The sequence below is a fragment of the Sciurus vulgaris genome (genome assembly GCF_902686455.1).
Source record: "Sciurus vulgaris genome assembly, chromosome: 3".
In the NCBI taxonomy this organism is placed as follows: Eukaryota; Metazoa; Chordata; class Mammalia; order Rodentia; family Sciuridae; genus Sciurus; species Sciurus vulgaris.
In genome coordinates, this window is record NC_136463.1 from 22,863,419 (window position 1) to 22,935,507 (window position 72,089).

General features: G+C 38.0%; 2 protein-coding genes, 1 long non-coding RNA gene and 2 pseudogenes across 7 annotated transcripts; 2 read left to right on the plus strand and 3 right to left on the minus strand.

Annotated features, from left to right (window-relative positions):
- Positions 1–12,900: 12,900 nt before the first annotated feature.
- LOC306655681 (riboflavin kinase-like) lies at positions 12,901–13,908 on the minus strand (annotated as a pseudogene). Its single transcript has one exon. The product of its transcript is annotated as a riboflavin kinase-like (transcript).
- An 8,713-nt stretch (positions 13,909–22,621) lies between these two features.
- On the plus strand, positions 22,622–28,214 carry LOC306657157 (keratin, type I cytoskeletal 12-like). The gene is given in 10 exon segments (XM_079132901.1): positions 22,622–23,040; positions 23,042–23,132; positions 23,135–23,235; positions 23,700–23,782; positions 24,717–24,873; positions 25,724–25,885; positions 25,971–26,096; positions 26,223–26,443; positions 27,085–27,182; positions 27,963–28,214. Coding segments are annotated over 10 exon segments (1,491 nt in total). The 5' UTR covers positions 22,622–22,686; the 3' UTR covers positions 28,061–28,214.
- LOC306657167 lies at positions 22,895–29,317 on the minus strand. Of its 2 annotated transcripts, none has more exons than XR_013762717.1 (3): positions 29,144–29,317; positions 27,070–27,176; positions 22,895–23,029 (listed from the first exon to the last, which is right to left on the minus strand). It is a non-coding gene; the product is annotated as an uncharacterized lncRNA (long non-coding RNA). The 2 variants fall into 2 exon arrangements; XR_013762718.1 differs by having other exon boundaries at positions 22,913–23,029; positions 27,035–27,176.
- A 12,238-nt stretch (positions 29,318–41,555) lies between these two features.
- Positions 41,556–44,635, minus strand: LOC306657146 (riboflavin kinase-like; annotated as a pseudogene). Its single transcript has one exon. The product of its transcript is annotated as a riboflavin kinase-like (transcript).
- A 13,471-nt stretch (positions 44,636–58,106) lies between these two features.
- On the plus strand, positions 58,107–62,495 carry KRT10 (keratin 10). 2 transcript variants are annotated; one of them, XM_079132818.1, is made up of 8 exons: positions 58,107–58,765; positions 59,559–59,641; positions 59,983–60,139; positions 60,231–60,392; positions 60,482–60,607; positions 60,888–61,105; positions 61,459–61,811; positions 62,126–62,495. In XM_079132818.1, exons 1-8 carry the CDS (start codon positions 58,157–58,159, stop codon positions 62,227–62,229), a joined length of 1,812 nt encoding a protein of 603 aa, XP_078988944.1. In that variant the 5' UTR covers positions 58,107–58,156; the 3' UTR covers positions 62,230–62,495. The 2 variants fall into 2 exon arrangements, with proteins under 2 accessions (XP_078988944.1, XP_078988945.1); XM_079132819.1 differs by having other exon boundaries at positions 58,108–58,765; positions 61,459–61,791.
- The last annotated feature ends 9,594 nt before the right edge of the window (positions 62,496–72,089 follow it).

Consider the following 72,089-nt stretch of genomic DNA (forward strand, 5'->3'; position numbering starts at 1 on the left):
ATTTCCTTTCAGTTCTGGAAGCAGATTCAATATCTAGTAAGAGCCTGCTTTCTGGTGTATAGACAGTGCCTTCCGGTTACATCCTCAGAGGGTGGAAGGGGCCAGGGAGCTCTCTGGGGCCTCTTTTCCTTCCTAAGGGTACTAATCCTATTCACAAGGGTTTTGCCCTCACGACCTAATCAACTCCCAGAACCCCCACCTCCTAATACCATCACATCAGTGATTAGATTTCAACATACAAATTTGGGGGAACACAAACTTTCAAACCATAGCAGCAACTTATCTTGAACTCCAGTCTTTGTTCACTAGACTACAAGCCCTGATTCTGCACAAGCATAAAAGGCCCCTCTGTACTTTCATGAACCGCAGAAATAGAAGGTTTGTCTTTAAGGAAAATAACTTACTCAAAAGGAAACAAAAAACCCTAAGGAAAAGATTAGACAGCAAAACACAAGCATATTGTTTGTGATTATTTTAAAATCTAAAATTTCACCAATTTATAATTTCACTTTTATATGTATTTATTGTGTGCCTAAGCTAAAGAAAGGTCTAGAAAATACTGTATGTACTGAACTGTTACAGTAATCTCTTGAGGATTAGCAAGGGCTGTGGAAAGTAATTTTTTCTTTTGTATTTTTAAAAATGTTTAACAAACAGCATGTATGACTAATAATCTGGGGCGGGAGGGAAATACCTTTACATTATTTGAAACAAATGGGTTTGCAAATAGGTCACAGTTGGTAGGAAACCACCTGGAAAAAACACCTTAGAAAGTCAAAGGTATCTCTTTAGGCTTTGTAGGAGTGCCCCCTGCTGGACTATCAGGAGAACAACTCTATTATTTTTATTATTAAAATTATTAACATATATTAATTGTACAAATTAAAGAGCTTCCCTGAAACATCTACATGCATGCATACACTATGCCTTGATCATGTCCAGCTTCCCTTCTGCCCTTTCTTGTCCTCTCCTCTCTCTCCCTCCCCTCAATCCCCACCCCTTTCTCTTAAAATCCCTCTTCTCTTTTCAGGGTTTTGGTTTTTGTTTTTGTTTTTGTTTTTGTTTTTTTTGGGGGGGGGTGGTTCGTTTCTTCCACATAAGAGAGAAAATTTGCAATACTTGGAAAGGAACTTTGAAAAATTAACCTGTTTGTTCTAGTCCCTTGAGGTGTTCTCAATACTAGAAACTTTATTTAAGAGAGGGAGACAGAGGGAAGAAGGCAAATGAAGAGGAGAAGAAGGAGAAAGCAAACACTTTTCAAAGTATCAACTTAAGAATTAAACTATCTTATGTAACTAATAATTACTCCACTGAAAGTTCTAAAATGCATAAAATTTTTTAAAGCAATTATTTAGAGTTTAGAGCACCAGACAGCCAATCTGAACTACTCAGGCTCTAAAATAGTACACTCAAATATCAATGAAAATAAGAAATGTATTCATATAACTGAGTAAATGGTTTTTGATGTGGCACTAAATGTTTCTTTACTCTTGGAATTGAATCTAAAACTAAATGCCATTGTTTAATATTAGTATCAGAAGCTCAAAATCAAACTTTAAAAAGTTGGGATGATAATTGAATGCATCCTCTTCGTCACTGCTATGAACACACTGCAATGACACATTTATAAAAGACTTGTTAGGACCAGAACTCTAGGTCAAAAAATATTTCCCTGGTAAATAAATAAATTATGACAAATCCACACACTTGAAGACAACGTGCCAATAAATAAGGATATAATAATGCAATAACTAATCTGCAAACACTTGGGGAAGCCAGGTGCTGCTGAGGGACGCACCTGTACTCCCAGCTACTTGGGAAGCTTAGGCAGGAGGAGCCCAGGAGTTCAGGGCCAGCTGGGGAACACAGTGAGAACTGTCTCTTAAAAAAAAAAAAAAAAAAAAAATACTGGATAAATTTCAAAACCATTATTTTGAGCTAAAGAAGTCAGACTAAGAGAATATGTACTGTATGATTCCATTTATATGAAACTTCAGGAAAAACAAATCTCATACACAGTGACAGAAAGCAGATCAATGGTCACCGGGTCTGAAAGCAGTGGAGAGTGGGGATTCACGGGTTAATTGGGTAGGGGCACGAGGAACTTCAGGATTGATGGAAATGGTCTGTGTTTTGATTGTGGTGACTGGTGACAGATGAACCAATACTGTGCTGGAAGCACAGAGACCACGTAGGATCGGCAAAGGTGCGCTAGAGCAAGCCAAGCCTGCTCCTGAGTACTAATCACTGATTTTCCCAGCTGGCTATTAAACCACTGAAATTGGCCACAGTGGGAATATTTATGCCACAGAACTTGGGCTTTCCCTTTTTTAAAACTGGGAGCTGTCTCACACCAGTGCACCCTGAGCACAGTGGTTAAGAACACATTCACAAGCTGATGGCCTCAGTTTGGGGTCCAGCTCTGCCACCTCCTAGTGGTTTATTCATCACCAATCTTCAGTTTTCTGGTCTGTAAAATCAGGACAAATCAGTGCCTACCAGCAAGGGGCATAGCTCCGTGCTAGAGCTATTGCCTAGCCTGGGTTCTTTTTCCACCACAGCAAACAAACAAACAAACAAAAAGAAGAAGAGAAAAAGAAACAGCATCCGCCACACGCAAATATTAGGATTCAGTGAGTCCATTCACACATGGCGGATGGTGAGCACTAACTAAATGTCAGCTGTTACTAGTACAGAAAGAAAAAAAAACACTCTACAACTAAAGAATTAACGACTTTGCATATTTCCCCCAGATACCTATTTTTTTCCTTTCCCGTCATATACACTCTGAAACAGCTCCAATTTTGAAAAAGAAATGTACGATCCTTTTTCATCTGAAGTATTTCTCCTTAGTGGGTTGCTTAGTTTTGTCAGCTAACATGCTGGCGGGAGGGGATTATATTTATCTTCTCTATATCACAAGTTGAGCAATGTGAAGCCAGAAAGCACTTTAGAACTGTAAGATTCTAAGATTAATGTAGCTGAACAGACAATTGAAGAGAGGACTCTACAAGTAAATAACAAGTCTAAAAGATGAAGGGAAACCTCCACACTCTCAGAGATGATCACTTGTGACTGTAGAGTTGTTGTTGTGTTTTCTTTTCTTAAACGAGCAAAGTGTAACTTAGAACAAAATCACGCAATTTTTGTTTGCAAAACTAGAACAAGAGTAAAACTTAACAGAAATATGAGCATTAAGCCTTTCAGAAACAATTTCTGCACTCTGGCCTTCCTTAAAATTAGTTGCTAGAAGTTGTCCTTGTTAATGTTTCAATATGCATATATTCCTAATTAAATGCAACTTTTCTTCAGATGAAATGGAAATGAAAGTATAATGTAGAAGTAGACCTTTAAATAAACCACATTAATAAAACAATCCACGGAGAGCAGTGGGGTCTGACGGAAAGTAGACTGTACTTGAGGCTTTGCTCATTGACTCTGTATTTTATCCAGAACAAGTTTTCAACTCAAGATGACTCATCTTTTACAAAAATGCAATAATAATATCATATATAATCACATTAGCCCAGAATTTTGAAATCAGGAAAAAACACTATAAACACAGGACACTATGTTCTTGCTGCTCAGATTAAGACTTGAAATCCCATCTCCTAAATTTTATATATATTTGTGTGTGTGTGTGTGTGTGTGTGTATACATATGTGTATGTATTTATACACACACACATATATATATACATATGAGAAGCTTCTGCTGAGAAAAGTGTAACCATTTTGAAATATTCATTTGATTGCAAAAACTATGGAATTTTTAAAAAATCACTTAAGGCTATAGTTTCACATTTCAAACAGCCTCAAATACAACTTGTTTTAGCCAGTTGAAGTGTAATTTTAATTTTTAAATGATATCAAGTTGGTATAATTATAAATATATATGGTATCACATTATTTGCATATTAATTCATTCAACAAATTTGTTTGGCACCAACTATACAACAAATCTTTACATATTCTGTTGACAATAATCTCAGTGTTTATGAACTAGAGACTAATACATGATAAAGTTTCATACCCTTTTTTCTTTATTGCATCTGCAAAATAGAATAAGGTAAGTCATCATCATTTTTAATTGGCAAGTGTCATTGCCCCACATGTAAAATATGCTGACCATTTAACAAAGTGTGAGGAGGCGGAAGATATGACACCTCCTCATTCATTGTTATTAGCTTTAAGAGGACCAACTCAAACTATTAAACAGATTATTTTCAGAGCATTGTTTTTAAAGTATAACATTCAATATTTTGCTATATTTTATATTATATTTTACATTATATAAAGTACATCCAAGGTACTTTTGGAAGTTTTCAGTGGATACTTATTCTAAACAACCCTATGTGATGATTCTGGATGACACTGATTGTAAAGTTAAACCTTTATATCTTATCTAATAAGTGACTTGATCTGGCTGATAAGATAAATTTCATCATTGTTTCTTTTAAAAAAACAAACATACGCAATCAACATCCAATCGAGAGACAACCCTGGAACAAAACCTGTAGAATTGGAGCCACATTAATCAGAATCACCAGGGGTGTTGTAGATAAGCCAAAATGAGGTCTAGTTTTCCCTGTCCTCCTTATTCAGAGGGGGGGGGGGTGGTGTGAGGTTGGAGAATTTGACTCAATTCTCCCTGGAGTCTTCACTGGCAGCTCTCTCTCTCTCCTCAGCGTGCCTCTGGAAAGAGTTTTTAAGTGTGCTGAGTTTATGATGAGCTGATGGAGCCAAGAGAACTGAATGCTGGCCAGTGGGAAGATGAGAAGCACTCAAGGGGAAGGTAGGGCTGGGCAGGGAGGAGAAGCCATGCACGTTTGAGTCATCATTATCGTGATTATCTGTTACCTTCCAGGGTACCCAGCAAACAGTTGCATGTCAGAGACGATTTCTGAGGAGTTAAAGGACAATATTTGTACGATTGCATTTCCCAAGGTACAAAGCCAAAATTAAGCAGGTTATATCATTATTTTGCCACTTTATCCAGAGGGAGATTTGTAACTTGCATTCTCTAAAATGCACCCCGAAAACCTAGTCATATACAACTGCATTCCAAAAATGTGTTAATGTGTATCAAAAAGTACTTGCAATATACATGTGTGTGGGTATGGGTGTGTGTGTGTGTATATATATGTATATAATATATGTATAATATATACACCCCAAACTTCTTATATTCATCATGATAACTTGTCTCTGAATTACAAATCTGTTTAGGATCAGTATGGGTCATTTAATTTATTTTTGGTTTGCTCAGAAACATTATTTTAACAAATTCTTCCATTTCAGTCACATTGAACTTGAGTTAAACAATCCAGGAAAAATCATCCCTCTATCACTGTTGGTTTCAAAATCCTTCCAATGGTAATGTTTTTCAACTAGGTCAAGCCCCACATTTCCTGAAACTAGAGCTATATGTACTCATTCATGCAACAAATAGTCTAAGCAACCTTATAGTTATATCTGGTATTTTGACTCCTAAATATCTTATGATCTAATTTCTCCACCACCATCATCACCACCACCATCAACCTTGTCCAAGCCCATACTTTATGGTGTCCCCATCTAAATAACCACACAGTTCTCACTTACTTCCCTTCAATTCTTCCCGCACCAAGCCGATCCTGTCACTCCACGGGTTTAAAACCTCTCAAAGACTTCAGATTGCTCTTGGAGTAAAGACCAAAATATGGCAAGGTCTGACCTTTCTCAAATTGTGTGCCTCCTCTCCATCTTCAGCAACCCTGATGGCCTTGTTTGACTTTTTAAAAAATATGTACACTTAAGATATACAACATGATGTTTTGATATACATTTTGACCATACACATACAGGATGAAGGGCTCAATAGTGGTCAAGTAAATTCTAACATCCTGTTTCCATCCCACTCCAGCTCCTTTTCAGATCTTTTCCTTTGCCTAGAACATGCTTCCTACGCCATTTTGGCCAGCCTAATTCCCACTCAACAGTCAGCTCTTTAACTCAAATGTCACTTCCTCTGAGAATCCTTAACTGGTTCTCTGCCCCTGCACTGCCTGCCACCACCACCGTCAGCCAAGGCAGTTTCTCCTATTTTATTACGTACATCATATACTGTGAATTCCCTTCATAGCTCTATATAGCACATCAGTCCACTGCATAGGAAACAATAGATCTTGCTGAGGTCTGTGCATGGTAACTGTGTGTAAGTTGCTTAGATTATTCACTCAATAAAAGCTGCAACAACATCTGCATTACCTACCCTTTAGGTAGTTCCAGTACTATGCACATTGGACCTACCACCTTAGAAGTGCTTAGTAGGCATTTGTTGCATGAATATGAATGGTGGCTAAGACATTTTTCTTTTATTATTTTCTTGAAATATCCATCATATTTTTATGTATTTGTTAGTTATATCTAAATTTTCCACCACTCCTCTTTGGTAAGACTAAATGAACAAACACTAGCAAGGCACAGCAGTGAAGTCATGACCATCACACAGGAGGCACTAAGAGGCTGCCTTGAATATATATAATCTGAGTCTATTGTTGTTGATTACTCTATTTAAATATCTTGAGTCACATGGAAATGAATTCCACTTACTTTCTTCTCCTTAAATCTAATAAGAAATTAGGCTGTCACAGACTGAAAAAACAAACATTTAAAAGGTTTTGCCATTTTACCAAGATGTCCATTGAATACAATTATATATTTTTCAGAAACTATTCAAAATACTTGATGCTCGATGGGGACACAGAATGTATCCAAAATATGCAAAACTTAACTTGGCCATTTCACAAGGTTTATTGATATAAATCATATTGCTCCAATGTTGGTGATTCAGTAGAAAGTGATCTTCAGTTTCAACAAGTAGTCTTTTAGTTCAGGACAGTTTTTAAAGGAAATTAACCTGAGGACTTTTTCCCCACACATCTAAAGAAGAGTAGAGGTTGCTTTTACAAAATACCATAACTTGGTTTCTATGCAGTACTTACAAGGAAAAAAAAAAAGTTCCAAAGTTCTCGTCTTAAAGAAGCAACCTTGGAATCATCTAACTCATCATTAGAGTGTGCTCTGTACAAATGAATACAAAACTGAGTTCTCTTTAAGCAAATGATAGAAGACTGGTTTTACATGAAAAGAGTCTGAAAACAATACTTCCAGCAATTTGATCACAATAGAACTTGTGCCTTCTTAATCTTCAGAGGTACTCTCTCTAAAATACACTTTTCCCTCAAACTATATTTACAGAAGTAATTGTGAGCCCACATAGACATGCAAATGCCTTTACCTTGAGATGTAAAGTGACCTGCCTATGAAAGAAAAGGAAGATGAGGTAATACAGAAGTTTGCAAGAGGGAGAGAATACACAGGGCTGGGTGTGAGGACCACTCTTTGGGCATAAAAAAGCATCTGAGTAGAGCCTTGAGGAGTATATACAACTTTGTGCTTTGGTATTACATAGGAATGGATAGGCAATAAGAAGTTCAATGTGCCTGTCCCTTACATTTTAAAAATTAAAAAAAAAAAGAGCCCTAAGTTCCGTGATCATGGTGATCTGCACTTTATTTCAGAAGATAAAGTGTTTGCATCTAATTCATTCTCAAAGGTAGGGCCATGTATTATTGGTCATCCATAAATAAATCCCTAGTACTAATTCAGCATCTGGCAGAATGTGGGTATGCCGAATATGTGTTGTTTGAAATTATGAGTTTAGGAACATCACATTAGGCTGATATGTGTTTACACATCATTGAAAATTTCAGAGAAAACAAGCTTAGGGTGTAGCTCAATGGTGAAGCATAGTGCTTAACATGCACACGAACCTGGATTCAATTCCCAGCACTAAAACAAAACAAAACAAAAAAATTCAGGGGGGGAATACTGGTTGAAATCCAATGAAAACTATTAAGTCTGTCATTTGGTTCAATTTACAATAAAAGCACATGTTGATTGAATTTTCATTTTTGGTACCAATTATGCTGTCATATAGGTATGGCTATAATAATATGAGTCATTCGAAATTCCAAAATCTGGAAACAGTAAGACAGACTGTTTTAATCACTCTACTAAAGTAAAAGAGACACAGACAAAAACACAATATCAGAAAGTATTCACTGATCAATCTTGGGAAGAAATGTTCTAACCCAGCAATGAAATACAGCAAACACTGAACAGTTGAACAACTGAGAAAGAAAAAATCTGAATAGTCAGGGAAAGTTTATTTGGAGGGAAATAAAAATCCCAATATGTATTGCTAGATTTTGCAATAACTATGTGTTGCAATATAGAAATGTGATTTTAATTGAAGGAGGAGATAATTATAGCTTAAGAGCCAAATACTTAATCAACACCACAATCAGAAATGTCTGAATGACAAACATTGGCCCCACACCCAAGAGGGTGAACCCAGAAAGTGAGTAAAACAAGTTTCCATTACAAATGTGCTGAAGCCATTTGAGCCACACTGAAGCCACACCCTGAAACCAAGGGTGGGGGGAACATTTATGTTACTCATTCTTAATTATTAAATTATTAAATTTAAATAATTTCTATGAATTTAGATTAAAAACAATAAATTCCATGTTGTATTACATTCTGGAAGTAGTACTGCCCTGAATATTGATTCAGTTGGGGTAAAACACAGCATGCATTTCTAAAAAATAATTTCCTAATATTAATTCAAGGAATTTTTTTCCAGAAATTCATGCTGTGTTACCCCAATTGCATCATTATTTTTTCCTAGTATTAGAAAAAGCAGCTTAAATGATAATGCAGGTGGAAATCCTGTCATATAAGGGCGACAGTTGAGTGAACTGGCAAGGAATAAATTAAACTTTGTCAAATATCCAAAAGACTCACCAGCAAAGTCATATTCTCTGTGGTAGATTTCATTCAATATAAAGACAACTTTTTGAGAGTTTAAGCATCTCAAAAATGGAATGCCTTATGAGACAATAAATTTCCATTTCTAGAAATATGTAAGTAGAGAGTAGAGATATTTGATAAGGGGGTTCTGCTTATTGTTGAATATTTAACAAGAGAAGTGATAAGGACTAACATTCATATTTGCCACGTGTAAGACACTTTGTTTATGTATTGCCTAAACTGTTGGTCTCAAATTTATGAATTGGATGTCTTTCATGAAGATTAAGAGGGATTACATAATTTACCATACACCCAGTAAGAAGGGTTGGAATCTGAAATGTGATAATAACCTCTAAGGTCCCTTGCAAACTCTAGTCTGGCAGTAGACATGACAGTGAATATTGGTGGTCTAGATAATTCCATCATGGCCATTTATTTGTCCAGCCTGGTATTATTTCTGACAGAACACACAGAGGCTTTTGGTCAAAAATAATATTTGCTTTCAAGGTGTGAAACTCAAAGGAAAACTATCCTTTAGGTCTTTTCTAGTTTAATTCTGCATTTTTGATGGCTAGAATCCATAAACAAATCATCTGAGCTAGAAAAGGAAGACAGTTTTAGTTCATATGGCTCCAACTCAGGAAACTGATCATGGCTTCCTGGATTAATTATTAAGAATAACTCTACATACAGCAGAAAGATGTCATTATCAAATAGTAATGTCTGCCGTGAGTACAGGACAGAATAGCAGCAAAAAGGTTTTGTGTATATTATTTCTAACAAACTACATATTCCCTAAAACTATCTTTCTATTTTTCATCATCAGTTCTTAAGTGATGATGAAAAACCAATTAATTATTTAAAGTGATGCTTTCTGATATTATTCCTTAAACCATTAATGGAAGGTATGGGAATACATAATAAACCAAACAAAAGGCTCTCAACAAGACTTGATTGACTGTCAAGAGGTTTTTAAAACATATAAATTAAAATTACTTCGGAAAATTTGCCATAGTCCAGAAACTGTTCCTCTCAGCTTTGCAGGTGCAGAAACTGAACTTGACCTATAAGAGACCTGACACTTGATGACAGCCTTACATCACTATTCACACAATACTGATGTATAGATTAGAGTGCCAGTTTGGACATATTTTCCCACGTGTTCAAGGCCACTTTCCTGCACATTCACCACATCTTCTAAAATGTATGCCTTTTTCAGATATAGTCTTAATGATACCACATGTCTATTATGACAAGTTTCCTATGATAAAGTTTAAATCACTCATCTAACAGGTGGTTTTACTGGGTCCTGAGGACACAAAGATAAGTAAGGTACAGTCCTTACCTTTGAGGAAGCCATATATCATAGGGTGGAGGGTGGGGGACAAGACACAAATAATCACAAGATAGGATGAAGACCTATGTGTGTTATCAAACTCTTGCTGACTGAGGGTTCAGTTTCTTGGATCACTACAATTTCTGATTTCTCTCTCCTTCCAAGTACCTACCAGGCTATCTTGTTGGCTACCTGAATAGTCTCCTTTTCTTTGTTTTCCACAAGGGAATGTTTCCTAAATACCTTTAAAGAGCTCAAAATCCAACTTGCTTCTTTTGAGAAGTGTGTTCTGTACCCAACAATCTTGCCTTCACTCCTCACCATTCTTTTGTCTTGTACACCCACTCAATAAGCTGCAGCAACATAAGATATAGATGGCCTCATTCCATCTCCACCCTTTCCTTCCTTAATGACAAATAGCCTGGCTTCTGTGCCCTGCATTGTCGAGAACATTCTTGCTCTCAGATCTCTAAGGATCTTGTGGCAACATCATGTGTGGTTTTTGCGAGGCTTCATTCTCCATGGACTTTCTGCAGAATTTGAAACTCAAGGCCTGCAAGAACCTCCTTCTGGAAACCCTGCCAAGTGAATCACCCATGCTATAATGCTGTGATTTCCTGAATTTTTCCCAGTCTTCCAGATGACTCTTCACTTGCTTTTTCTTTTCTTTTTTTTTTTGTTTGTTGTTTTTTATTTTTTTTATTTCTTATTTTTACAGACTGCATTTTGATTCACTGTACACAAATGGGGAATAACTTTTCATTTCTATGGTTGCACACAATGTAGATTCACACCATTCATGTAATCATGCATGTACATAGTGTAATGATATTTGTCTCATTCCACCATCTTTCCTATCCCTATATCCCTCTCATTTCCCTCTACACAATCCAAAGTTACTCCATATTTAATAAAATTTTATTTATAGCTTTCCCTCAAGCTACAAGTGCTCTTCAGGCTAGCATTAAATTATATTGTACATATACCATTACAACAGTTTAGATTTGCTCTGGAACATATAATCACATTAAAATACATAACTTTGTCAGTTATTCATAGTGTAATTGGCTCTTAAATAATTTCTTGGGGGCAAGGGGAATAAAATTTTTGTGTTCCTTAAGAAACTGGCAAATACAAATGAACAGCTATGTATTCATTTAAATTCTGAGGAAACCCAAAGATGAAGTTTGTTGTTTTTCCAAAATGTAATACAGAAATGCACCTAATCTCTGCATATAGTGATGGAATGGAATGGTATACACAGATGCAGTGTCTTAAGTATACAGTTGTAGGGTATTCCAAGTGGGGGAAAAAAAGTGATAACAATTCTAGTTTAAAGCAGGAACTAAAGTCAACAAACACGTTGAAAAACAAAATTATATACTCTTATGAAAGAAAGAACAACACAAAAATAAAACCTATAGAACTGAAAAACACTCATTTTACAATCTTAAAAAGCAAACTAGAGAAACTGATAGGCAGTGGGAATGTAGGCCTCTCAGAATTGAGGCAGCTCTACCCAAAAACAGAGATAGTACAATGAACTGACCTCAGCAGGGAAATGAGTAAAAAATATTTCACAAAAGTCTTCATGTCTGTAATGATACATTAATGCACAAAATATCAAAGTTACAGACTGTATTTTTCTCCTTAGGTTTATAGTAAATGATCAAACTTCTGTTTAATGCATTATTTTCATGTCTTCTCCATTTACCAACATATGCTATACAGGTAACATACATGTTCCCATTTTACCATGAGAATTACAGTTCTCATAGTGACTTGCTTTTTTACCCATACTTATATACATTTTATTTCCATTACAAGACATTTAGTATTTCTAGTGATTCGTTTTAATTAATATCTTACATAAAAACAATTAGTTTTTAAATGATTATTTTTGGTACTAGAGCATGAAGTGTAAAACAGTTGGAAGCATAATAGGGTAACATGGCACTTTTTTTTAAGCAGTCAAGATTTTGTTTTGATATTGGCTAGAAATACATTATAGTCAAAAACAGCAATGACATTAAAGGGAACCTCTGTGCATTTTAACATGCAAGTGTATCTCTTCCAGGAGCTGACCTGGTATGACCTTAAGAGTCTACCCTAACTTCTTTCCTATCATCTGCCTTTTCTTTGTTGTATTCTTGAAGATCATGAGCCATAAAGAGTTTGCCTGTTTGGAGCAGTAAATTCTTTGATGTTCTGGAAGAAAGTGTTAATCTGACCTGCAGTGAGAATCAGATCCATCATGGAAGGAGCCTGGGTGGCTTGAAGAGTTTGGACAGGTCTTCCTGGGAGCTGGGTTCTCCTGGCTCTGTTGCTACATATTCTCCTGCTGGTGACCTTGGTGATACTGATGTTTCTGTCAACAAATAAATGACCTAACATTACATCTCAAAGTCCTACAAAAAGAAGAACAGAGTAACACCAAAAGTAGTAGAAGACAGGAAGTAATTAAAATCAGAGCTGAAATCAATGAAATTGAAACAATTCAAAAAAATTGACAAAACAAAAAGTTGGTTCTTTGAAAAAGTAAACAAAATTGATAAGCCCTTAGCCACACTAATGAAGCAAAGGAGAGAGAAAACATGTCACTTTTAAAACTAATTTACCACAACAGAAAGATGTTTGTTTTTTAAAAATGTAAGCAAGATGAGACTACAAAGTTATGAAAGTGAAATAAATGATTAAGGTAATTTTTCACCAGTGGCTGTTCATCATTTTGCTTTTAGGAACTTGGAAGAAATTGTCATCGAGTTTCAAATGTTCTGGTAAATCTAGTTTCTTCTTAGCTTCTTCAATATCATCTTGAATTACTGAAATAAGTGACTCTAAAGAATCAAAGTTCTTTTCGGGTCTGAGATTGCCACATGAGGACTTCCCCATAGAAGTCCTCTTGGAAGGTATGGACAATACGAGTTTCCATGGACTTTTTCACATTCTTGTATGAGTTTCATTCTATCCTCACCACCGTCTAACCAGCACTGCCAACACTGGTTCAACCATCATAAATGCCAGTGGATATATCAGCTGGAAGATTATCTATTATTTGTTCAGGAAAATTAGCTGTGGGGATGCCCAGCTGCTTGGAGCCATGGCTGAAAGCTCTCACCACCTGGCCGCAGCAGAAGTCCAGCAGGTTTCTCATGGGTTTGTCCACTGCAGACACCAGCTGCAGTCCAGCCTACCCATCCCATGGAGCAGCCATGGTGCCGTGCCCAGAGCCCTACACCAGCAAGTAGACAAGGCAAGAGTTCTGCAGGTTGGGTGGGCACACCACACGCAGTGGCAGCCCCTCACACAGCTGATCAACAGAAGCTGCAGGACAACTCAGGAAGCATGTCTCCCTTTATTCACTTTTTATACTCTTTTCTGAGTATTTTCCCTTGTGCCAAGCCTAACCTTGTTTCCTTACCATTGGGTCTGAACCCTCTGCTCTCTCTCCTTTATAGAAGCCAGGTGGTCTAAAGGCTTCAACGGCCGCCTCAACATGGATAATCTTTGGCCTTCAGCTCTCTCCTAAATTATTATATCAGTTTTCATGTTTCATTTAATGTGCACAAATCCTCATATTATATAATCCATAAATTATAAGGACTGTGAAAAACACATGCAAATTTACTTAGTAGTTTTGAGAGAATTCACTTCCTAGTCCTAAAGGACAAAAGCACTCATAGGATCTTTTCAGAATAAAAAGCCAAATTGAAAAGCAACTTTGTAGTTCTATTCTACTTGACCTTTTTGACACCATTGACCATTCCATCTTGAAATTCTCTTCTCCTTGGCTCTCTTCAAACTTCCATCTCCTGATTCTGTAAGTGTTACCTGTCAGGATCTTCTGCTTCTCATTAAATGTTACAGTTCCTCAAGATCTTAACCTTGGTCCTCACTCCACCCATTCTTCGTGGGAAAACTTGTGCAAGCCATGCAATCTCTTTGCTAGTAACTTGCAAACCCAGTCACCATTTCTCTCCTGAATCCCAGAATCACATTGCCCATGGAATATCTCCACCTGAATAGATGACCCATCACATCTTCCCTATCTTAAATTTATTTTCCTACTAAACCTGCTCCTCCTTGCATTTGCATATTAGTTAATGGCATTCCTCAAAGTCCAAAACTCGAAACCTCTTGTCATCTTAGATTCCCCCAACATCAATCTGCAACCAGCCAACAGTCAAAAGCCACCATATCTATCTTCTATCTTCCCTTCTTACCACACCACTCTGATATTCTCATTGTTTCTTCCCCATTCGCCGTCTCTTGCAAATCCCCTTATCTCATCTCCCTGATGACAGTTCTGCTAAAATTCATCCAGGACGTGTAAGCAAAGTTAACTTTCTAAAAATTAAGGTCATGTTCATCTTCTATTTAGCAGCCTTCAGTTCACTCCAGGACTATAGGACCAAGTCCAAATTCCTTAGAATGAATTAAAGGCCCTTCCCACTGTAGTCCCAATTTATTTTCCCATCTTATCTCTTGGCATTTATTCACATATACTTTATGTCAAAAAAAACTTCAGTTTTCAAATATATCATGAATGTTTTTATCTCCTTTATACATGCTGGTCTATCTAGTATTTTTTCCCATGCAATGAATTCTCACTCATTCTTTAAGACACCATTCAAACTGCATCTCCTTAAGTCATCTAAAAACTAGTTTCTCTTTGTCAGTACTTCATATGGTTTGTGGTCTGTATTATCAAACTCTTCATCCTCTCTTGTAATTATTTGTCTCGTTCCCTACACTTCACCCCATAAGAAATGGCTTTGTTTATGGTAAGGACCATGTCTTATTTATCTTGGAGTCTGTGGAGCCCCAGTAAAATATGTGGCATATAATATGCACTCAGTAAATGGCTATTATACAAAAATGGAAAAATCAAAGCCAAGATATTGCCCTTCCCTTTAGGAAGTGATGTGAAAAGACCTGGAGATATCTAAGAGTCCTCTTTACCTCTTTCTTGCTACAACATACCTATAGTTTAGCTATATTCATCAAAATGTACAAAATTTTCACAATACCCCAAATTCCACTTAGATAAGAGGTGATTTTTAAAGTAAAGAGCTTCAGGGAAAACCTCTCCAATCCTTCCCATCTCTGTCAGTAAGTCACCTTAGAGTGAATTAGACTAACCAGATGGCAATCTTATAACCTGTTCTCACAGCAGGCTAAAAAATTTCAATAGGGAAGGAGGAGAAAATAGGGAAATGGAGACTGTCAAGGAAGGACAAAGTAGGAAGTGGTTTTGGAGTACCAGAGAGCAACTTCGGAGCATAGAACTGCATAGGGGTGATGGGGAGAGGTGCTATAGAGAGGAAGAGAACAGCAAAAGAAATATTCAAATTCAGTAATGGAAACTTTGGTAGGTGCTGATTCCTCTACTCCTCCCCAGAGATGGGGGAAACACCCTCTCACACTCAGCAGAAGCAGCCCCACCTCTACTCATAGGTAGGCTCTTCAGGAGAAGAGCTCATCATCCATTGTTACTTAACTCCTGTTAACTCGTGTAACCTCATTATTTTTCCACCTACTGCTCCCACTATCTTTCCTTTCATCCGATAAGATGAAGAGAGAGGTGAGCTGGTTTCTGTAGTTCCAAGACATCAGGCTGCCACAGAGGATCTTATCTATTACCTGATCCCACCTAGGATATTCTCTTTCCTCCTACCTTAACTGCAACCACAAGCAGGTTCTCTAAGAGAAGGACTGTAAGGAAGAAGCCCAGAAGGTTTCCGAACAACAAATATAATGTATATCCAGAGTGCTTCCTGCCTGTGAAACCTGCACTGATTTATCTTAAAGAAACTGAAGCAAAAGGCTGTCCCTGAGGAAGACATACCACCAGCACTTCCAAGAATATAATTCAGCATCTGTATTTCTAAGCCACTCTTCCTCCAGACTTGCCTATTCTGTCATGTAACAGTCACACCCTGCTGTGCTTTGTGTAGTAGTAGAGTAGGTTGCTGAGAGACCAAAGAAAACAGTGAAATGAGATGTGAAATATAAGGTTTATTGAGAAATGCTTATGGGAGAGATTCAGTGGCAATGGGCTGGTCAGGTTCTTCACCAGAAAGTCCAGTGGCAACAGGATGGACAAGTGCACCTCCATTTTACATGGTCCTCCCAATGCTTGACCAGAAAGTAGCAACTCCATTCCCCCATGATTCTTTGTCCAGGGGCATTTCCCTCTCCACAGTGCTCTGATCTAAACCAGTGGCCATAGGTGGAAGGGTTTTATAGATTAGGTTAGAGAAATAGCATTAGGTCAGCTTGCTTTGTCCCATTATATGACCAGAACCAGAAACGTGGCATGCATGCAAGAAAGCAACTTTCTGCAGATAACATTAACTTGCCCTAATTCCCAGCATACATAAGAGAAATTCAGTTTCCTTCAAGACAATATTTATCTGAATATTCTGGCCAGACCTGTCCTCATTGTACCTTTAACTTGGCTAGGTTCTGGGGAATGGAAAGGGGCATTCAAGGACATGGTGTTTTACCGTCCTTCTTTTCTTTAAAGGACAACACATCAATAGAGCGCTGCTCTCTTAGTTCTTGTGAACCTTACTATTCTATCAATAATTAAATAACAATAATCATTATTTTAATTTTTTCCTATGTCTATAATAGCATATCTAGACACTGCAACAGTCTCCTAACTGGTTCCCTTGCTCCAAGTCCTTTCCAAACCAATTAGAACACTCCCATCTGGTAAACCATCCTAAAGCAAAGCTTTTCTTGAGTCACAGTCCTACTAAAAAGCAACCAGAAGCTCCACATTGCCTATCAATGGTTCTTAATATATTATTGATTGCACAGCAGATCAAGGACACAAAATGTTTCCAGTAGTAACAATTAACCTGTACTCATGCTTGGCAGGGGGAAAGAATGGATTCTGAATCTCTGGGTGGGAGGGTTTTGTTGTGTACGATTTGAGAAACTTCCCCAGGTAAATACATGCAACATAAAAAATGAGATTAGCAGAATGAGCGAAGCACACACTGAGCATTATGGATACAGAGCAAAGGTGATATCCTTTTCCAGACACTTTATCTCTTCCTATAATGGGAATCTCTATATCCTTTCCTGGGAAGGATCAGTTTCTTCTGAGGGTGTTGCTGTATTTCTGGCCTTGATTAGGTTAAAGGGAACTACAGTACTCACTTAAGGATCCACACATCCTATTGACACCCCACACCTCTGATACAGCCTCAGACACAACGCAACCCTAAGGACCACTTTGAACAGAAAGAATAACACTACCAGGTTAAGATGTGGCCCTAGGCAAGTCATGTTCACCTCTGTGGTCTTCATCTACTCCTCATTAGAGTGAGGGAATTGGAGAAGATGATCTCCATGATCCCTTCTAGTAGGGGCCGAGCAGGAAACATCTGGCACACTCAACATAGAGAGAGTCAAGGAGAGTTTAATAAAAGTACTATTTACAAAGGTCTGGATATGGTAGTAATCCCACCATGGGCAGCGATCATCACCCTCATGCCCAAAAGGACAAAGGAAGGTAACTTAGAAAGGGAAAGTCATGTAAAAAGGACCATTTTAAGAGGAGTATAGTTTTCAATGAAAGGACACAGCCAAGTCATAGAGAAGACTAGCGGAATAGAGGTTCAAACTTCTCCCTTCTCCAAATTTCTTATGGGGTCTCCAATAGGCAAACATCATGAAAGCCAGAGGGCACTGAGCCTATCCCCATCGCCAGCTCTTTTTTTTTTTTTTTTTTTTAGAAGTAATGTACTTTTATTGAAAATGAAAAAATAAAAGGTACCATCTTCAAAGAGCATCTCACAAACACTGTTCAAGGGCAGGAGCATTATAGTAACATTATAGTAACATACAGTGGGAACATATGGAGTCGAGTTACACAGGGCTGGCCATCTAACAGGTCATCTGGCCTCCGACTGTTGTTTCAACTACAGCTCTTTTTGTTTTTTTATTTTGAGACAGGGTCTCGCTAAGGTGCTGAGACTGACTTGGAACTTGTGATTCCTCCTGCCTCAGCCTTCCAAGCCACTGGAATTACAAGCAGGCACCACCGCACCCAGCTCAGACCCAAATCCTATCTCTGCCACTTCTGGCTCTGTGGTCTTAAATAAGCCCTTACTGTCCTGACCCTCAATGCATTCATCATGTGGGATGAAAACAATACCCTAAGAATTTACCATGAAGGTTAAAAATAATGTCTGTGATCTACTTGTCCTAGTATCAGGGAAGCATAAACTGATTAACAGTTGAAACAAGGACAATCTCAGGCAAAATGCTTATAATACAGATTTAAGGAATTCTTGGGAAAAATCTCTATGTGGCATTCCCACTTAACAAGTTTCTGTTCTCTCAAGAAATGACACAAATGGATCATGGACTCTCTCATCAAGTTGTCTACCTTTGGTTGCTGTCTCCTTCCCACATCCTGATTGAATGTGCAACTTCTGGAGATCTCTTGCTTAAAACCCCTTTACTTAGAAATCCCACTTATTTGCTCTTTGTGATTGGTATAGGTTGAGGGGAAACATGTGCCTTCTCATACATCCCTTAAGTAATAAAATAGAAGGAAGTGGAATTGGATTTCACCACGAGTTCAGCATTTCTGCCTTGGGAAAATGGTTAAAAAAAAAAAAAAGATTGGGGGGACAGATGTCAGAACAGTCCTTGCATTGCCAGAATTGATCCTGGACATTCATTATGAAGATTTGACATGGGTTTCAGGTGTGACCCCTCCACATCTGCCTCCAAATCCTCAGTGGGCATTGCTAACTCTGGCTTGGGATCACACATGATTAAAGAAAAACCTCACCGTCAGGGAGACTGAAATCAGGGCAGATAATATCTGGACACTTGGATGCATGGGGTCAGGTGCTGAACTAGGAGGATTCCAGACTACAGTGCACACTCTAACATGCAACACAAGCACTGGCCATCGTGAAGCTCACCCCAATGAGATAAAGCCCAGAAAAGAAGTATTCTCTGGGAGCCCCTGGGGCTGCAGAACCTCCCTCTGCATGAGGCACACTGCCACCCAGCAAAGACCTCAGGATGCTTGTTTCTGAGAGTGTGTGTGAATGTATATGTGTTAACATCCGGATGAGGGTAATAGCCAAACTTATCTACCGAGTGTTAGAATCTGTTAATACTCAATTAATATACCAGGTAACTTGCCTTTATGCCAGTACCTCTTCTCTAATTTTGGAAAAATTTCCTCATATGTAACATACATTCATGACCCAGCTTGATTATCAAGAGAAAAATCAATTCAACGAGTATTTACTGAATGCTGATTTGTGAAAGACATTGGGCAAATGGACTAGACATTGACAATGGAGCTAACCACAGACCTAATGCCTGAATACTTTCATGTTGGTTTGATTGAAATACTTGATTTAATTCTCCAAAAGGCCAAACCATGTTGACATTCAAGTTGAGCAATAGGTGTAGGCTCACTCCTCCTATTAGCTCTGTGATTGAAGAAAAATGTCCCAAAAACATCAGACTATTGTTACAGTCAAGAGAAATCAAAAGTGCTGCATATACCTATAGCAAAATAATAAACAAGGACCAAGTATTTTCTATGATGAAACTAATTGTTTTGACTAAGTAGAATCTTAATGATCACAATGGTGCTCAATAATATTGCTGAGAAGTTGTGTTTTGCCAGTAGCCCAAACTCCACTTTAAAATGTATAGAAAGCCTTCTGAAAATCTTCTTTGTTATGAGCAGTATGTATTAGAAATCAAATAAGAATTCCATTTTTATTTTTAAAATCTGTAATACCAGTGATACTATTTTATATTTAATATATAATGAAAGATTCAATCCATATACACCAAAATGAAGAGGTTTTCAGTAGCCATCTGTGAGAATACCAAGGCCCCTTAGGGAGAACTGAAAGTTGCTGTTTCCCAAGAGGCAGAAACCACATCTTTACAATAATTTTAATGTATTTTATCTCACTAAATTCCCTCTAGTTAAAATGCTTATGAATCCCTAATACACTCAGTCAATGTAAACCTTACTATGGAATTCAGTATATGTGTCTTTGCAAAACTCCGTCATTTAGACAGAAAATTTTATTTCATCAAATACAGAGAAAATTGAATTTAGAAATCTGAATCTGGCAAAGAATTTTCAAGAATCTACAATCATGCTCTATACCCACCTTTCTTAAAATTCAAATGGTAGTTAATCATATAATCTTATGAAAGAAAATTAATAAAATTTTATATTGTACTAATTATGCTAAAATATATACACAATCACTGATAAATCTAATCTATATTTTCTGCATCTTCCAAATTGCCTATTATTATATGTAGAGAGGGTGTGGTGGGGAGAGAGAGCTATATTTTTAAAAACCAACACTGGAATTGTTTTACAATGAAAAATATAGAGACTTGGACCATTTTCCATGTTTAAAAAAACAAATCCTTACTTTTCTTAACCAATTAAGTTCTCACAATTTACATTCCTAAGGACCTCCCACCATCCTAGAATTTCACTAATAGGTTTCCAGTTATCTACAATTTCTGTCAGAAAACAGATTTCTTTCAGGACACTTCCCATCAGAACGTTACTGTTTTCATGCTTAAATCTAAGCCATATCGACTTCTTTTCTTTTCCTAAATTATACTCCATATTTTATAATATGTAAAAATACACTCCACTGTTATGTATATCTAAACAGAACAAATTTTAAAAAGAATCAAAGAAAACCTACAGCAAAAAAAAATCTATTTCAACAGCAAATAATATATCAAAAAAAGTATAATAACTTTCATTACGGCATTTGCAGATAAATGGATGGAATTAGGGAATATCATGCTAAGTGAAATAAGCCAATCCCAAAAAACCAAAGGCCAAATGTTTTCCCTGACAAGTGGATGATGATATATATAATGGGGGTGGGGTGGGGGTGAGAGAAGAATGGAGGCACTTTAGATTATGTAGAGGGAAATGAGAGGGGCAGGGGTATGAAAAACTAGTGGAATGAGACAGGCATCATTACCTATGTTACACATATTTATGATCACACAAATGGTATGAATCTCCATTCATGCCAACACCCTACAGACATGAGCAGGCTGTACCCCATTTGTGTTACCAAGAATCAAAATGCAGTCTGTTGAAATAAAAATTATATATCTTAAAAAATTAAATAACTAAACTGGACACTGGATACAATTCTTTGGAGCTTTCACATAACACCAATGTAAAGATGGGAACATTTGGTTTGTTCTATGAACATTTATCCCTTTTCATCATACTGATCACTTGCAACGGGTTTGGCTTCTTATAACTGGAGTTTTAGTCAATTCTTATGTGGACAGTGTGCTTCTTCTTTCTCCTTATCGACAAAGGCAAAAATCCGAAGCTTTTACACCATCCATTCAACACCTTTCTTGAGCAACTATGATGGGGACTAAGCTGCTAAAGGAATAAACATAAAAGCTGCCCAGTGCAGAGCAGTGAGCAATGAGAGAAGGCCCTGATTTCACAGGAAATGTATGTTGACAGGAAGGTCAATTCTATGTAGAGGAAAACCACTGGAAGGACACAATATTCTACCAAAAAAAAAAAAAAAAAAAAAAAAACACTTTTTCTGTGTGAGTTGTGGGGGCAACTCCCTATTTCAAATGGGGAGAGTAACTTTTGCAACCGCACACCCACCTCACAGCCTATAAAGTCCTAGCATATTAGGACTTCATTTTCCATGTCTCCTTTTATTTTGCCAGGATCATTCTGCCAACATTGGAATGCCCAGGCTCATCTTACAGATTGACAGTGCAAGGACTGGCTGCTGAGGGTCTTTTTTTTTTTTCTTTTCAGGAAATAGAAATCATGTAACACCTTAATGACAAGTTTTTACATCTTGAAAATTCAAATTCCAAGATCAGCCTGGGAAATGCGCTCATTCCCCACCTTCCGCCAGCACATTTCCCGATTCCTTCTGAAGCTGTTTTCCACTGAAAGATATTCTAGATCATGGTTGGGTGGTTTTATCGTGGGTTTCCAAAGAAATCAGACAGGAAAGAGAAGTGAAAAACTTGGAAGCTTAAGGTTTAGGAGGAAGTATTCACTAATTTGTCCATTCAACAATCACCTTTTGCCTTCCTATTGTGAATAAGACGCTGGACAGTGCTGAGAAGACAGGGAATAGAATAATTTGGAGAAGAAAATTCCTTTTGACAGTCAACCTCTACTCCGCCCAGCTTTCTTTCTGTATAACAGATATTTAATGGAAATGGTTATTCAATTATTTCTACATCAATGAATTTTCACTATTCATAAATCATTCAATTGCTGAGCTGAACAAAAGTTGGGGGCAACTCCCCTGTTCAAATGGGGGAGAGGGAACTTTTCAACCGTGACATCCACCTCACAGCCTATAAAAGTCGACCCTTTTGGCTTGCTGGCACTGCTTCCTCTCCAGCTGTCGCCACCTTCCCCAGGCCCCGGCTCTCTCCAGCAACACCATGTCACTCTCAGTGCGCACCTCTGGGCTGTCCCGGCGGCTGTCCTCTCAGAGTGGGCTGTCGGGCAGACCCAGGGGCATGTCTGCTTCCAGTGTTGCAAGTGGATATGGGGGTAGCGGCTTTGGCTTCGGAGTGGGCAGTGGCGGAGGCTTCTCTGCTGCTACCATGTTTGGTTCTAGTTCTGGCTTTGGTGGTGGCTCGGGAAGCTCCTTGGCAGGAGGACTGGGCACTGGCTATGGAGGATCCCTGGGAGGTGGCTTTGGAGGGCTGGGAATGGGTTTGGGGGGAAACCTAGGAGGTGGCTCTCTAGTTGTCCTCTCTGGCAACGACGGAGGTCTTCTTTCTGGATCAGAAAAAAGAAACCATGAAAAATCTGAATGACAGATTAGCTTCCTACCTGGATAAGGTTCGGGCTCTAGAAGAGGCTAACACTGAGCTAGAAAACAAATTCGAGAATGGTATGAAACACGAGGGACTAGGACTGTAGACTCTGGGTCACAGAGTGATTATAGTAAATACTACCCACTGATTGAAGACCTCAGGAATAAGGTAAGAGCATGTTTTCTGGAGTGGCTTTGGGAATTATTTTTCTTTCATTTTTACAATATTTTGCAGGGATAATTACCTACAACTTAGATATTTTTCAGATTGACTGTACTTGGAGGATTTTTTTCAACCTAAGAAGTTTAGAGGTCTGGGAAAGTAGCTCAGTGGCAGAGTGCTTGCCTAAAATGTGCAAGGCTCTGGGTTTGATCCCCTGCACTAGAAAGAAAGTTTAGTTCCAACTATCACTTACCATATAGTGACAATATTTCTACTATCTTCCTAGGAAATATATGTTTAATTTTCCAATATTATTTTAAAAGTGAGTTTCTTTAGAAAAAATGATACTGCCTTAAACTCTTAGCGAAACAATATTTTAATATTACCGCTTGAACTTTGTGTCAAAAATATATTTGGAAACTACTAGCACATTAGGACTTCATTTTCCATGTTTCCCTTTAATTTGCCAGATCATTTCTGCCAACATTGGAAATGCCCAGCTCATCTTGCAGATTGACAATGCAAGACTGGCTGCTGAGGACTTCAGAATGAAGTGAGTAGAACAGACAGATGACAACTGACCTCTCTACCATGTCCTCTTATTCCCTATTTTCCTACCTCCATTGATAGCAAATATTTCACATTCTCCATACATTTGGTGTTTTGGCAAATGCACCTAACACATTCTAAAAAGTAATTAGAATCAAACACACTTCACATTACACATTCTTAAAATAAGTTGCTTACTCTTAAGGCTATGGACCATCATAGTTGTAATGACTCGTAATTCAACATACTAATGTCCTACACTTGAATTTTCAATGTATCAAAATGAACTAACAATGTTTTTGACAAGGGGTTAATTGAAACAATTATTTTCCTGATGGTGCGTACCATTGAAAGACTAACCATCCACTTATTTTTATATTTCTCTCCTTTTCCATATCCCATCCTTCCAGACATAGGAATAAAAGCTTGTGCATTACAAAATTTCCACACAGGAAGTTGCAAGGGTGATGGTCCTCAACCTGTAAAATCTTGGCAAAAGCTAATGAAGAAGTATAGATGTTTAAAATTAAATAAATCATGAAGAAAATTAAGCAAAAAGAATAATGATTATTTAATTTTCAATTGCTCATAGGCTGCCATTAAAAACTGCACCTACAGATAGGAGCTGCTATTGTTCATGGCTGCAGCAGCCAGCCAGCCAGAGAGGAATCTGTTCCCTGAGATGCACGGTGCTATTGGGGTTCATTGCTGGTGGATAAGCGGTCACCTCATAATTTTTCCCTTTCCTTATCTCCAATTGAACAATTAATTATGGTGCTAGGAGAGAGGAAGGAAGGGAGTCACAAAAGCAAAATCTGTATCACACACTACAACACTGCTATTTTTAAACAGTTGCAGAGATTCATGCACCAAATAGCCCTGAAGATGGCAGTGGCCTTGTCCAAATCATTGTGTTGAATCCCTAAACTGATTTTCAGGTATGAGAATGAGCTGGCTCTACGCCAGACTGTGGAGGCTGACATCAATGGCCTGCGCAGGGTGCTGGATGAGCTGACCCTGGCCAGAGCTGACCTGGAGATGCAGATCGAGAACCTGACTGAAGAGCTGGCCTACCTGAAGAAGAACCATGAGGAGGTCAGAAGTTGTTTCTTTTTCTCCCAGACCCCAAAATTACAATTTCAGATTTGCAAATCTGGAGTTAAGACGAGGCCTGTTAAAGTGGTCATTTGTTTTGGATGTGTTTGTGTGTGTGTATGTTGCTGCTGCTGCTGCTGTTAATGGTTCCTACTAAGGTTTAACAAATTAGAGGCACTTTCTGATTTTGTCATTTTCATTATTAGGTAATGACAATAAGAATTTTAATTATCTTGATTTAGTGGTTTTGAAAATATATTCAAAAGGTTTCATTGTGAAACCTTTCAAAGGTTAGCAAATAAAACAAATCTACCAATAATATGTAAGGCTATATATGCCACACGTGGAACTCTGATGTCCCACTATGTATACCAGAAGCTGGTGTAGAGAATGGACACTGGCAGTAAGTTTCTAAAGGAGTCTCTACTTGATTTTCAATGACTGGCACAAACTCTTCAAGCCTAGGTACTGCTTGCAGCCCTCATCTGGCAGTTGTAGTTGAAAACCCTCCAACAACATGCATACCAGGCCTCCCCTTCCTACAAACAGTGGACCCTGTAGAAGGAGGGCCAACTAATCCTTTTGGCCACCAGGCACAGCATATAGGGCCTATGGTCACTTAAAGGGCCTGCAAAAATATCTTAAGTTGTTTTGTTTTTATCAGAAGAAAACAATGAATGTTTAATGAGTTTAAATATATTAATATATGTCTTTATGCCAAGTCAATCAAAAAAAAATAAAATTTTTAATATTGTTGCAATGAAAGAGGCCCAGAAAAGCAATAGCATCCAGGGTCCTCTAAAATCCACAATGGTCCACTGCGCCTCACTTCCTCACTCGTGGTCTCCAGGAGCTCCAAAGTTTCCGGGCAGGTGGCCCAGGTGAGGTCAGTGTAGAAATGGACGCTGCGCCCGGAGTGGACCTCACCAGGCTGCTCAACGACATGAGGACGCAGTATGAAACCATGGCTGAGCAGAATCGGAAGGATGCGGAAGCCTGGTTCCTCGAAAAGGTAACACAAAAGCAAAAGGCTTCGATAACAGTCGCGGAAAGACAGCTCAACCCTCAAGCTCCCCGCGCCCTTTTTGCTGTTGCAGAGCGGGGAGCTCAGGAAGGAGATCAGCACCAACACGGAGCAGCTTCAGTCCAGCAAGAGCGAGGTCACCGACCTGCGGCGCGCAATGCAAAACCTGGAGATCGAGCTCCAGTCCCAGCTCGCCATGGTAGGCCCGCTGCGTCATTTCAACTTCCAAACAAAACGCTGCACCCTAAGTGTGTTAGACCATTGGCTGCCCTGCTGTCTTCAAGACCCTTCATTGTCGTGTCTGCCATTTCCCTTCCACGTGCAGAAAAAATCCCTGGAAGACTCGTTGGCTGAAACCGAGGGTGGCTTCTGCGGTCAGCTGTCCCAGGTGCAGCAGCTCATCGGCAACCTGGAGGCGCAGCTGCAACAGGTGCGCACGGACGCCGAGCGCCAGAGCGCGGACCACCAGCGTCTGCTGGACGCCAAGGCCCGCCTAGAGCTGGAGATCGAGACCTACCGCCGCCTGCTGGACGGGGAGGACCAAGGGTGCGTAGACGTGGAGGTTGGAAGTACATTCTGGGGCTGCCAAACAGTGGACACCTAATGCAGTTTTCTTCCTGCTATAGGAGAAAGGGTTCTTTAGCTGATAGAAAATAACGAATCTAGGAAATACAACGCCTGGGATTTATTAAGTGCTGTGCAAGGTGTTTTCACACCTTATCTTACCCGATAATTCATATAACGCTCTTATGAACAAAGACACCACGGACAGAAGCATATCCTAAAGGAGTGCCTGCATATACTAGAAAAACTGCCCAATTTCTGGTATCAGTGACCCCCATTCTAAGATGGCAATCAGATCGTAGCCCTCTGAACCCCCGCAGACCCATAGGTCTAGCAAACCTTCCAGAAGAAATAACAGTTTGGACTAGAGAGGGAGAACTCAGAGCTGTAAATTGGGAACTCTAATTTCTGAAACCAAACCTTCCATTAATTTCTAGATCTCTTCACTCTGAGAGCCTGTGTTAGGCAGGGTTTAGAAACAAAAGTACATTGAACCACTAGATCACTCTCAAGGTGCATCATTCAGTCAAGAAATTTGGAATATGCTCTCTATTTGACCATAATATCATATACCTTTGTGATTTTTAGCTCAAATAGCAAATTCTTACTTCTTCTCATTCCAGCAGGAATCACGTGACGTCTTTTCACAGTGATGGTTTTGATGAAAGTTTATCTGTGACAGGCTCCAAATCTCAGACACATTCGATTGACTCATCTAAAGGTATGCAGATAAGAATCACTGAGAGTAAATTGGAATCGCATTATTAATGACTAGAACATTACAGAATTATTAATAGTTTAAATCTAAAGTATACCTGTATTCTCAGCCAAGGAAAAACATTTGTGTATTCTTGCAGTAAAAAGAGTAGTCAAGGACTAGGGGTATATGTAGCTCAGTGATAGACCACTCACCTAGCAAGTGCAAGTATCCCCAATACTGCAAAGAGGTAGAGACAGTCCATAGCATATTAAAACTTTTGGGAAGCCCAGGAGGGCAAGCCCAGTACCTCTCCAAAGAGATACTATGTATACTTTTTAAATTTTTAAAAAGAGAAAATATATTCATTTTTGCATACTGAATACATTTCATTTTCACTGGGGGGGAAAAAACACATTTCATTTTAGAATGTAAAAGTTGCTTTTTTTTTTTTTTTTTTTTTTCCGGTATCAGGAATTGAACCCAGGGGCACGTAACCACTGAGCCACATCTCCAGCCCTTTTTATTTTTTATTTTGAGACAGGGTCTCACTAAGTTGCTTAGGGCCTCGCTAAGTTACTGAGGCTGGCTTTGAACTTATGATCCTCCTGCCTCAGCCTCCTAAACCACTGGGATTACAGGTGTGTGCCATCACGCCCAGCTAAAAATCATTTTTCAAAGTTTAAATTTGATGGATTTTTTTCAGCTAATACAAAATTTAGCTGCTTAGGTCAACAACAGTCAATTTTGGATTGATATTTGAAACACTAACATTTGCTCCCTTTATTCTACTGTACTCTTTAGACCCAAGCAAAACCCGAAAAATCAAGACCATTGTACAGGAGGTGGTGAATGGTGAGGTGGTCTCATCCCAAGTTCAAGAACTTGAAGAAATAATGTAAAACTTCACAAAATCTACCTTGTGATTGGTTCCTTAGGGATAAGCAATTTACAACTAGAAATGATGCTTTCTGAGTGAGATGCTATATGAGTTCAGTCTCTGTTTTGGTCTGTTTGATTCTCTTTGTATTTCCTACTCACTTTAAGTCCTTTTTGCTCTCCTGATACAATATTCAGTTACAACCATGAAACCATGTAGTTCTTCGTAACAAACCAATATTACCTTACATTCTGGACCTGCAGTAGACTTTTAAAGAACTTTCTTCTGGTGACTTGGACTGTTGTTAATTAATCACAGTACTTCGACAAAGTAGCATTGCTTTAATGGAGCTAATCTTAATAAAAGTCTAATGGCAATAATATGAGATGTGTACATTCTTGATTACAATAATAATGTTGAGGGCTTAGAGAGAAGTTTTTGAAATAATAATAAAGGAAATAAACACTGGGACAAAGATGTTGGGGATGAAGATTAAGTTAAGAAGTTTCTTTCAGAAGTCCTGTCCTATTTACATCAGCCCATTTAGGTGGCCAAAAAATTATATTGCCCACTACAAGGGATCACGCTTGTCCTGTTAATTTTCTAGCACATTCTTTCATGCAGTCAAGAGACAATTATTGACTGAATATGGTAGCCCACTACTGGAATTCTAGCTACTTGGGAGGTTCAGGGAGGAGGACTGCAAGTTCAAGGCCAGCCTAGCAACTTATTGAAAGTCTATCTCAGAATAAAAAGGGCTGGGGATGTAACTCCATGGTTGAGTGCCCCTGGGTTTAATCCCTAGTACCAGGGGAGTGGGGGGGGATAATCATTGAGACCCTATAGCATGCCAGATTGAAGACTCAGTGATGAGTAAAATATGTCCTTGCCTTGAGTGGCTCAGAGCTGAGGGCAGAGGTGGACATCCATCAGGAATGATGTCACCGCGAGAGAGGCTGAAGAGGAATTTAAAGGACACATGGAGGAAGAAGTGGCCGATACATCGGGCAACGATTAAAAACTTCGTACAAAAATCAACCAGGCAAAGGAGAAAGAAAGGAAACAGAGTAAATACGTGTGGCAAAACCGAAGAGTGGGAACAGACGTTGCTTTGCTCTCCTTTCTCTGAGCTGGCAGCGAGGGGCCCAGGGTGGGGTTTCTACTGGGATGAGTCAGAGCCAGAAGCCAGTAACAGAAGTCATGTTCTGAGCTGGGGCAGGAGGCAGCCAAAGTCTAAGTCTGACTTAGATGGTGGTTTGATCTGGGTTGCCAAATTCAAAACCCTAAAAAGAAAACAAGAGCAGGAATTAATGATTAAGAATCTGAGCTCTTAAACCAGATTGGGTTCAAATCCTGACCCTGCTACTTAACAGGAAGTAACTTTACCTCCAATCATTAAGGTGGAAATGACAGCGATGCTAGTACCTGCTTCACCAGGTGGTTGCCGTCAAGATTAAAACCCCAAGAACCCAGAAAGTACTTAAAAAGTACTCCATGTTTGTGTCTCATTACTGTTTACTACATGGAATCAAAATGGGATAGGGAAACCAGGGGAGGGATGGGCAAGGAGTGTCCAAGGGAGTGGAGGGAAGGGAAGGAGCCAAGCCTGGAGTAATTCCAGAGCTGAGTGAAGCCACAGACGGTATTTTAAGCCGACTTGCTTTGGTATGCAGCTTTCTGAAATCAGTCTTTGACTCTATCAGGTCCTGCATTCATTTCTCCAGCACACATCCTAGGAGAACCTCACTTTTCACACCCAAAGAGATTATCAAGGTCTTTTCCTGAACAAGGTTCCTAGCCCCTGGTAAGACATGGGGCCATTTTCACGGTACTCAAAAGTGCCTGCAAACAGCTACTGTTTTAAATAACATCTGTTTTCCTTATAACCACAACAGGATGGTCCAAGACTCAAAGGACAGAGGGGTTTGCACAAGTGTAAACCCAGCTGCCATTTCTTAGCCATTCTTAGTTTCTCAGCATTTCCTTCTTTGGGGAACATATCCCCGCGCCCCACAGGACTCCCTGAGACACTATTTTCACTGGAAGCTTTTTCTCAGACTTCCTTCTGTGACCTCTGAATGTTTATTCCATCCTTCTCTTTATACTTGCTCCCCAGGAAGTTTCCTCTAATCCCGTGGCTTCAAATACCATCTAGACAGTGATCACTTCTTGTAGCTTCTTGTGATCACTTCTTGGACCCTCCACAATGGCCCCAGGGAGCCTCACCTGCTAATACTCTTGTCTCTTGTGGGGTGCCTCCCACAGTGGAGAGAGGGCAGACCTGTTGAGGAAGTGACAGTACATGATTCCGAGCACAGGTATGAAAGCCTTTCAGCTCTGCTCTGGTCTCCTGGATTGCACGCTGTGGAGGAAGTCAGTTGCCTGCAAGGTTATGGGGTTAGGGGGAATGATTTCACAAAACTTCCCACGGAGTCTCTGATGGCCAGAATTTCATGGACTAGCATCAAGTCCCGAGTAATAGTCCTTTCCTAATAATCTCTGTCAGATCATTCTACAGTCTTCACTCAACTAAGGAAACATTAAATTTCTTATTGCCTACATCCGACTGCCCTATTATGCATTATTATTATGCATACTGCCAAAAAAATGCAATTAACAGCATTCATCTTAGTCTGTTCAGGATGCCGTAACAATATACCTTATGCCAGGAAGGATATAAATGACAGAAATGTATTTCCTTTCAGTTCTGGAAGCAGATTCAATATCTAGTAAGAGCCTGCTTTCTGGTGTATAGACAGTGCCTTCCGGTTACATCCTCAGAGGGTGGAAGGGGCCAGGGAGCTCTCTGGGGCCTCTTTTCCTTCCTAAGGGTACTAATCCTATTCACAAGGGTTTTGCCCTCACGACCTAATCAACTCCCAGAACCCCCACCTCCTAATACCATCACATCAGTGATTAGATTTCAACATACAAATTTGGGGGAACACAAACTTTCAAACCATAGCAGCAAACTTATCTTGAACTCCAGTCTTTGTTCACTAGACTACAAGCCCTGATTCTGCACAAGCATAAAAGGCCCCTCTGTACTTTCATGAACCGCAGAAATAGAAGGTTTGTCTTTAAGGAAAATAACTTACTCAAAAGGAAACAAAAAACCCTAAGGAAAAGATTAGACAGCAAAACACAAGCATATTGTTTGTGATTATTTTAAAATCTAAAATTTCACCAATTTATAATTTCACTTTTATATGTATTTATTGTGTGCCTAAGCTAAAGAAAGGTCTAGAAAATACTGTATGTACTGAACTGTTACAGTAATCTCTTGAGGATTAGCAAGGGCTGTGGAAAGTAATTTTTTCTTTTGTATTTTTAAAAAATGTTTAACAAACAGCATGTATGACTAATAATCTGGGGGCGGGAGGGAAATACCTTTACATTATTTGAAACAAATGGGTTTGCAAATAGGTCACAGTTGGTAGGAAACCACCTGGAAAAAACACCTTAGAAAGTCAAAGGTATCTCTTTAGGCTTTGTAGGAGTGCCCCCTGCTGGACTATCAGGAGAACAACTCTATTATTTTTATTATTAAAATTATTAACATATATTAATTGTACAAATTAAAGAGCTTCCCTGAAACATCTACATGCATGCATACACTATGCCTTGATCATGTCCAGCTTCCCTTCTGCCCTTTCTTGTCCTCTCCTCTCTCTCCCTCCCCTCAATCCCCACCCCTTTCTCTTAAAATCCCTCTTCTCTTTTCAGGGTTTTGGTTTTTTGTTTTTGTTTTTGTTTTTGTTTTTTTGGGGGGGGGGGTAGTTTCTTCCACATAAGAGAGAAAATTTGCAATACTTGGAAAGGAACTTTGAAAAATTAACCTGTTTGTTCTAGTCCCTTGAGGTGTTCTCAATACTAGAAACTTTATTTAAGAGAGGGAGACAGAGGGAAGAAGGCAAATGAAGAGGAGAAGAAGGAGAAAGCAAACACTTTTCAAAGTATCAACTTAAAGAATTAAACTATCTTATGTAACTAATAATTACTCCACTGAAAGTTCTAAAATGCATAAAATTTTTAAAGCAATTATTTAGAGTTTAGAGCACCAGACAGCCAATCTGAACTACTCAGGCTCTAAATAGTACACTCAAATATCAAATGAAAATAAGAAATGTATTCATATAACTGAGTAAATGGTTTTTGATGTGGCACTAAATGTTTCTTTACTCTTGGAATTGAATCTAAAACTAAATGCCATTGTTTAATATTAGTATCAGAAGCTCAAAATCAAACTTTAAAAAGTTGGGATGATAATTGAATGCATCCTCTTCGTCACTGCTATGAACACACTGCAATGACACATTTATAAAAGACTTGTTAGGACCAGAACTCTAGGTCAAAAAATATTTCCCTGGTAAATAAATAAATTATGACAAATCCACACACTTGAAGACAACGTGCCAATAAATAAGGATATAATAATGCAATAACTAATCTGCAAACACTTGGGGAAGCCAGGTGCTGCTGAGGGACGCACCTGTACTCCCAGCTACTTGGGAAGCTTAGGCAGGAGGAGCCCAGGAGTTCAGGGCCAGCTGGGGAACACAGTGAGAACTGTCTCTTAAAAAAAAAAAAAAAAAAAAAAATACTGGATAAATTTCAAAACCATTATTTTGAGCTAAAGAAGTCAGACTAAGAGAATATGTACTGTATGATTCCATTTATATGAAACTTCAGGAAAAACAAATCTCATACACAGTGACAGAAAGCAGATCAATGGTCACCGGGTCTGAAAGCAGTGGAGGAGTGGGGATTCACGGGTTAATTGGGTAGGGGCACGAGGAACTTCAGGATTGATGGAAATGGTCTGTGTTTTGATTGTGGTGACGGTGACAGATGAACCAATACTGTGCTGGAAGCACAGAGACCACGTAGGATCGGCAAAGGTGCGCTAGAGCAAGCCAAGCCTGCTCCTGAGTACTAATCACTGATTTTCCCAGCTGGCTATTAAACCACTGAAATTGGCCACAGTGGGAATATTTATGCCACAGAACTTGGGCTTTCCCTTTTTTAAAACTGGGAGCTGTCTCACACCAGTGCACCCCTGAGCACAGTGGTTAAGAACACATTCACAAGCTGATGGCCTCAGTTTGGGGTCCAGCTCTGCCACCTCCTAGTGGTTTTATTCATCACCAATCTTCAGTTTTCTGGTCTGTAAAATCAGGACAAATCAGTGCCTACCAGCAAGGGGCATAGCTCCGTGCTAGAGCTATTGCCTAGCCTGGGTTCTTTTTCCACCACAGCAAACAAACAAACAAACAAAAAGAAGAAGAGAAAAAGAAACAGCATCCGCCACACGCAAATATTAGGATTCAGTGAGTCCATTCACACATGGCGGATGGTGAGCACTAACTAAATGTCAGCTGTTACTAGTACAGAAAGAAAAAAAACACTCTACAACTAAAGAAATTAACGACTTTGCATATTTCCCCCAGATACCTATTTTTTTCCTTTCCCGTCATATACACTCTGAAACAGCTCCAATTTTGAAAAAGAAATGTACGATCCTTTTTCATCTGAAGTATTTCTCCTTAGTGGGTTGCTTAGTTTTGTCAGCTAACATGCTGGCGGGAGGGGATTATATTTATCTTCTCTATATCACAAGTTGAGCAATGTGAAGCCAGAAAGCACTTTAGAACTGTAAGATTCTAAGATTAATGTAGCTGAACAGACAAATTGAAGAGAGGACTCTACAAGTAAATAACAAGTCTAAAAGATGAAGGGAAACCTCCACACTCTCAGAGATGATCACTTGTGACTGTAGAGTTGTTGTTGTGTTTTCTTTTCTTAAACGAGCAAAGTGTAACTTAGAACAAAATCACGCAATTTTTGTTTGCAAAACTAGAACAAGAGTAAAACTTAACAGAAATATGAGCATTAAGCCTTTCAGAAACAATTTCTGCACTCTGGCCTTCCTTAAAATTAGTTGCTAGAAGTTGTCCTTGTTAATGTTTCAATATGCATATATTCCTAATTAAATGCAACTTTTCTTCAGATGAAATGGAAATGAAAGTATAATGTAGAAGTAGACCTTTAAATAAACCACATTAATAAAACAATCCACGGAGAGCAGTGGGGTCTGACGGAAAGTAGACTGTACTTGAGGCTTTGCTCATTGACTCTGTATTTTATCCAGAACAAGTTTTCAACTCAAGATGACTCATCTTTTACAAAAATGCAATAATAATATCATATATAATCACATTAGCCCAGAATTTTGAAATCAGGAAAAACACTATAAACACAGGACACTATGTTCTTGCTGCTCAGATTAAGGACTTGAAACCCATCTCCTAAATTTTATATATATTTGTGTGTGTGTGTGTGTGTGTGTGTATACATATGTGTATGTATTTATACACACACACATATATATATACATATGAGAAGCTTCTGCTGAGAAAAGTGTAACCATTTTGAAATATTTCATTTGATTGCAAAAACTATGGAATTTTTAAAAAATCACTTAAGGCTATAGTTTCACATTTCAAACAGCCTCAAATACAACTTGTTTTAGCCAGTTGAAGTGTAATTTTAATTTTTAAATGATATCAAGTTGGTATAATTATAAATATATATGGTATCACATTATTTGCATATTAATTCATTCAACAAATTTGTTTGGCACCAACTATACAAAAATCTTTACATATTCTGTTGACAATAATCTCAGTGTTTATGAACTAGAGACTAATACATGATAAAGTTTCATACCCTTTTTTTCTTTATTGCATCTGCAAAAATAGAATAAGGTAAGTCATCATCATTTTTAATTGGCAAGTGTCATTGCCCCACATGTAAAATATGCTGACCATTTAACAAAAGTGTGAGGAGGCGGAAGATATGACACCTCCTCATTCATTGTTATTAGCTTTAAGAGGACCAACTCAAACTATTAAACAGATATTTTCAGAGCATGTTTTTAAAGTATAACATTCAAATATTTTGCTATATTTTATATTATATTTTACATTATATAAAGTACATCCAAGGTACTTTTGGAAGTTTTCAGTGGATACTTATTCTAAACAACCCTATGTGATGATTCTGGATGACACTGATTGTAAAGTTAAACCTTTATATCTTATCTAATAAGTGACTTGATCTGGCTGATAAGATAAATTTCATCATTGTTTCTTTAAAAAAACAAACATACGCAATCAACATCCAATCGAGAGACAACCCTGGAACAAAACCTGTAGAATTGGAGCCACATTAATCAGAATCACCAGGGGTGTTGTAGATAAGCCAAAATGAGGTCTAGTTTCCCTGTCTCCTTATTCAGAGGGTGGGGGTGGTGTGAGGTTGGAGAATTTGACTCAATTCTCCCTGGAGTCTTCACTGGCAGCTCTCTCTCTCTCCTCAGCGTGCCTCTGGAAAGAGTTTTTAAGTGTGCTGAGTTTATGATGAGCTGATGGAGCCAAGAGAACTGAATGCTGGCCAGTGGGAAGATGAGAAGCACTCAAGGGGAAGGTAGGGCTGGGCAGGGAGGAGAAGCCATGCACGTTTGAGTCATCATTATCGTGATTATCTGTTACCTCCAGGGTACACAGCAAACAGTTGCATGTCAGAGACGATTTCTGAGGAGTTAAAGGACAATATTTGTACGATTGCATTTCCCAAGGTACAAAGCCAAAATTAAGCAGGTTATATCATTATTTGCCACTTTATCCAGAGGGAGATTTTGTAACTGCATTCTCTAAAAATGCACCCCGAAAACCTAGTCATATACAACTGCATTCCAAAAATGTGTTAATGTGTATCAAAAAGTACTTGCAATATACATGTGTGTGGGTATGGGTGTGTGTGTGTGTATATATATGTATATAATATATGTATATAATATACACCCCCAAACTTCTTATATCATCATGATAACTTGTCTCTGAATTACAAATCTGTTTAGGATCAGTATGGGTCATTTAATTTATTTTTGGTTTGCTCAGAAAACATTATTTTAACAAATTCTTCCATTTCAGTCACATTGAACTTGAGTTAAACAATCCAGGAAAAATCATCCCTCTATCACTGTTGGTTTCAAAATCCTTCAATGGTAATGTTTTTCAACTAGGTCAAGCCCCACATTTCCTGAAACTAGAGCTATATGTACTCATTCATGCAACAAATAGTCTAAGCACATTATAGTTATATCTGGTATTTTGACTCCTAAATATCTTATGATCTAATTTCTCCACCACCATCATCACCACCACCATCAACCTTGTCCAAGCCCATACTTTATGGTGTCCCATCTAAATAACCACACAGTTTCCACTTACTTCCCTTCAATTCTTCCCGCACCAAGCCGATCCTGTCACTCCACGGGTTAAAACCTCTCAAAGACTTCAGATTGCTCTTGGAGTAAAGACCAAAATATGGCAAGGTCTGACCTTTCTCAAATTGTGTGCCTCCTCTCCATCTTCAGCAACCCTGATGGCCTTGTTTGACTTTTTAAAAAATATGTACACTTAAGATATACAACATGATGTTTTGATATACATTTTGACATACACATACAGGATGAAGGGCTCAATGTGGTCAAGTAAATTCTAACATCCTGTTCCATCCCACTCCAGCTCCTTTTCAGACTCTTTTCCTTTGCCTAGAACATGCTTCCTACGCCATTTTGGCCAGCCTAATTCCCACTCAACAGACAGCTCTTAACTCAAATGTCACTTCCTCTGAGAATCCTTAACTGGTCTCTGCCCCTGCACTGCCTGCCACCACCACCGTCAGCCAAGGCAGTTTCTCCTATTTTATTACGTACATCATATACTGTGAATTCCCTTCATAGCTCTATATAGCACATCAGTCCACTGCATAGGAAACAATAGATCTTGCTGAGCGTATGTGCATGGTACTGTGTGTAAGTGCTAGATTATTCACTCAATAAAAGCTGCAACAACATCTGCATTACCTACCCTTTAGGTAGTTCCAGTACTTTGCACATTGGACTACCACCTTAGAAGTGCTTAGTAGGCATTTGTTGCATGAATATTGAATGGTGCTAAGACATTTTCTTTTATTATTTTCTTGAAATATCCATCATATTTTTATGTATTTGTTAGTTATATCTAAATTTTCCACCACTCCTCTTTGGTAAGACTAAATGAACAAACACTAGAAAGGCACAGCAGTGAAGTCATGACCATCACACAGGAGGCACTAAGAGGCTGCCTTGAATATATATAATCTGAGTCTATTTGTTTTGATTACTCTATTTAAAATATGCTTGAGTCACATGGAAATGAATTCCACTTACTTTCTTCTCCTTAAATCTTAATAAAGAAATTAGGCTGTCACAGACTGAAAAAACAAACATTTAAAAGGTGTTTGCATTTTACCAAGATGTCCATTGAATACAATTAATATTTTTCAGAAAATATTCAAAATACTTGATGCTCGATGGGGACACAGAATGTATCCAAAATATGCAAAACTTAACTTGGCCATTTCACAAGGTTTATTGATATAAATCATATTGCTCAATGTCTGGTGATTCAGTAGAAAGTGATCTTCAGTTTCAACAAGTAGTCTTTTAGTTCAGGACAGTTTTTAAAGGAAATTAACCTGAGGACTTTTTCCCACACATCTAAAGAAGAGTAGAGGTTGCTTTTACAAAATACCATAACTTGGTTTCTATGCAGTACTTACAAGGAAAAAAAAAAAGTTCCAAAGTTCTCGTCTTAAAGAAGCAACCTTGGAATCATCTAACTCATCATTAGAGTGTGCTCTGTACAAATGAATACAAAACTGAGTTCTCTTTAAGCAAATGATAGAAGACTGGTTTTACATGAAAAGAGTCTGAAAACAATACTTCCAGCAATTTGATCACAATAGAACTTGTGCCTTCTTAATCTTCAGAGGTACTCTCTCTAAAATACACTTTTCCCTCAAACTAATATTTACAGAAGTAATTGTGAGCCCACATAGACATGCAAATGCCTTTACCTTGAGATGTAAAGTGACCTGCCTATGAAAGAAAAGGAAGATGAGGTAATACAGAAGTTTGCAAGAGGGAGAGAATACACAGGGCTGGGTGTGAGGACCACTCTTTGGGCATAAAAAAGCATCTGAGTAGAGCCTTGAGGAGTATATACAACTTTGTGCTTTGGTATTACATAGGAATGGATAGGCAATAAGAAGTTCAATGTGCCTGTCCCTTTACAATTTTAAAAATTAAAAAAAAAAAGAGCCCTAAGTTCCGTGATCATGGTGATCTGCACTTTATTTTCAGAAGATAAATGTTTGCATCTAATTCATTCTCAAAGGTAGGGCCATGTATTATTGGTCATCCATAAATAAATCCCTAGTACTAAATTCAGCATCTGGCAGAATGTGGGTATGCCGAATATGTGTTGGTTGAAATGATGTTTAGGAACATCACATTAGGCTGATATGTGTTTACACATCATTGAAAATTTCAGAGAAAACAAGCTTAGGGTGTAGCTCAATGGTGAAGCATGTGCTTAACATGCACACGAACCTGGATTCAATTCCCAGCACTAAAACAAAACAAAACAAAAAAATTCAGGGGGGAATACTGGTTGAAATCCAATGAAAACTATTAAGTCTGTCATTTGGTTCAATTTACAATAAAAGCACATGTTGATTGAATTTTTCATTTTGGTACCAATTATGCTGTCATATAGGTATGGCTATAATAATATGAGTCATTCGAAATTCCAAAATCTGGAAACAGTAAGACAGACTGTTTTAATCACTCTACTAAAGTAAAAGAGACACAGACAAAAACACAATATCAGAAAGTATTCACTGATCAATCTTGGGAAGAATGTTCTACCCAGCAATGAAATACAGCAACACTGAACAGTTGAACAACTGAGAAGAAAAAATCTGAATAGTCAGGGAAAGTTTATTTGGAGGGAAATAAAAATCCAATATGTATTGCTAGATTTTGCAATAACTATGTGTTGCAATATAGAAATGTGATTTTAATTGAAGGAGGAAGATAATTATAGCTTAAGAGCCAAATACTTAATCAACACCACAATCAGAAATGTCTGAATGACAAACATTGGCCCCACACCCAAGAGGGTGAACCCAGAAAGTGAGTAAAACAAGTTTCCATTACAAATGTGCTGAAGCCATTTGAGCCACACTGAAGCCACACCCTGAAACCAAGGGTGGGGGGACATTTATGTTACTCATTCTTAATTATTAAATTATTAAATTTAAATAATTTCTATGAATTTAGATTAAAAACAATAAATTCCATGTTGTATTACATTCTGGAAGTAGTACTGCCCTGAATATTGATTCAGTTGGGGTAAAACACAGCATGCATTTCTAAAAAATAATTTCCTAATATTAATTCAAGGAATTTTTTTCCAGAAATTCATGCTGTGTTACCCCAATTGCATCATTATTTTTTCCTAGTATTAGAAAAAGCAGCTTAAATGATAATGCAGGTGGAAATCCTGTCATATAAGGGACAGTTGAGTGAACTGGCAAGGAATAAATTAAACTTTGTCAAATATCCAAAAGACTCCACCAGCAAAGTCATATTCTCTGTGGTAGATTTCATTCAATATAAAGACAACTTTTTGAGAGTTTAAGCATCTCAAAAATGGAATGCCTTATGAGACAATAAATTTCCATTTCTAGAAATATGTAAGTAGAGAGTAGAGATATTTGATAAGGGGGTTCTGCTTATTGTTGAATATTTAACAAGAGAAGTGATAAGGACTAACATTCATATTTGCCACGTGTAAGACACTTTGTTTATGTATTGCCTAAACTGTTGGTCTCAAATTTATGAATTGGATGTCTTTCATGAAGATTAAGAGGGATTACATAATTTACCATACACCCAGTAAGAAGGGTTGGAATCTGAAATGTGATAATAACCTCTAAGGTCCCTTGCAAACTCTAGTCTGGCAGTAGACATGACAGTGAATATTGGTGGTCTAGATAATTCCATCATGGCCATTCTTATTTGTCCAGCCTGGTATTATTTCTGACAGAACACACAGAGGCTTTTGGTCAAAAATAATATTTGCTTTCAAGGTGTGAAACTCAAAGGATAAACTATCCTTTAGGTCTTTTCTAGTTTAATTCTGCATTTTTGATGGCTAGAATCCATAAACAAATCATCTGAGCTAGAAAAGGAAGACAGTTTTAGTTCATATGGCTCCAACTCAGGAAACTGATCATGGCTTCCTGGATTAATATTATTAAGAATAACTCTACATACAGCAGAAAGATGTCATTATCAAATAGTAATGTCTGCCGTGAGTACAGGACAGAATAGCAGCAAAAAGGTTTTGTGTATATTATTTCTAACAAACTACATATTCCCTAAAACTATCTTTCTATTTTTCATCATCAGTTCTTAAGTGATGATGAAAAACCAATTAATTATTTAAAGTGATGCTTTCTGATATTATTCCTTAAACCATTAATGGAAGGTATGGGAATACATAATAAACCAAACAAAAGGCTCTCAACAAGACTTGATTGACTGTCAAGAGGTTTTTAAAACATATAAATTAAAATTACTTCGGAAAATTTGCCATAGTCCAGAAACTGTTCCTCTCAGCTTTGCAGGTGCAGAAACTGAACTTGACCTATAAGAGACCTGACACTTGATGACAGCCTTACATCACTATTCACACAATACTGATGTATAGATTAGAGTGCCAGTTTGGACATATTTTCCCACGTGTTCAAGGCCACTTTCCTGCACATTCACCACATCTTCTAAAATGTATGCCTTTTTCAGATATAGTCTTAATGATACCACATGTCTATTATGACAAGTTTCCTATGATAAAGTTTAAATCACTCATCTAACAGGTGGTTTTACTGGGTCCTGAGGACACAAAGATAAGTAAGGTACAGTCCTTACCTTTGAGGAAGCCATATATCATAGGGTGGAGGGTGGGGGACAAGACACAAATAATCACAAGATAGGATGAAGACCTATGTGTGTTATCAAACTCTTGCTGACTGAGGGTTCAGTTTCTTGGATCACTACAATTTCTGATTTCTCTCTCCTTCCAAGTACCTACCAGGCTATCTTGTTGGCTACCTGAATAGTCTCCTTTTCTTTGTTTTCCACAAGGGAATGTTTCCTAAATACCTTTAAAGAGCTCAAAATCCAACTTGCTTCTTTTGAGAAGTGTGTTCTGTACCCAACAATCTTGCCTTCACTCCTCACCATTCTTTTGTCTTGTACACCCACTCAATAAGCTGCAGCAACATAAGATATAGATGGCCTCATTCCATCTCCACCCTTTCCTTCCTTAATGACAAATAGCCTGGCTTCTGTGCCCTGCATTGTCGAGAACATTCTTGCTCTCAGATCTCTAAGGATCTTGTGGCAACATCATGTGTGGTTTTTGTGAGGCTTCATTCTCCATGGACTTTCTGCAGAATTTGAAACTCAAGGCCTGCAAGAACCTCCTTCTGGAAACCCTGCCAAGTGAATCACCCATGCTATAATGCTGTGATTTCCTGAATTTTTCCCAGTCTTCCAGATGACTCTTCACTTGCTTTTTCTTTTCTTTTTTTTTTTTGTTTGTTGTTTTTTATTTTTTTTATTTCTTATTTTTACAGACTGCATTTTGATTCACTGTACACAAATGGGGAATAACTTTTCATTTCTATGGTTGCACACAATGTAGATTCACACCATTCATGTAATCATGCATGTACATAGTGTAATGATATTTGTCTCATTCCACCATCTTTCCTATCCCTATATCCCTCTCATTTCCCTCTACACAATCCAAAGTTACTCCATATTTAATAAAATTTTATTTATAGCTTTCCCTCAAGCTACAAGTGCTCTTCAGGCTAGCATTAAATTATATTGTACATATACCATTACAACAGTTTAGATTTGCTCTGGAACATATAATCACATTAAAATACATAACTTTGTCAGTTATTCATAGTGTAATTGGCTCTTAAATAATTTCTTGGGGGCAAGGGGAATAAAATTTTTGTGTTCCTTAAGAAACTGGCAAATACAAATGAACAGCTATGTATTCATTTAAATTCTGAGGAAACCCAAAGATGAAGTTTGTTGTTTTTCCAAAATGTAATACAGAAATGCACCTAATCTCTGCATATAGTGATGGAATGGAATGGTATACACAGATGCAGTGTCTTAAGTATACAGTTGTAGGGTATTCCAAGTGGGGGAAAAAAAGTGATAACAATTCTAGTTTAAAGCAGGAACTAAAGTCAACAAACACGTTGAAAAACAAAATTATATACTCTTATGAAAGAAAGAACAACACAAAAAATAAAACCTATAGAACTGAAAAACACTCATTTTACAATCTTAAAAAGCAAACTAGAGAAACTGATAGGCAGTGGGAATGTAGGCCTCTCAGAATTGAGGCAGCTCTACCCAAAAACAGAGATAGTACAATGAACTGACCTCAGCAGGGAAATGAGTAAAAAATATTTCACAAAAGTCTTCATGTCTGTAATGATACATTAATGCACAAAATATCAAAGTTACAGACTGTATTTTTCTCCTTAGGTTTATAGTAAATGATCAAACTTCTGTTTAATGCATTATTTTCATGTCTTCTCCATTTACCAACATATGCTATACAGGTAACATACATGTTCCCATTTTACCATGAGAATTACAGTTCTCATAGTGACTTGCTTTTTTACCCATACTTATATACATTTTATTTCCATTACAAGACATTTAGTATCTTTCTAGTGATTCGTTTTAATTAATATCTTACATAAAAACAATTAGTTTTTAAATGATTATTTTTGGTACTAGAGCATGAAGTGTAAAACAGTTGGAAGCATAATAGGGTAACATGGCACTTTTTTTTTAAGCAGTCAAGATTTTGTTTTGATATTGGCTAGAAATACATTATAGTCAAAAACAGCAATGACATTAAAGGGAACCTCTGTGCATTTTAACATGCAAGTGTATCTCTTCCAGGAGCTGACCTGGTATGACCTTAAGAGTCTACCCTAACTTCTTTCCTATCATCTGCCTTTTCTTTGTTGTATTCTTGAAGATCATGAGCCATAAAGAGTTTGCCTGTTTGGAGCAGTAAATTCTTTGATGTTCTGGAAGAAAGTGTTAATCTGACCTGCAGTGAGAATCAGATCCATCATGGAAGGAGCCTGGGTGGCTTGAAGAGTTTGGACAGGTCTTCCTGGGAGCTGGGTTCTCCTGGCTCTGTTGCTACATATTCTCCTGCTGGTGACCTTGGTGATACTGATGTTTCTGTCAACAAATAAATGACCTAACATTACATCTCAAAGTCCTACAAAAAGAAGAACAGAGTAACACCAAAAGTAGTAGAAGACAGGAAGTAATTAAAATCAGAGCTGAAATCAATGAAATTGAAACAATTCAAAAAAATTGACAAAACAAAAAGTTGGTTCTTTGAAAAAGTAAACAAAATTGATAAGCCCTTAGCCACACTAATGAAGCAAAGGAGAGAGAAAACATGTCACTTTTAAAACTAATTTACCACAACAGAAAGATGTTTGTTTTTTAAAAATGTAAGCAAGATGAGACTACAAAGTTATGAAGAGTGAAATAAATGATTAAGGTAATTTTTCACCAGTGGCTGTTCATCATTTTGCTTTTAGGAACTTGGAAGAAATTGTCATCGAGTTTCAAATGTTCTGGTAAATCTAGTTTCTTCTTAGCTTCTTCAATATCATCTTGAATTACTGAAATAAGTGACTCTAAAGAATCAAAGTTCTTTTCGGGTCTGAGATTGCCACATGAGGACTTCCCCATAGAAGTCCTCTTGGAAGGTATGGACAATACGAGTTTCCATGGACTTTTTCACATTCTTGTATGAGTTTCATTCTATCCTCACCACCGTCTAACCAGCACTGCCAACACTGGTTCAACCATCATAAATGCCAGTGGATATATCAGCTGGAAGATTATCTATTATTTGTTCAGGAAAATTAGCTGTGGGGATGCCCAGCTGCTTGGAGCCATGGCTGAAAGCTCTCACCACCTGGCCGCAGCAGAAGTCCAGCAGGTTTCTCATGGGTTTGTCCACTGCAGACACCAGCTGCAGTCCAGCCTACCCATCCCATGGAGCAGCCATGGTGCCGTGCCCAGAGCCCTACACCAGCAAGTAGACAAGGCAAGAGTTCTGCAGGTTGGGTGGGCACACCACACGCAGTGGCAGCCCCTCACACAGCTGATCAACAGAAGCTGCAGGACAACTCAGGAAGCATGTCTCCCTTTATTCACTTTTTATACTCTTTTCTGAGTATTTTCCCTTGTGCCAAGCCTAACCTTGTTTCCTTACCATTGGGTCTGAACCCTCTGCTCTCTCTCCTTTATAGAAGCCAGGTGGTCTAAAGGCTTCAACGGCCGCCTCAACATGGATAATCTTTGGCCTTCAGCTCTCTCCTAAATTATTATATCAGTTTTCATGTTTCATTTAATGTGCACAAATCCTCATATTATATAATCCATAAATTATAAGGACTGTGAAAAACACATGCAAATTTACTTAGTAGTTTTGAGAGAATTCACTTCCTAGTCCTAAAGGACAAAAGCACTCATAGGATCTTTTCAGAATAAAAAGCCAAATTGAAAAGCAACTTTGTAGTTCTATTCTACTTGACCTTTTTGACACCATTGACCATTCCATCTTGAAATTCTCTTCTCCTTGGCTCTCTTCAAACTTCCATCTCCTGATTCTGTAAGTGTTACCTGTCAGGATCTTCTGCTTCTCATTAAATGTTACAGTTCCTCAAGATCTTAACCTTGGTCCTCACTCCACCCATTCTTCGTGGGAAAACTTGTGCAAGCCATGCAATCTCTTTGCTAGTAACTTGCAAACCCAGTCACCATTTCTCTCCTGAATCCCAGAATCACATTGCCCATGGAATATCTCCACCTGAATAGATGACCCATCACATCTTCCCTATCTTAAATTTATTTTCCTACTAAACCTGCTCCTCCTTGCATTTGCATATTAGTTAATGGCATTCCTCAAAGTCCAAAACTCGAAACCTCTTGTCATCTTAGATTCCCCCAACATCAATCTGCAACCAGCCAACAGTCAAAAGCCACCATATCTATCTTCTATCTTCCCTTCTTACCACACCACTCTGATATTCTCATTGTTTCTTCCCCATTCGCCGTCTCTTGCAAATCCCCTTATCTCATCTCCCTGATGACAGTTCTGCTAAAATTCATCCAGGACGTGTAAGCAAAGTTAACTTTCTAAAAATTAAGGTCATGTTCATCTTCTATTTAGCAGCCTTCAGTTCACTCCAGGACTATAGGACCAAGTCCAAATTCCTTAGAATGACATTAAAGGCCCTTCCCACTGTAGTCCCAATTTATTTTCCCATCTTATCTCTTGGCATTTATTCACATATACTTTATGTCAAAAAAAACTTCAGTTTTCAAATATATCATGAATGTTTTTATCTCCTTTATACATGCTGGTCTATCTAGTATTTTTTCCCATGCAATGAATTCTCACTCATTCTTTAAGACACCATTCAAACTGCATCTCCTTAAGTCATCTGAAAACTAGTTTCTCTTTGTCAGTACTTCATATGGTTTGTGGTCTGTATTATCAAACTCTTCATCCTCTCTTGTAATTATTTGTCTCGTTCCCTACACTTCACCCCATAAGAAATGGCTTTGTTTATGGTAAGGACCATGTCTTATTTATCTTGGAGTCTGTGGAGCCCCAGTAAAATATGTGGCATATAATATGCACTCAGTAAATGGCTATTATACAAAAATGGAAAAATCAAAGCCAAGATATTGCCCTTCCCTTTAGGAAGTGATGTGAAAAGACCTGGAGATATCTAAGAGTCCTCTTTACCTCTTTCTTGCTACAACATACCTTATAGTTTAGCTATATTCATCAAAATGTACAAAATTTTCACAATACCCCAAATTCCACTTAGATAAGAGGTGATTTTTAAAGTAAAGAGCTTCAGGGAAAACCTCTCCAATCCTTCCCATCTCTGTCAGTAAGTCACACCTTAGAGTGAATTAGACTAACCAGATGGCAATCTTATAACCTGTTCTCACAGCAGGCTAAAAAATTTCAATAGGGAAGGAGGAGAAAATAGGGAAATGGAGACTGTCAAGGAAGGACAAAGTAGGAAGTGGTTTTGGAGTACCAGAGAGCAACTTCGGAGCATAGAACTGCATAGGGGTGATGGGGAGAGGTGCTATAGAGAGGAAGAGAACAGCAAAAGAAATATTCAAATTCAGTAATGGAAACTTTGGTAGGTGCTGATTCCTCTACTCCTCCCCAGAGATGGGGGAAACACCCTCTCACACTCAGCAGAAGCAGCCCCACCTCTACTCATAGGTAGGCTCTTCAGGAGAAGAGCTCATCATCCATTGTTACTTAACTCCTGTTAACTCGTGTAACCTCATTATTTTTCCACCTACTGCTCCCACTATCTTTCCTTTCATCCGATAAGATGAAGAGAGAGGTGAGCTGGTTTCTGTAGTTCCAAGACATCAGGCTGCCACAGAGGATCTTATCTATTACCTGATCCCACCTAGGATATTCTCTTTCCTCCTACCTTAACTGCAACCACAAGCAGGTTCTCTAAGAGAAGGACTGTAAGGAAGAAGCCCAGAAGGTTTCCGAACAACAAATATAATGTATATCCAGAGTGCTTCCTGCCTGTGAAACCTGCACTGATTTATCTTAAAGAAACTGAAGCAAAAGGCTGTCCCTGAGGAAGACATACCACCAGCACTTCCAAGAATATAATTCAGCATCTGTATTTCTAAGCCACTCTTCCTCCAGACTTGCCTATTCTGTCATGTAACAGTCACACCCTGCTGTGCTTGGGTAGTAGAGTAGGTTGCTGAGAGACCAAAGAAAACAGTGAAATGAGATGTGAAATATAAGGTTTATTGAGAAATGCTTATGGGAGAGATTCAGTGGCAATGGGCTGGTCAGGTTCTTCACCAGAAAGTCCAGTGGCAACAGGATGGACAAGTGCACCTCCATTTTACATGGTCCTCCCAATGCTTGACCAGAAAGTAGCAACTCCATTCCCCCATGATTCTTTGTCCAGGGGCATTTCCCTCTCCACAGTGCTCTGATCTAAACCAGTGGCCATAGGTGGAAGGGTTTTATAGATTAGGTTAGAGAAATAGCATTAGGTCAGCTTGCTTTGTCCCATTATATGACCAGAACCAGAAACGTGGCATGCATGCAAGAAAGCAACTTTCTGCAGATAACATTAACTTGCCCTAATTCCCAGCATACATAAGAGAAATTCAGTTTCCTTCAAGACAATATTTATCTGAATATTCTGGCCAGACCTGTCCTCATTGTACCTTTAACTTGGCTAGGTTCTGGGGAATGGAAAGGGGCATTCAAGGACATGGTGTTTTACCGTCCTTCTTTTCTTTAAAGGACAACACATCAATAGAGCGCTGCTCTCTTAGTTCTTGTGAACCTTACTATTCTATCAATAATTAAATAACAATAATCATTATTTTAATTTTTTCCTATGTCTATAATAGCATATCTAGACACTGCAACAGTCTCCTAACTGGTTCCCTTGCTCCAAGTCCTTTCCAAACCAATTAGAACACTCCCATCTGGTAAACCATCCTAAAGCAAAGCTTTTCTTGAGTCACAGTCCTACTAAAAAGCAACCAGAAGCTCCACATTGCCTATCAATGGTTCTTAATATATTTATTGATTGCACAGCAGATCAAGGACACAAAATGTTTCCAGTAGTAACAATTAACCTGTACTCATGCTTGGCAGGGGGAAAGAATGGATTCTGAATCTCTGGGTGGGAGGGTTTTGTTGTGTACGATTTGAGAAACTTCCCCAGGTAAATACATGCAACATAAAAAATGAGATTAGCAGAATGAGCGAAGCACACACTGAGCATTATGGATACAGAGCAAAGGTGATATCCTTTTCCAGACACTTTATCTCTTCCTATAATGGGAATCTCTATATCCTTTCCTGGGAAGGATCAGTTTCTTCTGAGGGTGTTGCTGTATTTCTGGCCTTGATTAGGTTAAAGGGAACTACAGTACTCACTTAAGGATCCACACATCCTATTGACACCCCACACCTCTGATACAGCCTCAGACACAACGCAACCCTAAGGACCACTTTGAACAGAAAGAATAACACTACCAGGTTAAGATGTGGCCCTAGGCAAGTCATGTTCACCTCTGTGGTCTTCATCTACTCCTCATTAGAGTGAGGGAATTGGAGAAGATGATCTCCATGATCCCTTCTAGTAGGGGCCGAGCAGGAAATATCTGGCACACTCAACATAGAGAGAGTCAAGGAGAGTTTAATAAAAGTACTATTTACAAAGGTCTGGATATGGTAGTAATCCCACCATGGGCAGCGATCATCACCCTCATGCCCAAAAGGACAAAGGAAGGTAACTTAGAAAGGGAAAGTCATGTAAAAAGGACCATTTTAAGAGGAGTATAGTTTTCAATGAAAGGACACAGCCAAGTCATAGAGAAGACCAGCGGAATAGAGGTTCAAACTTCTCCCTTCTCCAAATTTCTTATGGGGTCTCCAATAGGCAAACATCATGAAAGCCAGAGGGCAAGATTGTCTTTCTGGGGCAGACAGCAAGATGGAGAAAGGTGGAAAAAGGATCTAAAAGGGCAAGCGGCTTTGTAGGGTCAGCACTCAATACACTTTGTTGAACTAGACTATTTCTACCGCATGCATGCAGACATTTTCTAGTTTCTCTTTTCTTGTTCTCTCAAGTTGCAATATTAATGTTTTGTTGACAGATTTTCCTAATCCATGTAAATTGAATTCTCAATTCTTCTTCTCTGTTACAGAAATATATACACCAACAATAAAAAGACAATTTTCTTCAATCTAACTTCCAATAATTAGTGCCTTCTATTGAAAGACTCCTCTGTCTTCCCATGCATTCCTCCCCCCCACCCGCACCTTCTGAGGTATTCTTTAACACCATGTACCACTGCCATCTTCTCCATCCTGTGCAAAATCATGGGCCCTTAGGGACACAGCAGACTGACACAGAAAAAGCAGAACCATAAGGACCCTGGTTGTGGGAATGAGGTGCAGTTGACTAAGATGGAGATTATGGCAAAGGATATGGGGTAGCCCAGAGCTTCTACTTGCAGGTACTTTGGATTCTCAGGAGGAAGGAAGGGAGGGAGGGAGGGAGGGAGGGAGGGAGGAAGGAAGGAAGGAAGGAAGGAAGGAAGGAAGGAAGGAAGGGAGGGAGGGAGGGAGGGAGGGAGGGAGGGAGGGAGGGAAAAAGAGAATGCAACTTCCTAAAATACTGAGGAGACTACAGAAACAGAATTCTGATATATGCATAGTGAAGCAGAAAGCTATCTGTATATAGAGTAAAAAGGGGGTAAAAGTGAGGAACTTGTGTCTTCTCTACAGTGTACTCCTCCACATGCATTCATGCACTCTAAAAATTAAAAATCTAAATTACATTTTTGTTTAAGGCAGGCTTTTTAAGGGGACAAAGTGTGATTTAAGCAGACTTCTGCTCAAAATAATTTCTTTCCTCCTTCTCACCAAGAACTGAAATTCCTAACATAAGGAACAATCTCTCATTTCACAAGTAAAAGAAAAGCTCAAAATGCAAAGACCAAGGTTCCTGAAACAACATACAGTGGTTATGTTTCTATTAGTATGAATGAACAATATCATATCTCCTCCCTAAACAAAGAAAAAAGTTAAAGCGCAAGAAGCTCTTAGCTCCAGAGAAAGTGCAGACAGATTTCAACCTAGAGAAGAGGAAGAGAGAAGAGGGTTGGAGATACCAATGACAAACTCTAACAGCTTCACCATTTTGTCCAAAGACAACTCAGTCTAGTTTAAAGTCTGTACAGGTATCTAGAATCAAGGCATGCTCAGACAGTGCATTTAAAAGGAACTCTGATCATAAGTCACGCATGACATTTGTGAAAGCCAGGAGTCACATAAGATTGACTGGCACATAAAATCAGCTAAACAAAGAAGAATGTTCTTCAAATTTTTACCTTAAAATTCCATTTAGTTCATTTATACTTAGGAATTGTCAGCCTGTACTAAAAGAGACCTGCTAGAATAATAAGGTTCTATCCTCACCACAGTAATTTACATTTCTGAACAGTCTTTAAAACCACAAATCCAAGCTTAATTAAAAATCCATCGGTGAAAGGTCATAGTTGAGAGTGTAAGATCTACAGGCAGATAGACCTGGTGTCAATTCTGGCTTGGCTGCTAACTTATTAGTTGTATTAATCTGTGTACAACATATAACCACTATTAAGTGTCAATTCCCTCCTCTGTATACAGGGGATAATATCTGATTTACAGGATGAAGTGGGTTACATGGGAAAACATACATAAAGCCCTTAACACAGCATCTGGCACAGTAAATGCTGAATAAACATTAGTGATGAAAGTTCTTGTTATTCATGCTAATCTTATGCTTAGAGCACATTGGTGGTATTAATGTGATAGAATGTTACAATCCACCCCAATATAGACTGTGGGGTCTTCATTCTTGAAAACAATTTCAATTAACTAGCTAATTAATTAATTTTAAAAATGTAACATCTTAGAGCTCTATAAATAACCACTATTTATCTAAGTTTTAAGACTAGAAAATTCTACTTAGCTCCACATTTAACCAAAATGATCAATATGGTAAATATCTGTGAGAGACACAAAAAAGGTTTGATAGCTCTTGAATTTATGGAAGTTGGAAAATTTCAAAGCAATAGAACACCTTTATGTTGTAGTTCACTATTGAATTAATTTAGATATATATCATGGGTTCACTATTATATTCCCCAGGACTTAGAGTAAAACCTGATGAAAGGAAATTAATCTCCATAATGGGTATTAGCAGGATCTGGGAAAGCCAGTTGCATAAAAGGATTAACAGTGCAGTTATGCATGGTGGCTAATTGCTGTGATTTATTTTAATGACTAGTCTAGGACTGAGGACAATCCTGACAAAGTTAGGAACCTCCAAAAACCCAAGCAAGAAGAACCCTCAGAAAGTTAGGGCAAGAGTCTAGGCTGGGTACAGGCAAGACCTATAAGTCTGACCTCTTCAAGGTCAGAAAATCTTGCCCCATTAGTCCTTTTCTTTTTATATTAGTATATTTTTTTAATCACAAAAACAATGATAATAAAGAAGGTTTGTCCAGTCTGGAAAAGGAAATAAAATCCCTTATTAATGTACTTATTAATTTTCTAAATCACAATGTGGGAAAATACAATTTTAGGTTACTTTAAGAGAGTTAAAAGAGTTATTGTATTAAAGCAAAAGCTCAGAAGATAAACCTCTGCTCAAATCCCAGTGGAGTTCCTTTATGGAATAATTTTAGGCAAATTACTTACGTTCAAAAATTAAAAAAAGAAAAGCTACCTCATAAAGTTGATGTCAGAATTTGATGAGAAAAATGCAGGTAAAGTACTTAGCACAGGCCCTGGAACACAGAAAAGTGCCAATAGTTCTATAATCTCAAACTTAGGACTAACTTTACAAATGTTATCTGCAAATTCGTGTAAGCTGAGAAATAAAATGATCTTTGGGCATTATCAGCCATCAACTCTAAGAAGCCAAAAAGGTTATAATAAATTTCCCCTTCACTATATGTTACATTTAAATAATTATTTAGATCTATTCCTTTGCCATTCCTACCCCCCAAAAGTGATTCCAAGAAAGAGTTCCATTTGTTATAAAACTAAGGAGTTGAGTCTTTTATAGTTTTTGTTTTGTTTTGTTTTTTCCCCCATTCAAAGGGCCAGGGATTTGAACCCGCGGTCTTTGCGCATGCTAGGCGAGCGCTCTCCAGAAGGAGCTATTTCTTCAGTTCCAAGTTGAGCCTTTTAAAGTGAAGCGTTTTAAAAATCTCTAAACAATAAAATTAAGACATTAATTTAACTTCATAAGACTTTTTCCCTTAAATTTAAATACATCACATATATTCACTTAAAGACACTAGGGGATTATGACTTTCACTATATACTTTATTTTTTTATTTTTTAATTTGTTCTAATTAGTTATGCATGACAGCAGAATGCATTTTGATTTATTGTACATGAATAGAGCACAGCTTTTCATTTCCCTGGTTGTATATGATGTAAAGTCATACCATTCCTCTGTGTATACCATTTCTAATCCAAGACTTTCTCCATTCTATTTAGATTGGCCCAAACTCCCTAACTAAGAACAAGAAGGTATGTCCAAATATGCCAATGGCCCATATCTAGCCATCTGTGAAATTACTGATTTGGATGAAAAACCACAAGTAGAACTAAAGGAATTTCCTTTATTTATGAAGGAAGAGAAACAGTCACTGAATTTTTGACAGTGTTTAATTTTAATATTTAAAATTAGGGATAAAGAAATTATGGTACATATATATTATATATATATATATATATATATATGATAGAATATTACTCAGCTTTACGGAAGAATGAAATTCTGGCATTTGCTGGTAAATGAATGGAGTTAGAGAATATCATGCTAAGTGAAATAAGCCAAACCCAAAGAATCAAAGGTTGAATGTTTGATATGTGGATGTTAAATTACAATAAGAGGGGGGAATAGGAAAGAATAGAGTTACTTTATATTAGGTAGAGGGGAGAGAAGGAAAGGTAGGGGGTATGGGGGAGGGAAGTATAGTGGAGTGAAACAGACATTATTACCTCATGAACATATATGACTGCATGACCAATGTGATCCTGCAGTATGTATAATCAGAAAAATGTGAGATTACTCTCTATTTATGTATGATCTATCAAAATGTATAAATGCATTCTGCTGTCATGTACAACTAATTAGAACAAAAAATTAAAATAAAAAAATTAGGATATGTAGAGGTTGGTTGGTTGGTTTAGTACTTTCAGTTTTACTACTTTATATAAAAACTAAAAATATCATTATATTTCTTTTTTCTGCTCTTGATCAATAACTTCTCCTCCTAATGCAGTTTATTCATATTAAGAAATTATCTTTCAGAGAATGAACTTGACCAAAACAAAAAAACAAATCTATGACATGCCAATAAAATTTAAAAGTTAAATCATGTTATATTTAATCCTTAAATTACACCATACTTACAGGTCAGCTAACCAGAAAACCAAACAGAACTGTCTATTCTCCTAATATAAGAAAAAAATCAAATTTTAGACTAGAACCACAGATTTTAGTGGTTCACTAGCCTCAAGATCATCTCAACAAATCCATGACCAAAAAATAACCTTTAATGAAGAAGAAAAAGTATTCTTTTACATTTTACAAAATGTATTCTTTACAAAACATTACTCATATAAAGTATATTTATTTTAAGGTATATATTTTTTATATTCTTTAAGATATCTCAAAATTCCTGTATATAGTATCTTAGATCATTTTAACACAATATCCTCAATTCTAAAAGTATCATTTCTTTCAAAGCAAAATTGAGTTAGTTTTCTTCCACCAGCCTTTGCTTTGCTTTTGAAACAGCAAAACTCACAGGACAAAAATTCAGAGAAAGGCAACAAAAAGAAAGTGGGTAAAGGCCATGGTGATATGAAAATATCCGGAGAACAACAAGTATCCATTAGTTCAGCAGGACTATAAGGCACCCTCCCTTCCATGAAGGAAGTTAAATGTCATGTTGCATTAGGAACAATAACGAAGCCAGAATATTATAACATATTATGAAACAGTTGGAGGGCAACACAGGAAATGGAAAGAAAGAGACAGCCATGAACTAGATTAATGGTGAGAAATCTCATGAAGGAGATGACATTTAAGCTAGAGTTTGAAGTTGAGGTAGAATGATTTGAATAAGCCAGCCAAGGGGAAGAAAGGCACTCCTTGCCAAGAGCAACGCAAGTCCTAAAATGGAACAAAGCATAGTGTCTTGGCCCAGAGTGAGAGAGAAAGACCTGCTTGTAATTAAAAGATTTTTTTTAAAGGAAATGCTAACATTTTCTCTCAGATCACAGATGACGATGATGATGATGATTATCATCACCATCATCTATATTTTAATATTTAATATGAGTATTATCCATATTTATGGGATAATAAACTACGACACAGAATAGCTGAGTGTCTTGCTCAAGGCCACATAATTACTTCCTGAGGAGAATGCAGCACTCCCTCCTCTCTCCCACCCTTACCGCAGGGGGCATGAGGTTGGACAGAAGGAGAGCAACGTTATAGAAAAGACTTAATCCATCCACAGAGGCTTGAGAATGTTGATGAAGTGATGACAATACGTTTTTAAGAACATTAATAATCATGCCACAGTGAACAGAATAGATCTTAATTGATGTAGTGATGAGCCAAAAAAAAAAAAAAAAACCACTTCAGAAGCCTGTGAAGTAATCCTGAGAAAAGTGGTGAAAGCGGGATTAGGGGTTTGCAGTGATATTAGAGAAAAGAAAAAAAAAATACATCAGATATGGCAAAAACAACAAAACTGGTGACTGGGTAGATGAAGAAAAAAAAGAATGAAGTCAGAAATGAAAGTATCACTCAGAGAAAAACTGAGGGCATAGTTCATCACAAAGTTATCAGACTCAACAGCTTCCCCTGCCCCTTGCTGCACAGCCAAGTTTTCCCCCTCGCTGGCCATTTTCCAGCTTCTAACCCTATTCTTTCATTCATTCGTATTTTGCAGGCTGACTGTGGATTGGACAGTGGTCACGCTCTAAGAAACAGAGATTACAGTAAAAATAAAAAGAAGAACAAAACCATTTATTAAGCTCTTACTCTTATGTATGCCAACAACTGTTTTAAATGTTTTATATTAGTTAACTCATTTGGTTCCCAATATAACTCTACAGCTAAGCAAAAGTTATTATTCCTACTTTAGAGAGGAGGGCACCGAATCCATCAAGTCTACACTTCTCTCCCTCCACCACCTCATTTCACCAGACTGCTGGAATGCCACTCTGCACTCCCCGGCCCCTCTGTCCATGCCTCAAATGTAGCCTAGATTACTCCGTATTATTATCCCTGATTCATGTGCATGTTTGTTTGCCTCCCCAAGTAGATTATGAACTCCTTAAGGAGCAAAAACTGTATCTTAGTCACCTAGGTAAACCCAGGTCAAATTGCATGTGCTCAATAAAACTTGCTGAAGAAATAAATAAATGATTATGAACAATCTGTTCTGGATAAACTGGTCCATTTGGAGTCTCAACCTGCTTGGCATATTCATAGTCCCCATTTCCCAGAGCAGTTCTCTCCCTGATGTTGCACACACTGAATATCCCCATTCATCCTTCCCAACACTCAGCTTAAATTCTACCTGCATCATGAAATTCTGTCAGGTGGCCCCATTCTAACATGGCTCCTTGCTCATTAGTCTTAGGGTGTCGTTCAACATCATAAAAACTACCATCTTCGTACCTCTACCACCTGATTCAAACCCAGGGTCTAAGTAGCTGAACTACTAAAGCATTTAAGTTGACATTATAATTCATTTCTCTTCAATTAGATTGTAATGACTGATAAGATCCTTAAGATCAAGAGCTGAATCTCACTCATTTTTCTATCTTTCAAACATCTATCAATGTGCTTACCACGGAGAAAATTTAAATTGAGAATAACAAAGTAACAGTTAATAGTAGATTATGGGAATCAAGTGTAAATTGTGCCAAGACTGGAATCATAATTTTTCATCCAGCTTAGCTGCAGAATTACTACATGGAACCTCAATAATTTCATTCATACCAAAGAATTCAAAAAATGAATAGTTGCAAATAATGGCATATCAATTTCTAAAGTAGACAAGTTAATAAATAATTTCTGGTTCATTACAGGTAGTTTTAAATTAAATGTAACAGTATTAAAAGACCCACCATACCTGTATTCGTTCACAGGTACTTTTATGAAAAGATTTCATTTCACATGTTCTTAGGTTTAATATGATTATAACAGAAATCCCTTCATGCCACTTTTTAACTCTCTGAAACTAGATTGAAATACTCATTTTTATCTACTGAGTGGAGACAGTTAAAGACTAAAACTAAGGAAAAATTGGCAAGAGCCAAAATTTTCAATAATTGCCAGTAAAATAATCAAAATCTCTCTTTAATTGAATTTTTTCTTTCCAAATAGCTTTCCTTGGTTTCGAGGCTCTAACACCCTCTCTGAACCTACTGAAAACTTTTTTTTTCATAACCTGATTTTTCATAGCCTCCTTTTACTGTATGTTATCTTGATCAAGAATCAAATTCCCATGGTAGGTTTTTTTTTTTTTTTTTCTTTTAACTACTGCCCCAGTTGCATGTGCTAACAAGTCTGAGGAGCTGCAATTTGTTGGGTAGTAATCTCCACTCTAACAATCAACTCTTCATTAATGCTCTCAACCACATTCCCTTTCCCTGCAGAAACTATTTCTTTAGATCATAAACTGGAAGATGCAGCTATAAATTTAATTTGAAAAGGAAACTGCCAATAAAATAATGAGTGCCAAATTCCTATTCTTTCAATATCTTCAAGCTTCTCAAGTTCTTCCTGTTTTATTTTGTTTCCCATGGGGAGAGGTTTATGGTAAGAATTAGAAACATTTAGTTCTATCGGACCAAATACACCACAACTGAGAATACATATACACATTGTTATACTAAAAAGAATCAAAATTCAGAAGTCAAGGAACCATGCTTATAATTTCAGTTCAGAAAAAATCATCACCTCTCTCAGCTTCAGCTTCCTGAAATACAAATTACAAACAATAATCACCATCCCTATCCTCAGCATCTTGTTCCACAGGATTTTACATTATAGTATCAAACAAAGAGTGTAATTGTAAAATGTAGGTAACTATATGCACATAAACATACAAATGTAATATAATTTTGAACAGTAATATTATAACTTGCCTATGGGTGGATATAAAATAATTTCATATCATGTATTAATAAAGTTTAAATCAAATATTTCACTAGACAAACTGTTATACCAGATTCTGAAACAGTATGCCCAAGAAAAATGTATTTTGTTTGTTTATTGAGAAACAGAACCTAGTTTGGGAACATACATGCAATTGTAGTTCATAATTTTTGGAGCAAGTACTCTCTACTCTGAATTTTATTTTTGCAAACAAATATTTAGTTGCAAACGTATCATATCTAAATTCTCTTTTTCTGGTCAATTGGAACTTAGTGTAAAGTCCTAGAAGTATAAAACTTCATTATGAGGAATTTTAAAATGCAAAACAAGGGGCAGGGACTGTAGCTCTGTGGTAGAGCACTTGCCTGGCATGTGTGAGACCCTGGTTCAATCTTCAGCACCACATATAAATTAATTAATTAATTAAATAAAGGTCCATTGACAACTAAAACAAAATTTTAAATGCAAAATAACCCAGAAATTGTCAGATTTCAGGTTTTTAATGTTAAAAACAAAGGCATCATTACATTTTAATATTTCTCAATCGTCATTTACTTCCAATTTTCTACACAAAATAATATATTCTCACTCTCCCAATAAAAGATTCCCTAACAAACACACATACACATAATTTCCTAAATTGTACTTTTATGGCTTTTATTTCTTATATGCAGCAACTTTTGAACACTATTAAATTATTTATATGTTTTTTATTTTCTTTTTGGTTGGTTATTACAGGTTTTTACAAGATATCCTTATTATAGCATGATTCTGGTAGACTTAATGCTATTTGTTACTCCAATTAATTAAAACTGTTTAAAACATGAATGTGAAAATCTTATTTTAACCATAACTTTGTAGCTAAAATTATTTTCCCAAAAACTTTGCAAACATTCTGTGCAAACTTAATCAGTGCTGAGGAAAAAGGATTTTAACAATTGCCCAATGTTCTTCAAAAGATGAAAAGCATAATGAAACATGCTCATCTGAACTCCACCCATATTCAATTTCAACATAGTAAATCTCCTGTTTTTTCTTAGGGCAAATTCAAAAGCATACATATTGGTATTGGTTATTACTGAAGATAATTTATGCAATCATAAGTCAAATATGCTAAGTTGACAAAAAGAAAACCATGCAAGTAAGCAAACCCTAACATATGAGAGACACACCCTCTCAGTATATAAAGGCTTGTCACTGTCCTTGGTAGCAGGCACTCCCTGAGCTCACCAGCATCACCATGTCTGTTCGATACAGCTCAAGCAAGCAGTACTCTTCCTCCCGCAGTGGAGGAGGAGGTGGAGGAGGATCATCCCTCAGAATTTCGAGCAGCAAAGGCTCCCTTGGTGGAGGATTTAGCTCAGGGGGGTTCAGTGGTGGTTCTTTTAGCCGTGGGAGCTCTGGTGGGGGCTGTTTTGGGGGCTCATCAGGTGGCTTTGGTGGATTAGGAGGAGGATATGGTGGAGGTAGCTTTGGTGGAGGCTATGGAGGTGGCAGCTTTGGTGGGGGCTATGGAGGTGGAGGCTATGGAGGAGGCAGCTTTGGAGGTGGCAGCTTTGGAGGTGGCAGCTTTGGTGGGGGCAGCTTTGGTGGAGGTGGCTATGGAGGCGGCTTTGGTGGTGGATTTGGAGGAGATGGTGGCCTTCTCTCCGGAAATGAGAAAGTAACCATGCAGAATCTGAATGACCGTCTGGCTTCCTACCTTGACAAAGTCCGGGCTCTGGAAGAATCCAACTATGAGCTGGAAGGTAAAATCAAGGAGTGGTATGAAAAGCACGGCAACTCAAGCCAGCGGGAGCCTCGTGACTACAGCAAATACTACAAAACCATTGAAGATCTTAAAAATCAGGTAAGGAGCATTTTAAAATCCAACTGTAAATCTAATTCTATACCTGTAATTCAGGTAGGCGAACCTTAAAATAAGAATAATATAGGTGTTCACTGTGTTGACTTATGTGATTTTCTTGCTTCCAAATAAAATCCAGTCTCATCAAAGATAAATTTGAGTGAAGGTATGGTCATGGCAATCTTCACCCAGAATGTGTTTTGTCTGTCTTACATGAGGTAGATTACTGAGAAATTTTAGGTTTTAATGAGCCTATAATGAGTCCACAGTTAAATATGCTAGATCATTTACAAATGTAGGAACTGAAAAATTATTAAATAAGAACAAAATATTATTAAGATTGATAACAAGTTACATTCAATAGCAACATTGCAAAAAACATGCAATCTCCATTATGGAATTGGGATAATGCTTGCCTCCAGGGAATCTGTGAATTGCACCTACCAGTTCAGAATATATCTATTTAGAAATATTTATAACAAATGAAACAAATACAGGTGTGAGCCAAAAGTTGACTGAAATACATGAAAATCACTAAGTTTAAACAGGCTAATACATTTTTAGGATTACATATAGTTTTCAGAAAGAGACAACGTAAAACAGTGTAGAAACATCAAGATAATTTATTTAAACTTAAGTATGTGAATAAGTTTAAAATATTTTATATTTAAAATAAAAAATTCATGCAAAACTTTTTTGGAAGAGAATAACATAAAAATGCAGTTTATCTATGTCACACTATAAAAGCCATATCTGCATCTGACCTTTTTTTAAATGACTGCACCTCTTCCTCCAGATCCTCACCCTAACAACTGACAATGCCAATGTCCTGCTTCAGATTGACAATGCCAGGTTGGCAGCTGATGACTTCAGAATGAAGTAAGCTAATTAAATGTTCAATATTATCACTGTGAATACATCAATTTTTTTATAATGATGACTTTAGATGCCCACAATAACATTTACATTTTCCTGAATTCATCCAAAGTGATAGAACCAGGATTGTCTGAGAAATTCTAAATTTTAATATTACTTTTTTGGCAAGCTTCAAAGGAAGAAAATGCATTTAAAGTAATTGCTAACATTCTTATGTGAATTAGTATATGATAAACATTACCATGATATGAAATCAACTCTATATTTTCTTTTTAACAGTCTTTTTTCCATATAAAACTTCTTTTTAAGAATTATATCCAATATATGTATCATGCTTGTTTCAGGTATGAGAATGAGGTAGCCCTGCGCCAAAGTGTGGAGGCCGACATCAATGGCCTGCGCAGGGTGCTGGATGAGCTGACCCTCACCAAGGCTGATCTGGAGATGCAAATCGAGAGCCTGACTGAAGAATTGCAGTACCTGAAGAAGAACCATGAAGAGGTGACACAAAATTATATTTCCCCCAGATAATTTTCTAAAAGGTTCATGGTGGCCATGATGCAGTCATTAAATCTTTTTGTTTCTCAAACAGGAAATGAGAGACCTTCAAAACGTGTCTACTGGTGATGTGAATGTGGAAATGAATGCTGCCCCAGGTGTTGATCTGACTGAACTTCTGAATAACATGAGAAGCCAATATGAACAACTTGCTGAACAAAACCGAAAGGACGCTGAAGCCTGGTTCAATGAAAAGGTAAGTCATCCACCCTTCATAATAAAGCCCATGGAAGTACTGTTGACATGTCCAATTTTTCTCATATTTTCCCATTTTTAATATTCCAGAGCAAGGAACTGACTACAGAAATTGACAGCAATATTGAACAAATGTCCAGCCATAAATCCGAAATTACTGAATTGAGACGCACTGTTCAAGGTCTAGAGATTGAACTACAGTCCCAACTGGCCCTGGTATGTTAAGCCTTGTGAAAAGACTTCCATTTCATCATAGAAACACAGAGCTGGGAGTAAGAAAGTAGAAATAAAACTGGAACTCTATGCTAATGGAGGAAAAGAACTATTAATGTCAATGTAAAGATACTGAGATTGAAATGCTGCCATTACACATAAAACACTAATTCTATTCATTTCCCTTGTTCTTCTACATAGTACCTAATTATCTAATTTGATAAGCTCCAGAATGCCAGTTGAACAACAAGGTCATTAAGCAACAATAAAATCATCTTTTCAGAAACAATCCCTGGAAGCCTCCTTGGCAGAAACGGAAGGTCGCTACTGCGTGCAGCTCTCACAGATTCAGGGCCAGATCTCCTCCCTGGAGGAACAGCTGCAACAGATTAGAGCTGAAACCGAGTGCCAGAATGCTGAATACCAACAACTCCTGGATATTAAGATCCGACTGGAGAATGAAATTCAAACCTACCGCAGCCTGCTAGAAGGAGAAGGAAGGTAAACTGGAAAACTGAAAAATTATCCCAATTGCTTTCATTCAATATTATGAATAGCAAGGCTTATCCGAACCCCCAATTCCTTGCCAATACCAGAGGATGGGAGGATGGGAGGAAGGGAGGTGTAAGAAGGAGGCAGGGTGCAGAAAAAGGAGTATGTAACAATGAATCTTACGGCCGTGTGTACTAAAAAAAAAATAATGTTTTTTTAAGTAGTGAGTTTTTAAACACATGCTTGGCACTACTGTCTTCTCAGAACGTGTTTGCTTCTCTTCTAAAATAACAATCATCCCGAGAGCGAGGCACCGTTTTCACAGTTAGGATATAAGCAAATACGACTCTCACCCCTTTCAGTTCCGGAGGCGGATCCTACGGCGGCGGGCGCGGCGGCGGAAGCTCCGGCGGCGGCTACGGCGGAAGTTCCGGTGGCGGCAGCTACGGCGGCAGTTCTGGTGGCGGCGGCTACGGCGGAAGTTCCGGCGGCGGTCACGGAGGCAGTTCCGGCGGCGGCCACGGCGGCAGCTACGGTGGTGGCAGCTCCAGTGGAGGTGGTCACGGGGGCAGTTCCGGCGGTGGCCACGGCGGCAGCTACGGCGGTGGCAGCTCCAGCGGAGGCCAGAGCGGAAGCGGAGGCTACAAATCCTCCACTTCCGGCTCCGCTGGAGAGTCCTCATCTAAGGGACCAAGGTCAGCAGAAACTAGCTGGGGTAATCAGAATTAGTTTTAACTTTATGTGATGGTTTGGTGCTCTTTAAGCTCTAGAACTGTTTTTAAAATGAAAATCTTAGGATTTTCATTTGTATTTTTAACAAAATGCACTTTTGACACGTCTTGAAGAGTGGCATGGTCTAAATGCCGCCTGCAGCATAGACATTGATTGGATTTTTTAATATAAAAATTTGAATTCTCTTTTTTTAAAAAGTGTAATTTTGTTTTCTTTTAAAATATTTGCTTATTAATTAGCAAGGATCTTTGCAAATTGCTTAACCTAAATTCTAATTTTTTTTATTATTGTCTACAGATACTAACAAAACCAGAGTAATCAAGACAATTATTGAAGAAGTGACACCTGATGGTAGAGTTCTTTCATCTATGGTTGAATCAGAAACCAAGAAGCAGTACTAATAAGCAGCATCCGGATGAAAGGGTCTCCCTTCACATAGGCCATTGTATACAGTTGTGTGACAAAATGTTCAACACTTCTGTCTTAATGGTCTGTGGAAACAGGTTCACTCCTTGAAAATAAGGTGTCTAAAATGGGTTTTGTGATTTCTGTATTTCTTCTTTTCACTTTACCAGAAAGTGTTCTTTTCATGGAAAAAAAAAAAAGGAAAACTTTCTGTTCTCATTTACTAATGAATTTCAATAAACTTTCTTACTGATGCAAACTATCTAAATTTGTCAGAGTTTATCTTTACTTAATCTTGTGGATATGCTCAAACCAATTTAAGTAATCTCACTGAGTAAAAAGGTCCAGAAATCCCCATCTTATACTTTCTTAAAGATATGCAATATGATGTAAGATCCCATCTCTCTTGGCTTTAAATTATTCAATCCTGGAAATTTGAAATATTTCAAATAAGATCCAAAACATAAATTAGAAATTTCACATTTCTCCGATTGTCTTCTCACATTTGCCTGCCCTTATTTTCATCCTGTATTACTTCATCCCAATTGCTATCCTGTTTTAAAGATATTTTCCAAACTAAACCAGCCCATTAAAATATCATGACCACCAAAACTATTTGGTGTTCATCAGATGATGCCCATGTGACCAAAGGGGCACCTCTAGGTCTCTGCTTTCCACAGTTCTGCCCAAGGATCAGTTCTAAAGACCTGGTATTGTCAGGGCCAGCCCAGTCTCATCTGTGAACCAATAATAACCCATCTGGCTTTACTTAGTACTGTGCTAGGCAACATAAGGTGAAAAAAAAAAAAAAAAAAAAAGGCTAGAGGGCTGGAGTTAATATGTCCCCCTTAAGAACACCTTGTGCTCCCTGCTGGTCTCCTAGATTACCCATGCCCACTAAATAGCAACCTTCCTCAATACCTTTTAAGTTTAGCTCCACTTTCTCCCAGGATGGGAACCCTGGTTAGCAGGACATTTGGAATTCCCTCTACATTAGACTTACTCTCAAATTGATTACAAAAGCCATATTTCAATATGAATGGACTTCCTCAAAGTGAAGGCTTCATAACCAACTTCGCACCAAATGTTACCACAGTTGAGAAGCTCTCCACTTCAGTGCATATACCTCTTTATATGTGGACATTTGTGCCAGCTACTCTTATTGGGAACCAGTCTAAGACAGTCCTGCCACTGAAGTCCCAACATGCCTTATTGTGAAGCCCTGAAACAGGTATTGCTAGGTAAGGACTGAGTTCCTACTGTGTGTAGAAGTGCTTTGCTGGCTGTGTTCAGAAACAATCTTTTTAAATTATTACCTGATAAAGTTAACCAAATCCTTGGGATCTATTGCATTGTTCATAATGTGAGATGGCCATTGTCCTTATTCTGCAGAAATAAAAGTTTTCATATCCAATAACATTGATTTGAGACAAGTTACTATGAGACAGTTGTACTTGTTATTAAGCTTTTTCCCCTCTGTCCTTCCCTTCTCACTTCAGTCAGGATCTTGACTGAACTTTGATATTGTGGTACTATGGTTGAATAAATAAAATCTGTCTAAAAAAAAATTTTTTTTGCGGTGCTGGGGATCGAACCCAGGGCCTTGTGCTTGCAAGGCAAGCACTCTGCCGACTGAGCTATCTCCCCAGCCCTGTCTAAAAATTTTGACAAGAATATTGGTATTTGTAGTAAAAAATAAATTTTTAAAAAAATTCAATAGTACATGACACTTCATACCATATAGCTTTGTCACGTAGCTATTTTTTTGAAATCTTGTACACATTCTTACAGATCCTAAAATTGTTGTAGAATCCTGCTAAGCAGTACACAGTGAGACTGGCAGTGTCAACTTGGCACCCGTGTGAAATTTTACTGCATAGAAAATGTTTGTTTCTCCCAAGATATTCTCTAATACTGCTAAAGACCTTAACATTTTGTACCCTGGCCTTGGTGTTTATAATAGCTTCACATTTTGCTTGGAAATGGAGAATAGCTTTGTTAGGATCACCTTTATCAGGGAAGTAGCTTGATTAACTAAATAAGGATACATTCAATATTTCCCATGTGGAATGACTGACAGTGGGAATTGGGGAAAGTGCCTCCTCATGGTATAAACATGACTTTTCAAGTCGATCCCTGGGCTTCGTATCCTGGCACTACATTACACATTGTGTTAACATAGAGAAGTTACTTCAATTCTTCTGAGCTTTAGTTTTTTTATCTGTATAATAAAGACAAAACAGTGGCCTCCTCCCGCAACTTGTCCAAGAGAGGTATGTTGCAAACCCCATATTGTTCGTATATACCTATAAAAAACTTCCACTTTTCACCTTTACAACTTCTCTTCAGTGTATCCAAATTTCCAGCACCACTACTCTTGCACTTTGGGGCCATTATTAAGTAAAATAGGGTTTGTGGAACACTACCACTGCCATCCCACAAAGTCAATTTGATAAAAGAGCTGCTAAGTGACTAATGGATGGGTTGTATATACATCATGGAAATAATTCACATTCAAATATAATTCTCAACCCAGGTGGGGTAGCATGAGATTTCATCACGCTACTCAGAAGAGTGCACAATTTAAAAAGTTGTATGTTTCTGAAATTTTCCATTTAATATTTTTGGACTTCAGTTGACTGTGGGTAACTGAAACCCTGCAAAGCAAAACCACATATGAGGAGAAACTACTGTAAGCCGCATGGTGAAAATTCAAAAGCGTTATGCTAAGTAAAAGAAGCCAGATTCAAAGGCTATGTACTGCATCTCATTTATATGACATTATTTTTTTTTTTTTTTTGCAGTGCTGGGGATTGAACCCCAGACCTTTTGCTTGCAAGATATATGATATTCTTAAGTAAGTCAAGATATAGGACTAGAAAACAGACCGGGTGATGGGGGAGGGGGGATTTGCCACCAAGGGGTACAAAGGAACTTCTCAAAATTATGGAAATGTTCTCTACCTTGTTTCTAGTGGCCATGATACAACTGAATATATCAAAATTAATTGAATTGTACATTTGATATAAAATTAACAAGGTTAAATTTTACTCTATGCACACTAAACCTCAATAGCCTTCCTTTTTAAAAAGTGAAAATTTTAAAAATGGTGACTGAACATTTATTTCCTTGACTAGTGTATTAAATGTTGTCAACTCCTACTGCATTTTTAGCTCCAAAAACAAAGCTTGTACTCTAACAAGTAGAAAGCATGGAATGTCTTTATAACAAGAAATATGGCACAAATTAATAATTTCCTTTATAATAGATTTTTTTAATGAACGTGTTTTGTGAGTCATACTCTTAATCTAAAGAGCCTAGGAATTAAGTAAAGCCGAATCATAGACTGTCTATAGTCACATCAGCAAGGCCTGTTATGAGAAAGAAAAGATGAAAGAGTAAAATTCTTCCCCCCTGGTTCTCCTGGTGTTTTGTTATAGAAGTCAGTTTGGGGATGTGGATGAGTCATATTTGGACAACTGGGTTGCTTCTGGTGGGAAGAGGTACAGGGAGTTGTTAGCTAATTGCTACTTGATAGGAAGCCAAAAGAAACAGACTAGCAGCCACGTCTCCTCTCAGACATATTCTCACCCTTCCAAGCTCCACGTGACCTCCCTGTTAAGGTCTTTCTTTCTCCAATAAGAAGTCCATCTTCTAGGCTGGGGTTGTCACTCAGTGGTAGAACACTTGCCCAGCCTGTGTGAGGCACTAGGTTCCATCCTCAGCACCACCTAAAAATAAATAAATAAATACATACATACATAAATAAAATGAAGAGACCATGTCCATCTACAACTTAAAAGGTATTTTAAAGAAAAAATTTCATCTTCCAAATTGCGTTTGTAGAAAAAGAATAAAATAACATTCTCCCTACTGTCCATCACTCACTCCCTTTCACCTCCTTCTCCCCAAACTTATCCATTGTCTTTCTGCCTTTTTTAAATAACTGAAATTGATCTAAATGAACCCAATGTCTATCCCAGACTTTAGCTCACAGTTCACACTATTTATTGGTTGATCATTCGTTCAGCAGTGTCAGGCACTGGACCTGGTAGTGGGGATAAAATAGTGAATGGAATACAATTTCTGACCTCAAAGAGCCCATAAATAGTAGAAATAGAAAACCACTCAGAGGGCAGAAAGCACTACACAGAATTAATCCCATGTTGCCATGGGAGCTTTAAAATGCAATATTTCCTATACAATTGAGTTTATGGGGCACAACTTAAGAACAGACCGATTGCCATTGAGAAGTCCAAATTTGAGAGTCTTTATTAAGCTGGTGGCTGACTGTCTCACACAATGCCTCAAAAATGGCTATTTGGAGAACAGCCCAGACCATAGGGTTGCAGGGCTTTTTATACCTTAAATCAGTACATCAACCATAAGTGTCTGTTGCTGTGATTTAAAATTACAAACTAACATCATGAGATCTGAAATCATTAGCAGAGGGGGACGTGGGTCAAAATGACCTTACTTAGGTACAAACTAAGGAATGGTTACTAACATCTAGACAATCACTCTTGACATCACTGTTGACATGGTACATTGTTTAGGAAAATAAGAATAAGAGAACAATTTTTTCATTATACAAGAATTGCCACTTCTAAGCAACTGATGATGGGTACAGAGGCAGGGTGTTCCCATGGGAGAAGTATTTCTTACATAACATGGAGTCTCAAGGTAAAATGGAGTCTGTTTAGCCTTTGCCCATATAACCTGGCCTATAACATTTCCATGGAGTCAAATATGTCAAACCGTCACATTTATCCCTAGCAACCTATGCCTTCTGAAATGTCCACGGGGGGTCTACACACAGATTCAAACTAAACTTCCTGTCTTCTCATTGCCTTTTTTTTTTTCTTTCTCATCTGCCCTATTAGTAGAACTGATTATTTTCTCCAAAATTGATGACAAAGATCAAGATGTCCCATCTTGGCAGGGGCAACATGCATTACATTATTTATATGTGGAAATTATGTCAAGATAGAAAAAATGAAATCATCACAGTGGAATTTCAACTTCATTCTAATTAAGGGAAAGGTGTTTACATGGTTACAAGACGCTAATGATCATAAATACTGTTTAGAACCATTTATGTATATAATTATTCTTTATGTGTAGGACTCTGTTATGTGGTGAGGACATCCCAAAGGGAGAAAATTTTCACTTCTGTTATCAAATAATATGGAAGAACAATAGCACTCTGTATGTACACATAGATATTTACAATTATCAAAGTGCTTATCTCTCTGTGGGGAAATCATCTTCAGAACAACCTTGGGACCTATGCAGAGCTCAGAACCACTCACTGACTTGCCCAAAGCTTCACACAGAGCAAGTGGCCGACTTACATCTTGAACCCAGGATCTCTGAATTTGAGCCTCGACCTCCTTCTAATATAGCAGAGATTTCTAGACATTTTTTTATTACAGACTAATCAGTACAAATATTCTGAGGATGCACAATGGGTGTGTTTACTTTTCCTAAATCCTACATAAATACATGCCTTCATATATATACTATCCCACAGCTCAGCGCACAACATATATTAATGCAAACACAGTGAAAAATTTAGTCACAACCATGCAGAAAGAATTCCTTGCATTTTGTCATAAACTGGAACTAGTTTCCAGACAAATCATTATAAACAGGATTTTTACTTTAATGACTGCCCCATGGAAGATTCAAACATCCTGTGGAACATGGAACAATTTCTTGTGTCAGATTGTATCATGAATTTCTGGATATCTGGCATTCTTGTCCCCCACCCAACCATATTCCATATGCCATATCACTATGATACACACACACACACACACACACACACACACACACACACACAATGTGCCCTAAGGGACTATCCCCCTTCACTGAAATTAAGAATTGAGAATTAGTCTTTCATTCTTTGCATATGAAGAGTACCTGTAGGAAAAACCTTGTCAGCATGTGTTCCCCAGAACTCTTTGGGCAGTATATTGAGAAACTAGATTATAATCCCAGTGAAATGGGAACCATGTCTGCCTTATCTGTCACTATAAACCCAAGCCTAGCACAATTCTCAACACACAAATAGTTGAGGTTCAATAAATTTTGGTTAAGTGAATGACAAAATGAGTAATGCCTACAATACCTCTCAAGGCCAATCCAGAGCCTGGGGTTAAAAAAGGTGAAGAGTACCCATGTCATCCAGGGCCCCCCATGTGCTAGGACCTTCGCTAGCTCTCCATATTCAGTACTTCTTTTATGGAAAATCTCTTAACTCTGTTAAAGGTGGTCCCAACCTTTCAGAAGAGGCCCCTCGTCTGCAATCATAGCAACTCTCCACTCGCAGCGGGTGGTTTGAGAACCTAAGACACTGGGCCCGAGCCAGTGAAGATATTTACTTCCAAACATGAATCCAGGCAGAGTCCCTCAAATGCTTTCCAATTCATTTGCTGTTTCCTCGTTTCTCTGGGACCAAGGTAAGAGAAGGTAAGTAATGAAATGAACAGCTTCCTGAAGGAGCTCGGTAAAAGCTGTCAGCATTGGTGCAAGAGAACCCTCCTCTCCGTGAATAGAGCAGAAGAAAAATGTGCAGAAACAGGTGTGGCAGAGAAAGGACAAGGCTTCTGGACAACATGGAGGGTCTGGTTCACCGCTGAGCATTAGCAGGGAAGCCTTTTCAGAACAATCAACCCCAAGGCTCTGCCAGGAGGAAGGAAGTGTTTGGAGCCCCTGAGAGTTTAGTTCAATGGATCAAGTTCATTCAGTTATTCAGAAAACATGACTGAACACCACATGTCAGGCCAGGTGTGAGGTCCTGCAAATAAAAGGCTAAGTCAGTCATAACTATCCCCCATGATACATGCCACAGTAGATGTACATGTCAGGGACTGAGGAGCACAGGCAAGGCAATGTTGGAAAGCAAATTAAAATGGCATATCAGGGAAGATTTGCTAAAAAATGTGATTCTTGAACTGAACTGTGGAGGGTAGCAGAAACTGAACAATTAAGAAGGTGGGAAGTAAATTCTAGAACAATTATGGGCATAGCTATCAATGCTGCACAGAGGTGCTCGGCTTCCCACTTGTGATTCATATAAGGAAATCTCTATAGAATCTTTATGTCTGATCCTGAATCACATCTGTAAAGTCCCTTTTGCCACATAAGGTAATACATTCATGGTTCTGAAGATTAGGGTGTGGACTTCCCTGGGGGACCATCACTTTGCCCACCACAGGCGACATCCTTGATTCTCTTCCTAACCCCACAACCTTGCCACGCTAGTCATCATCAGATGCCAGCAAGACTTCCTCCCAAATCATCCCCATTCCACCCGGTTCTGATTTCACTACCACTACGCTGACTCAGGTCACTTTAGTAGTTCACCTACATTGCTGCTGCTGGCTTCGTCATGGTTTCCCGTGGCTACTCTCTCTCCCTCCCATCCATTCTTCACATCGCAAACAGAGCAGTCTTTCCAAAATCACTCCTCTGCTTAAATTTCACAACCAATCTCCCTTCATGCCCAGGACCTATTTCAGAATCTTTCACCTGGCCCATGGTCTCTTCCTGGGCAGCCCTCAGCTCTCCTCCCTCCCTGCACGCTCCTCACCGGCCATGTCTCCCTCGGTTCCTTGAAGACACCACACTCTTCCTTCCTGCTATGGTTTGGAGCTGGTTTGTCCCACAAGCATTCGTGTGGAGAGGTGGGGGAGTTAGTTAGGTCACCGAGGGCTCTACCTTTGGAAGGAATTGATGTAGTTCTCATGAGATCCTGGTTAGATCTTCAAAGGGATCATTATAAAAGTGAGTCTGGCACCTCCCTGTGTGGTCTCTTCCTCTCACATGTACTCCCACCATAATGCCATCCTCATGAGGTCCTCACCAGAGCCCAGCACAGGACAATGCCACACTCTTGGACCTCCAGAACTGTGAGCTACATCATCCTCTTTTCATTATAAAATACTCAGCTTCAGGTATTTTGTTATGGGCATGAAAACCAGACTGATACACCTTCTCGTATTAAGTGCAAATATTTTATTTATTTATATTATTTTTCTCCTCCCAGAATGCCCCTCCACTCTCTGGCCTGGAAATTACTTTCACACCTTTCTGGTATTTGCTTAATGTCATTTCTTCAAAAGGGTTGCCTCAACCTAAAATTAGATCCTCCTCCAATAGTTCCATGTTCTTTCCTTCCCAAATTTTAAACACAATTTTTAATTTTATGATTATTTACTTAAGGCCCATCTCCCCGCTAAACAATGAGATCCATGAGTTGATAAACCTTCTGTTTTCTTCCCCTCTGCATCACCTGCTACTAACACAGTGCTTGGCACATAATAGATGCTCATTAAGTATTTCTATATAAATTAATGAATGTCACTTGATAGGCAGCAAAACTATAGCCAAAAGCTTCATTTTGCTACTAACTTGACATTCTGAAGAGAATTTTTTGAGAACTATCCTTATGCTTTTTTTAAGAGTAATTTTGCATTGAGTTTTATTTTTCTACCTGACCATAAGATAATTATATACACTGAAAGGGCCACCACCGTGAGTCACCAGGCCCACTCTGGGTTTTATTCACCCCACTTTATATTTATCTTTGAAGAGTTCTTTTCCTCAGTTTCTTCATCTTTGAAAAGAAGGAGGGAGCCTCTCTCTTCTGAATTGCCAGCTTCCTTGTAAGGTTCATATGGGTAATATACAAGAAATCCCTTTGGAAGTTGTAATGCACACTTGCAATGTAAAGCAATCTTGTCTTTATATTAGCCCTACTCTGGAACCTCAAAGAAAGGTAACTGCTGAGCTAATGGTTTAACCATTTCCAACTGAGGGTACACAGGACTCAGGCTGACGCTGAGGTTCCATCTCCAGCACCTGAGCTGCAATACCCATTTGAAGATGAACATTGCCCCCTGGTGGAAATGGAGAGTAGGGACACGTGTGCTCAGCAGCCCGGGATTACCAGGGGTCCTGGTGCTGAATGAAAAACGTCTTTTAAAGAAACAGCTTGTTTTATTTCTACTTTTGTGCTGTTTTTATTTTTATTAACAAATAAAAACTGTATGTATTTACAGTAGAATATCTTGAAAAACGTATACATTGTAAAATAGCTCAAATAATGTCACATCTTTTTTTGTGCTGAGGACGCTTAAAATCTGTTCTCCTAGCAATATTTAACTATAAAATACATTGTTTTCTTTTTGTTGTGAAATGTTCTTCTGGAAACACTTTATTTTCATATAAAAAATGCAGATGTGCTAAACCAATTAGTCTGTTTTTTATTTAATAAGTAATTATAAATAATTATCAATAGGTAATAATAAATAGTATTAATAATAAGTGAGTTAAATAATAATCAGACAAAAGATATTTATGATTCTTTGTATATGATAATACACTCATTGTTTAATATTCCAACTTCAATAATTCAAGGAGCAATTTTAAAATTCATATAACAGGTTAAGCCTAAAATAGCAATATATAAAACAGATATTCATGTGAGCACGTACCATAGAGTAATTATTTATATCTAAAAGAGGATCATTATGGGACTAGAATCTCAAAGTCACCTTGAACATATGCCAAGCTTTCACCTGGGAACATGCCTCATGACCTTGAGTAAATTGTTTAGCATTTATCATCTGCAAACAAAGGGCTGATTTAAACAATGTCTAAGGATCTTTGCAACTTGAAAAATATCCTGCAACATTGCCTAGAATATGCCTTTAAAGATCATGCCAATGCTGGCCATGGCACCAGCTGACTAGCTTTAGGCCACGTACAGCAACTCTGTTCCCAGAGATACCCCTGACTGTCCTTATAGCAATGCAACTGTTTACCTTTCTTTCCTACCTAAACCTGA

Bases quoted from the DNA above. Each gene is read 5' to 3' on its own strand.
- KRT10 (XM_079132818.1), top strand. From the start codon at position 58,157: ATGTCTGTTCGATACAGCTCAAGCAAGCAGTACTCTTCCTCCCGCAGT. The intron at 59,642-59,982 runs GTAAGCTAATTA...TGCTTGTTTCAG, and splicing joins GCTGATGACTTCAGAATGAA to GTATGAGAATGAGGTAGCCC. The intron at 60,140-60,230 runs GTGACACAAAAT...TTTCTCAAACAG, and splicing joins TGAAGAAGAACCATGAAGAG to GAAATGAGAGACCTTCAAAA.